This window comes from Cervus elaphus, chromosome 15 (assembly GCF_910594005.1).
Source record: "Cervus elaphus chromosome 15, mCerEla1.1, whole genome shotgun sequence".
NCBI classification, from domain to species: domain Eukaryota; kingdom Metazoa; phylum Chordata; class Mammalia; order Artiodactyla; family Cervidae; genus Cervus; species Cervus elaphus.
This window is the reverse complement of record NC_057829.1, coordinates 35,299,637-35,371,725: the sequence shown is the minus strand read 5'-3', so window position 1 is coordinate 35,371,725 and position 72,089 is coordinate 35,299,637. Positions and strand designations below refer to the sequence as shown.

The following is a 72,089-nucleotide window of genomic DNA, read 5'->3' as shown; positions in this document are numbered from 1 at the left end:
GATAATGAAAGAGAAATTCAAACATACTTGGATTCTAGTTTCTGGAATGCAAAAATTTCTTTTTTCAATTGATATATGCTTGACATATAGCATTGTGTATATCTCAGATGTACAACATACTAAGTTGATATATTTATATATTATAATATGATTGCCATTGTAGTGACAATTAGCACTTCAGCATAACACTTAGTTATAATTTCTTTTTAGTGGATGGAATATTAGGTTCTAGTCTCTTAGTTACATTACAATAGGATATTGTCTATATTCACTAGGTATTTGATCTCTAGGATGTATTTACTACCTGTTGCAAGTTTGTACACTTAAAAAACATATTCTAACCCTTCTCCCTGTCATCCCCTAATAACCATTTACTCTGTTTTTATGAATTTGTTCTTTTCTAGATTCCATGTATAAGTGATATCTTAGAGTATTTGTCTTTCTTGGTCTGACTTATTTCAGTTAGCCTAATGTCCTCAAGATCCATCCATGTTATTGCAAATGGCAGGATATACTTCTTTCTCATGGCTGAATAATATTCCATTGCACATATGTGTATACCTCATCTTTTTATTGATTCATTTGTTGTTGGCTGCTAGTTTGTTTTTATATCTGAGCTAATGAGAAAAATGCAGTAAAACACATGAGAGTGTATATATCTCTCTGAAAATCTATTTTTATTTCCTTTTGGTGTATACTCAGAAATGGGATCACTAGATCATATGGTAGATCTCTCTCTTTTTTCTCTTTTGAGGATCCTGCATATTGATTTCCATAGTAGCTGAACTGACTTGCATTCGCACAAATAGTGTACACGACAAGTTCACTTTTCTTTTAAACTTTGCCAAAACTTACTGTCCTTTGTCTTCTTGATGAGAGTCATTCTTAAAGGTGTGAGGTGATAGTTTATTGTGGTTTTGATGTCTATGTTTCTGGTTAAGTACCTGAACATCTCTTCATATGTATGTTAACCATTTGCATGTTTCCTTTGGGAAAATGTCTTTCTTTCCTTTATCTGTTTTAAAATCAGATCATTATTGAGTTGTATGAGTTCTTCACATGTTTTGGATATTAACCACTATACATGGTTTGCAAAAATTTTCTCCCATCCTGTGTAATGCTTTTCATTTAACTGTTTTCTGTGTTGTGCAGAGGCTTTTAAATTTGATATAGTCACATCAGCGGGTTTTTGTTTTTGTTTCTGTTTTTTCTTTGCCTTTGTTGTTTGTGCTTTTGGTGTCTTTTTCTTCATTTATTTTTATTAGTTGGAGGCTAATTACTTTACAAGATTGTAGTGGTTTTTGCCATACATTGACATGAATCAGCCATGGATTTAAATGTATTCCCCATCCCGATCCCCCCTCCACTCCCCTCTCCACCCGATCCCTCTGGGTCTTCCCAGTGCACCAGCCCCGAGCACTTGTCTCATGCATCCAACCTGGGCTGGTGATCTGTTTCATCCTTGATAATATACATGTTTCTATGCTGTTCTCTCAAAATATCCCACCCTTGCCTTCTCCCACAGAGTCCAAAATTCTGTTCTGTACATCTGTGTCTCTTTTTCTGTTTTGCATATTGGGTTATCATTACCATCTTTCTAAATTCCATCATATGCATTAGTATACTGTATTGTTCTTTATCTTTCTGGCTTACTTCACTCTGTATAATGGGCTCCAGTTTCATCTATCTCATTAAAACTGATTCAAACAAATTCTTTTTAATGGCTGAATAATATTCCATGGTTTATATGTACCACAGCTTCCTTATCCATTTGTCTGCTGATGGAAACCTAGGCTGCTTCCATGTCCTGGCTATTATAAACAGTGCTGCAATGAACATTGGTGTGCATGTGTCTCTTTCAGATATGGTTTCTTCGATGTGTATGCCCAGAAGTGGGATTGCTGGGTCATATGGCAGTTCTATTTCCAGTTTTTTAAGAAATCTCCACACAGTTCTCCCTAGTGGCTGTACTAGTTTGCATTCCCACCAACAGTGTAAGAGGGTTCCCTTTTCTCCACACCCTCTCCAGCATTTATTGCTTGTAGACTCTTGGATAGCAGCCATCCTGACTGGCATGTAATGGTACCTCATTGTGGTTTTGATTTGCATTTCTCTGATAATGAGTGATGTTGAGCATCTTTTCATGTGTTTGTTAGCCATCTGTATGTCTTCTTTGGAGAAACATGGCTGTTTAGTTCTTTGTCCCATTTTTTTGATTGGGTCATTTATTTTTCTGGAATTGAGCTGCAGGAGTTGCTTCTATATTTTTGAGATTAAACCTTTGTCTGTTGCTTCTTTTACTATTATTTTCTCCCAATCTGAGGGCTGTCTTTTCACCTTGTCTATAGTTTCCTTTGTTGTGCAAAAGCTTTTAAGTTCAATTATGTCCCATTTGTTTATTTTTGCTTTTATTTCCAATATTCTGGGAGGTGGGTCACAGAGGATCCTGCTGTGATTTATGTCAGAGACTGTTTTCCCTATGTTCTCCTCTAGGAGTTTTATAGTTTCTGGCCTTACATTTAGATCTTTAATCCATTATGAGTTTATTTTTGTGTATGGTGTTAGAAAGTGTTCTAGTTTCATTCTCTTACAAGTGATTGACCAGTTTTCCCAGCACCACTTGTTAAAGAGGTTGTCTTTTTTCCATTGTATATTCTTGCCTCCTTTGTCAAAGATAAGGTGTCCATAGGTTTGTGGATTTATCTCTGGGTTTTCTATTCTGTTCCACTGATTTATATTTCTGTCTTTGTGCCAGTACCATACTGTCTTGATGACTGTGGCTTTGTAGTAGAGCCTGAAGTCATGCAGGTTGATTCCTCCAGTTCCATTCTTCTTTCTTAAGATTGCTTTGGCGATTTGAGGTTTTTTGTATTTCCATACAAATTGTGAAAGTAATTGTTCTAGTTCTGTGAGAAAAAGCATTGGTAGCTTGATAGGGATTGCATTGAATCTAGATTGCTTTGGGTAGTATAGTCATTTTGACAATATTGATTCTTCCAACCTATGAATGCGGTATATTTCTCCATCTGTTTGTGTCCTCTTTCATTTCTTTCATCAGTGTTTTATAGTTTTCTATGTATAAGTCTTTTGTTTCCTTAGGTAGATATACTCCTAAGTATTTTATTCTTTTTGTTGCAATGATGAATGGTATTGTTTCCCTTATTTCTCTTTCTGTTTTCTCATCGTTAGTGTATAGGAATGCAAGGGATTTCTGTGTGTTAATTTTATATCCTGCAACTTTACTATATTCGTTGATTAGCTCCAGTAATTTTCTGGAAGAGTCTTTAGGGTTTTCTATGTAGAGGATCATGTCATCTACAGAGAGGGTGTCACTTCTTCTTTTCCTACCTGGATTCTTTTACATCTTTTTCTGCTCTGATTGCTGTGGCCCAAACTTCCAAAACTATGTTGAATAGTAGTGGTGAGAGTGGGCACCCTTGTCTTGTTCCTGATTTTAGGGGAAATGCTTTCAATTTTTCACCATTGAGGGTAATGCTTGCTGTGGGTTTGTCATATAAAACTTTTATTATGTTGAGGTATGTTCCTTCTATTCCTGCTTTCTGGAGAGTTTTAATCATAAATGGATGTTGAATTTTGTCAAAGGCTTTTTCTGCATCTATTGAGATAATCATATGGTTTTTATCTTTCAATTTGTTAATGTGGTGTATTGCACTGATTGATTTGCGGATATTAAAGAATCCTTGCATTCCTGGGATAAAGCCCACATGGTCATGCTGTATGATCTTTTTTAATATGTTGTTGGATTCTGTTTGCTAGAATTTTGTTAAGGATTTTTGCATCTATGTTCATCAGTGATATTGGCCTGTAGTTTTCTTTTTTTGTGGCATCTTTGTCTGGTTTTGGTATTAGGGTGATGGTGGCCTCATAGAATGAGTTTGGAAGTTTACCTTCCTCTGCAATTTTCTGGAAGAGTTTGAGTAAGATAGGTGTTAGCTCTTCTCTAAATTTTTGGTAGAATTCATCTGTGAAGCCATCTGGTCCTGGGCTTTTGTTTGCTGGAAAATTTCTGATTACAGTTTTGATTTCCTTGCTTGTGACGGGTCTGTTAAGATCTTCTATTTCTTCCTGCTTCAGTTTTGGAAAGTTATACTTTTCTAAGAATTTGTCCATTTCTTCCAAGTTGTCCATTTTATTGGCATAGAGCTGCTGGTAGTAGTCTCTTATGATCCTTTGTATTTCAATGTTGTCTGTTGTGATCTCTCCATTTTCATTTCTAATTTTGTTAATTTGGTTCTTCTCTCTTTGTTTCTTAATGAGTCTTGTTAATGGTTTGTCAATTTTGTTTATTTTTTCAAAAAACCAGCTTTTAGCTTTGTTGATTTTTGCTATGGTCTCTTTAGTTTCTTTTGCTTTTATTTCTGCCCTAATTTTTAAGATTTCTTTCCTTCTACTAACCCTGGGGTTCTTTATTTCTTCCTTCTCTAGTTGCTTTAGGTGACGAGTTAGCTTATTTATTTGACTATTTCCTTGTTTCTTGAGGTAAGCCTGTAATTCTATGAACCTTCCCCTTAGCACTGCTTTTACAGTGTCCCATGAGTTTTGGGTTGTTGTGTTTCCATTTTCATTCGTTTCTATGCATATTTTGATTTCTTTTTTGATTTCTTCTATGATTTGTTGGTTATTCAGCAGCGTGTTATTTAGCCTCCATATGTTTGAATTTTTAATAATTTTTTTTTCTGTAATTGCGATCTAATCTTATTGAACTGGGGTCAGAAAAGATGACTGGAATGATTTCAATTTTTTGAATTTCCCAAGGCTAGATTTATGGCTCAGGATGTGATCTATTCTGGAGAAGGTTCCGTGTGCACTTGAGAAAAAGGTGAAATTGATTGTTTTGGGGTGAAATGTCCTATAGATATCAATTAGGTCTAGCTAGTCCATTGTGTCATTTAAAGTTTGTGTTTCCTTGTTAATTTTCTGTTTAGTTGACCTAGCCATAGTTGTGAGTGGGGTATTAAAGTCTCCCACTATTATTGTGTTACTATTAATTTCCTTTTTCATACTCATTAGCATTTGCCTTCCATATTGCAGTGCTCCTATGTTGGGTGCATATATATTTATAATTGTTATATCTTCTTCTTGGATTGATCCTTTGATCACTATGTAGTGTCCTTTTTTGTCTCTTTTCACAGCCTTTATTTTAAAGCCTGTTTTATCTGATATGAGTATTGCGACTCCTGCTTTCTTTTGCTCTCTGTTTGCGTGAAATATTTTTTTCCAGCCCTTCACTTTTAGTCTTTATGTGTCCCTTGTTTTGAGGTGAGTCTCTTGCAGACAGCATATATAGGGGTCTTGTTTTTGTATCTATTCAGCCAGTCTTTGTCTTTTGGGTGGGGCATTCAACCCATTTACATTCAAGGTAATTATTGATAGGTATGGTCCCGTTGCCATTGACTTTGTTGTTTTGGGTTCACGTTTATACAACCTATCTGTGTTTCCTGTCTAGAGAAGATCCTTTAGTATTTGTTGAAGAGCTGGTTTGGTGGTGCTGAATTCTCTCTGCTTTTGCTTGTCTGTAAAGCTTTTGAATTCTCCTTCATATCTTAATGAGATCCTTACTGGGTACAGTAATCTAGGTTGTAGGTTATTCTCTTTCATTACTTTAAGTATGTCTTGCCATTCCCTTCTGGTCTGAAGGGTTTCTATTGATAGATCAGCTGTTATCCTTATGGGAATCCCCTTGTGTGTTATTTGTTGTTTCTCCCTTGCTGCTTTTAATATTTGTTCTTTGTGTTTGATCTTTGTTAATTTGATTAATATGTGTCTTGGGGTGTTTCGCCTTGGGTTTATCCTGTTTGGGACTCTCTGGGTTTCTTGGACCTGTATAACAATTTCCTTCCCCATTTTAGGGAAGTTTTCAGCTATTATCTCCTCGAGTATTTTCTCATGGCCTTTCTTTTTGTCTTCTTCTTCTGGGACTCCTATGATTTGAATGTTGGGGCATTTCACATTGTCCCAGAGGTCCCTGAGGTTGTCCTCATTTCTTTTGATTCTTTTTTCTTTTTTGCTCTCTGCTTCACTTATTTCCACCATTTTATCTTCTACCTCACTTATCCTATCTTCTGTCTCTGTTATTCTACTGTTTGTTCCCTCCAGAGTGTTCTTTATCTCATTTATTGCATTATTCATTTTTAATTGACTCCTTTTTGTTTCTTCTAGGTCCTTATTAAACATTTCTTGTATCTTCTCAATCTTTATCTCCAGGTTATTTATCTGTAACTCCATTTTGTTTTCAAGATTTTGGATCACTTTTATTATCATTATTCTAAATTCCTTTTCAGGTAGATTCCTAATCTCCTCCTCTTTTGTTTGACTTGGTGGGCATTTTTCATGTTCCTTTACCCGTTGGGTATTTCTCTGCCTTTTCATCTTGTTTAAATTGCTGTGTCTGGAGTGGGCTTTCTGTATTCTGGTGATCTGTGGTTCCTTTTTATTGTGGAGGTTTCACCCAGTGGGTGGGGTTGGACGATTGGCTTGTCAAGGTTTCCTGGTTAGGGAAGCTTGCGTCGATGTTCTGGTGCATGGAACTGGATTTCTTCCCTCTGGAGTACAATGGAGTGTCCAGTAGTGAGTTTTGAGGTGGGACTATGTGTTAAGTGTGACTTTGGGCAGCCTGTATGTTGATGTTCAGGGCTATGTTCCTGCATTGCTGGAGAATTTGTGTGGTGTGTCTTGCTCTGGAACTTATTGGCTCTTGGGTGGTGGTTGGTTTCAGTGTAGGTATGGAGGCTTTTGGATGGTCTCTTATTACTTAATGTTCCGTATAGTCAGGAGTTTTCTGGTGTTCTCAGGTTTGGGGCTTAAGTCTCCTGCCTCTGGATTTCAGTCTTATTCTTCCAGTAGTCTCAAGACTTCTCCAACTATACAGCACTGATAATAAAACTTCTAGGTTAATCGTGAAAAGATTCTCCACTGTAAGGGACACCCAGAGAGGTTCACAGAGTTACATGAAGAAGAGGAGAGGGAGGAGGGAGATAGAGATGATGAGCAGGAGGAGAAAAAGGGGGACTCAAGAAGAGAGAGACAGATCTACACAGTTCTCTGTTCCCAAAGTTTTCTCCATAGCCCAGACACCCACAGAAATTCACAGAATTGGATTGTGAATGGAAGGGGGAGGGAGGAAATAGAGGTGATCCGAGGGAGAAAACGGAGAGTCAAAAGTGGGAGAGAGTAATCAACACACTCCTGAGTAAAAATGGGTACTGAATATTGGATTCTTAAATGTCCAGTATTGATATCAAATACTGAAAAACAAAGATTAAAAATCTAGAGTAGAGGTTAGACTCTTAAAAATACAATATTAAAAACAAAACCAAAAAATTTTAGAAATATATATGAAGTTTGGTTTAAAAATAGGGCCTCTTCTGTTTTGGTTTTTTTTTTTGCAAGGTTATAGTGAAATGAAAATGAAAGTTAAGGAGTAATAGAGGACTTTAAAAGAAAATATGAGGAAAAAAATAAAAAAAGAAAAAAAATTTTCTAATTAAAAAAATAGTAAAAATATATGAAAATGAAAATGAAAGTTAAGGAGTAATGGAGGAGTAATAGGGAATTTTAAAAGAAAATAAAAGAGAAAAAAAAAGAAAAGAAAAAAAAATTTTAATTAAAAAAAAGTAAAATTGTATCTAGGAATTTCTCTGGAGCTGTTGCAGTCAGTGTGGGTTCGGTTCAGTTTCAGATAGCTACTCGTTCCAGCTTACACTTCTGGATATCTATAGGCCCCTTCTGGTGTAGTCTGTGTTACCTACATGGATTTTAATCTGTTACACCGGTCACTTCTGAAGGGGTTTCCTTTGTTTATTTGGCTTCTGTTTGCAGGTCTCTTCAGTGTCTAATTTCTGCCCTGACACAGGCGGGTGCAGGTGGTCTCTTGTTTAGGTTCGCTTGTTCAGCCGTGCTGTGGGAAGGGAGGGGTGCTGCAGACAGATATCACTGGCGTGTATGGGGAGCATTCGCAGTGTTCTGACCACACTGGGTTTGCCCCCACTCACGGGTGTGTGCTTTCCCCGTCTACACTGCTCAAACTCCTGGCTGCTCTATATGGAGCAGGCCCTGCGTTGCGTGCGGTTCCAGTTTTCGGGTATTCCACAAAAGCGCGGACTCAGTTGGGCCTGCATTTTGTGCCTTCCCTGGCCGAGCAGCTCAGGCAGCCAGGAGCTTGACGGGCGCACTCTGGGGTGTGTTGCGCCTTCTCCCCTCTGCGGTCCCAGCCTCAGTTTCCGCACCAGCCAGTCGGGTGTGTGCGCCTTGTGTCTGTTCTCGGCAGCTCGCCTCTAGCTGTGACCCTCCCCGTGGATGTCGACCATCCAGAATCTCAGGAAGTCTATGGTTAGAAACTGGAGGCCTGTTTGCAGTTTGGTAGGGGTGCTGTCTCTGGGGCTGAGTTTGCCGCTTACCCCTCTCCCCTGCCTCCTGCCTCTGGTGAGGGATGGGCCAGTCCGCAGCCGGCTATCTCTTCTCTGGAATTGCTCAGTCCCTTTGTTCTGCGAACGGCTGGTAGCTCCCTCCAATTTCCCTCAGGGCATTCAGGCCCAGTCCTTACCCTAAGCAAAGCAATGCCGCCCCCTCCTCTCCCTTCCGCCCCCACTTGCTGGTGGTGGATGCGGGCATCTGGAGTACTTTTCTGGTGGGAGTTGCTTTTAGGCATGTAATCTATGGGTTTTATTTAATTTTCCTCCCAGTTAGGTTGCCCTCCGAGATTCGAAAACTTCCCCCAGACCCGCCAGTGCGAGTGTTTCCTGGTGTTTGGAAACTTTCTCTATTACGACTCCCTTCCCAGGACGGGTCTCCGTCCCTAGCTCTTTTGTCTCTCTTTTTGTCTTTTATATTTTGTCCTACCTCCTTTTGAAGACGATGGGCTGCTTTTCTGGGCACCTGATGTCTTCTGCTAGCGGTCAGAAGTTGTTTTGTAAAGTTTGCTCAGTGTTCAAATGTTCTTTCAATGAATTTGTAGGGGAGAAAGTGGTCTCCCTGTCCTATTCCTCCGCCATCTTAGCTCCTCCCCCCTTGATGTCTTATCTAAAATATCATTACCAAGACTAATGTTGAAGAACTTCTACCCTGTGTTTTCTTCCAGAAGTTTTATGGTATCGGATCTAATGTCCATGACTGATGCCAAATTAACTTTGTGTGTGTGTGTTATAAGACGGTGGTCCAATTTCATTGTCTTTCATGTGTTGATCTAATTTTCTCAACACCACTGATTGAAGAGACTATCCTTTATCCACTGGGTGTTCTTGGCTTCCTTTTCAAATATTTTGACCATATTTGGGCGATTTAGTCTGGGTTCCTTGTTCTGCTCTACTGGTCTATATGTCTGTTTTTATTCTAGAACCATACTGCTATTATTACTATAGCTTTGTGTAGTGTATTTTGTAATAGGGAGGTGTGGTACTTCCAACTTAGTCCTTCTTTTTCAGGATTGCTTTGGCTATTCAGGGTCCTTTGTGGTTCCATACAAATTTTTGGATTTTTTTTCCTCTTTCTGTGAAGAATATCTTTAGAAGTTTGATAGGGATAGAATTGAATTTATAGATGATGAGCCATATCTACACATTTATTATCTATCTCTAAATCTATGACATCTCTAAATCTATGGCATCACCAACTCAATGGACATGAGTCTGAGTAAACTCCAGGAGTTGGTGATGGACAGGGAGGCCTGGCGTGCTGCAGTCCCCAGGGTTGCAAAGAGTTGACATGACTGAGTGACTGAACTAACTGACTGAAATCTATGACAATTTTAACAATACTAATTCTTTCAATCCATGAACATTGAATATCTTTCCTTTTGTTTTTCCCTTGGATTTCTTTCAACAAAATTGTGTAGTGATCATTGCACAGATATTTCATTTAAGCGTTTACAATTTTTTCTAGACATTTTATTGTTTTAAGCTATTAAAATGGGTTAGTTTCCTTTATTTCTTTTCAGGTATTTCTTTATTATAGAAGTGACTTCTGTATATTGATTTCTTGAAATCTTTCAACTGTACACACTTTGTTATTTCCAACAGTTTTGGGTTGTCTTTGGGATTTTCTGTATGTAATATTATACCATCTGCAAATGGTGGCATTTTACTTCTTTTTGATTTGGATACCTTTCATTTCTTTGTCTTGTCTAATTGCTCTCGCTAAGACTTCCAGTACTATAATGAAAAAGAATGATGAGAGTGGGTATCCTCGTCTTGACAATGATCTTAGAGAAAAATCTTGTACTTTTTCACCATTGAGTGGGATGTCAGCTGTGGGTTTGTTGTATGTGACCTTTATTATTTTGAGATGTACTTTTTCTATGCACAATAAATTGAGGATTTTTATTGTGAAATGGTGTTGTATTCTGGCAAATACTTTACTGGCATCTAATGAGGAGATTGGGATTCCTTGGTGGCTCAAATGGTTAAGAATCTGCCTGCAGTGCAGGAGACCTGGGTTCAATCCCTGTGTTGGGATGATCCCCTGGAAAGGTAATGGCAACCCACTCAAGTATTCTTGCCTGGAAAACTCCATGGACAGAGGAGTCTGGTGTACTACAGTTCATGGGATCCCAAAGGGTAGTACACAACTGAGTTACTAAGTTGCCCATTGAGGTGATCATATAACTTTCATCTTTTATTGTATTAATGTAAAGTATCACATTTATTGATCTGCATATGTTGAATCATCCTTACATCCCACGGATAAATCCATTGGTCATTATGTGTAACCCTTTTAATGTGTTCTTAAACGTGGCTTACTCTTATTCTTTGCATCTATATTCATTGGCAATATTGATCTATAGTTTTCTTTCTTTGTACTGTCTTTGTTCTCTGGCTTTAGTATCTGGCTAAGGCTAGCCTTGTAGAATGAGTTTGGAGGTATTCCCCTTTCTTCAGTTGTTTGGAAGTATTTAAGAAAAATTGGCATTAATTCTTTTGATGTTTGGTAGAATTCACCAGTTAAGCCAATGGTTCTGGGGTTTTCTGTGTTGGGCTTTTAAAATTACTATTTTTTTTTTTTACCCTTTCTTGGTTTATTTAAAATTTCTATTTCTTCCTGATTCAGTGTTGGTAGGTTGTTGTGTTTCTAGGGATTTACTCATTCCTTCTAGGTTATCTAAACTGTTGGCATATAATTGTTCATATCCTCTTATGATCCTAAGTATTTCTAGAGTATAAATTGTGATGTCTTCTCTTTCATTTATAATTTAATTTCTTTGTGTTTTTATGTTAGCTAAAAGTTTGTTAATTATTTAAATTCTTTGAAAAACCAGCCCTTTGTCCCACTGACCTTTTGTGTTATTGTCCTGACCTTTATTTAATTGACTTCTTCTTTGATCTTTATTATTTCCTTCCTTCTGCTAACTTTGAGCTTCATTTGTTCTTTTTCTAGTTCCTTGAGGTGTAAAGTTAGGTTGTTTATTTGAGATCTTCTAATTTTTTAATATTTTCAGTTATCTTTAAACCTTTCTTCACAACTAGTTTTGCAACACTCCCTAGGATTCAATATGTCTGCTTCCATTTTTTTTTGTTTGGAGATAATTTTTTTGTCTTCTCTGTTTAGTTTCTACAGATTTGTAGGTTATCCAGCTTTCCTGTTGTTGTTGATTTCTAGTTTCAAACCACTGTGGTCAGGAAAGATAGTTGGTATCATTTCAATCTTCTTAAGTTTGCTAAGATTTTATTTGTGTCCTATCATATCATACCAGGGAGAATGTTCAATGTATAATAAGAAGACTTTATTTTGGTACTGTTGGATGGAATGTTCTGTATATGTCATGTGCACTTAGCCTAAAGTGAGGTTCCATTCCAATGCTTTCCTGGTAATTTTCTGTCTGTGTGATCTATCCATTCCTGACAGTGGAGGACAGAAGCACCCTACTATTGTGTTTTTTCATTTTGTTTTGGCCATTCCGCACAGTTTGTGGTTCCTTTTTAACCGCACCCAGGGACTCCTGCAACAGAAGCACAAGTCCTTACCAGTAGACTGCCAAGCAATTCCCCCTCCTACTTTTGCTATATTGTTGTCCAGTTCTTCCTTCTTTTTCATTCAGCTAGCTAATTCTTTGCCTTTTGGTTGATGAATTGAATCCATTTATATTTAGAGTGATTTTGACACATGAAGACTATTTCCATTTTATTGTTTATCTTCTGATTGGTTAATAATATCTCTTGTTTCTTTCCCCCTGTGTTTCTGCCTACATTTACACATTGGTGGTTTCCCATGGAAATATTCTCTGCTGCCTGTGTTTTATGAATCTACTTTAAATTTTTTCTTTTAGTTACCATGAGTGTTATTTAAAACATCTAGATAAAACAGTACATATCACACTGATAGCAATTTATATTTATTCACCTATAAAGGCTCCATCCTTTTACACTTTTCTGTTATGTATTTGATGTCAAAATTTGCCTCTCTTTATGTAGTTTATCTGTTAGCAAATTATAGAAGCTATAGCTGTTAATACTTTTTTAACCTTAATGCGATATAGTTCAGATACCATTCTAATATAAAATGACAATTTTCTGATTCTGTCTATATTTTACCTTTACAGAGTGCTATGCACTTTCATATGCTTTCATGTCATTAATTAGTATCTTTTATTTCAACTCAAAGAATTTTCAGTATTGCTTGCATGTAGGTCTAAGGTGAACGCCTTTAGCCTCTGTTTAGGAAAGCTTTTATTTTTCGATATATCAAGGATAACATTGCCAGATAACGTATTGAAAGGTTGTTGCTGAGCCGTGAAGGATGCTGGGATTCTTGACCTCCAGAGGAGAGGGAAAGGCATTCAATCTGGGGCCCATGACATGGCTTGATCACTCAGGGTTTTTGCGTAATAAAGTTTTATTAAAGTGTAATAAAGATAATAAAGTTTTATTATCTGTTTTATTTATAAAAGAGATAGAGAAAACTTCTGACATAGACATCAGAAAGAGACAGAAAGAGTGCTCCCCCGGCTATTCTTTAGCAAGAATTATATAGCTACTAGCTGGCTGCTAATTAGAGAAAGAAATGTCTCAAAACTCAGAGTGGCACCAGGCCCCTCACCCACAACGTGCATTTTGAGATCATTGGCAAAACGTGAGTCATCCCGGGCCATAAAACAACTGACATGAACCTTGAAGAAAGGCAGGTTTCCAAGCAAATACATAGTTTCATTAACATAGATTTGGAGAACAATGTATGAATAAAACATACTGGTTTGTCATTACAGTTTCTGAGTTTTAGGTGGAACCAACTTGAAGACAGACAGAATTTAACGTAAAGACATAGTTCATTAACATAGCTTAAGGGAGACATCTCCATAAGAAAATTTCACTGATTAGCACAAGGTTTGAGAAAAGTTCAGTTCAGATGGAACCAGGTGTCTTCATGGCAACACAGAATTTTAAAAGAAACCTCCTTTTAATTTTGTATAGACAAGGGAAAAAATTCTGGCACTTGTTTGTTTCCTCCTGCCACTTAAGAGAGGGATAAAAATTGTCTGACTCTTAGAGCCTATTTCCTCCATTTGGAGACCTATAGCCTTCCTGCCCGTTACCCCTTCATGATTCTTGCCTTAAATGTTGATTTTCAGCACTCTGAATAGGACATTCCCCTCTCCTCTGGTGTGTAGAATTTCTGCTGAGAAATCCACTAGTCATGGTTCCTTTGTAGGCAACATTCTTTTTTTTCCTGGCTGCTGGTGAGCAAGGAGAAGGCAGGTTTGACAACTCCTTTGGGTCCTCAGCCCTTTCGGAGGGCTTATTTATTTTTAGATCCACAGGTAGAATAGAAACCCCAGGATCCCTTGGTGTAATGTGAGAGGTACTGTTGTTTGATATGGATATTTAATTTTTTTGTTTAAAAAGGGAGAGAGAAAGAGGAAATGATTTATGTCACTTGATGCTGACATTGCGTGCTTAGTCACAAATGTGTCTGACTCCTTGTGACCCCATGGACTGTAGCTCACCAGGCCCTTCTGTCCATGGAGATTTCCAGGCAAAAATACTGGTTGGTTGTCATTTTCTTCTTCAGGGGATCTTCCTGACCTAGGGATCGAACCTGTGTCTCCTGTGTTCTACATCACAGGTGGATTCTTTACCCACTGAGCTATCAGGGACGCCCAATGTGCTTCCATTGGATGCTGACATTAGTCCTTTCGCATGCCCGTTTCTTTGACCAGCCATTCTCTGGTGGTTAGCCCAGGGTAGGAGTTCTGTGAGATAATGCTGCAGAGTGCTCTTTAACTTTCAGATCAGTTGTCCTTCATCAGGATCTTCTCAGGGGGTGAGCTTGTTTTTAGAGAAAAGGTTAAAAGTATTAGACAGACGTCACTTGATATATATTCCGTGTGGTGACCCAAGGATGAAAGAGCAGAGAAAACCAAGGAGGGTCTTGGAATGCAGAAAAACCAGACCCTAATCGACATTCCCTCCCATCTCCAGTGTTGTAATTATTAATGAATTTCAGGTCCTCCTGACCAGTATAACCTTTCTCCCCTCCTACCCCATAGGGAGAAGGCATTTGCCCTACTCTTCCCCCACCCAGTATACATGTTTCATCTAATCAGCAAATGACCCACAAGTCCCTGATCCCACTCCTTGTACCCTGGGTATAAATGTGGACTAAGGACCCCTGTTCAATGTCGGCTCTCCCTTGAGCTGGCCTGCTGTTCCAGCAGTGTCTCCCACTCTAGTAAACCTTATTTCCCTCTCATTCTGTCTCATGTCTGGAAATTCTTTTCAACCCACTCCCAGACCATGACATTCAGTTTCCTGCCAAGGAGCTCATGCCTTCTGTTTATGCCATGCTGGAACCTTCAAACTCTAATGATATCTGTTTTTACTTTATGGCACGTCTAATGGTATGTTGAATCACACACATGGTGTGTATATGTATATTACAAAGAGTAACTATCAGTTAACTAGATATTCATACTGACTACTAACAGGGCATTATGCAACATAGAAAAAGTCAAGTGAAAAGAAAGGCCATCAATGAAAGAAAAATAGTAACAATTTAAATCTTTAAGAAAATACAATATATGGCACACTGAAATTAAACTTATATTTTTAAATATAAAGCTTTAAAATGTTGATAATCATATACTGTTCTCTCTACCTAGAATACAAACACTAAAACTTGGCATCCATGAGAAAACTAAACTTCATTTTTCATCAAAGTATTCAGTATCAAAGTTTCACTCTATTTTATGACCAAACATATCAGTGAAAATCAGCCTTGTAGCAATCTGTCCTTGCAATCACAATTATAATTTAAACTTTAAACTTTCATACACCCAGGAAAAGATGACCACAGTTCTATATTAAACTCTTATAAGCCCAGGGGAAGAAATGACATTTGGATTCTGAAAGAAAAAGGTACAGAATTTGACAGGAAATCACCACTTGAAATGCTGATCAAATCCAAATTGGGAGAGTCACCTGAATTCCAGAGACTGCTGACCTACTGCTCAGCTCCCAGAAGCATAGGACTCACCAAGGCCCAAGATGGCCCACCCATTTCTTAAGTCTTTCCTATTTAAACCCTTTGTTGACTATATTTACAACTTTGAAAAAATAAAGTGACACAAGTAGAAGCAGAATTTCAAGTATAGTAGGGTTGCCACCAGGTACTTTTGCAACTGTCGTGATTCTTTTCCTCGCATGACTTTGATTCAGGGCTCCCTAATTTTCACATATAGAAATAGTTTTCTCTCTGTTATAGTCTGTTACTTTGGGTTCATTACTTTAGATGGCAATATCATTTATTATTTCAATTGCAAAAGGCCTCAAGTTGCTTGCATGCTCTGCATGTGTCTCTGGCATCTCCTGGAGCACATTGATTCCTTCCAAAACTCAGATTGTTTATTGTAGGATGATGACATGACAAGAACATTTCTGTAGGTGAATTGTTATTGGGGGTCATATGCCAAACTACATGGAATCTGGGTCTGGGACTAACCTTTCTTATGCCAATAAGAAGTATGGTACATCTTTGTCACCTGACAAACCCAGGAGGCAAATACCATATAATCCATTTTCTTTTTAAATAGGAGACTGTAAACAGATGTCTGTAGCTGGGCTCTCCTTTTTTGGCTTATACTAAAAACATGAGTTAAGAACAGCTGGGCTATGAAAATTCTTAAGCTGATGAACAGGATGGTGGAAGGGGATGAAGACTAATGTTGGGATGTATAATGTGAATTGTAAATCATTGAAATCTTTTTTTCATACAAAATGAAAATAAAGTTGAAACCTGAAGTGCAACTTGATATTTTTTTAAAAGGTATTTAAAAAGTCTTTTTAGATGGTGGATGCCACCAGTAAATCATTTCAATTGAGAATAGGCTCCAGAAAATTAGAAAAGCATGATTGGTACCTTGCTCCAAAGACCTGAGAAACTCAAGTTATGTGTACTAAGAGAAATACAGGAAACATATCCAGAATTCATTGGAGATGCACTAATTGCACCAGGTACTAAGTATAATCCATTAGATTAAGATAATGCTGTGTGTGTGTATGTGTGTGTGTGTGTGTATAAGTACCAGAATTAGCCCATGCTTTAACTAAAGGAAACATTATCAGTTTAAATATAAGTATTGTCCTTTCTACCAGTAGGTCACTCTCCAAACTTAGTTTTCAGCTGGGGCTTGTTTAAACAAGGCTTTACAGTGCAGCAAGTCCCATGGGTGGGTGGCCTCTGAATAGGCTATAATAAATGAAAGTTAGAAGCCCTTCTATTAAGAAAAGAGAGACGTTTGTGTTTTGGAGTTTATTGAGGAGCTGCATGATGGAAATCTTGTCGTTGTTCATTTTCTGTCAACAACTTTTGGTTATTTGCAAGCAGCTTATTGATCTTTGTTTGACATGTAAAATATGTGTGTGTATGTTTATATGTTTAAATTCTTCAATGCAGTAAGGCTGGAGATAAATATACAGCCACAAAACTGTCACCACCATCAAGTACCTAAACGTACATCACTTCCCCACATTTCCTCCCTCACACTTTTTTTTTGTCTATAATTTACATTTATTTATACACTTTAACTTACATTCATATATGTTTGTTTGTTTATATTTAAAGGAAATTTATATTTAAAAGCTATATTTATATCAAATACATAAATGATACAAGTACTACAAATTATGCAGTCAATCTAAAAAGTTAGTTAAGTAATGTGGTAGGTAGCTTTCAAATGGCCCCCGTTGATCTTTGCCAAGACCAATGACTTTTGATTATGCTTGTATAAGCCTCCCCACAGTGTATCAGTGTTGGTTGGAGTGACCAATAAAATATGGCACATGGTATGTCACTTTCCAGGCTAGGTTATAAAAGGCCTTGTGGCTTCTGCTTTGTTCACACTTTTTTTTTTTTAAAGGTAAGTACACTTTCCAGTAGTCATGTATGGATGTGAGAGTTGGACGGTTAAGAAAGCTGAGTGCTGGAAAATTGATGCTTTTGAACAGTGGTGTTGAAGAAGACTCTTAAGAGTCCCATAGACTGCAAGGAGATCCAATCAGTCCATCCTAAAGGATATCAGTCCTGGCTGTTCATTGGAAGGACTGATGTTGAAGCTGAAACTCCAATACTTTGGCCACCTCATGCGAAGAGTTGACTCATTGGAAAGGACACTAATGCTGGGAAGGATTGGGTGAAGGAGGAGAAGGGAACAACAAGGAAGGGTTGGCTGGATGGCATCACCGACTTAATGGACATAGGTTTGGGTGGACTCTGGGAGTTGGTGATGGACAGGGAGACCTGGCTTGCTGAGGCTCATGGGGTTGCAAAGAGTCGGACACGACTGAGTGACTGAACTGAACTGACACTTTTCATAAGATCTACTTCTTAGTGAGTTTGAAGTATTCTATACAATATTATTAGTTTAAACCCTATTGTACAATGGATCTCCAGAACTTATATTCATGAAACTTTGTAGCTTTTAACGTTCATTTCTCAGTACTGCTATCCCCTGGCAACTACCATTCAACTCTGTTTCTTGCGTGTTTGGCTGTTTTATTCCATTTACACTAAGATCATGCAGCATTTGTCTTCCTATGTTTGGCTTATTTTCACCTAACATCATGCCCTCCAGATCCATCCAACTTGTTGCAAAAGAAAGGATTCTCTTATTTTTTTAAGGCTTAATAATACATTTTATGTATATACCACATTCCCTTATCTGCTTATTGATGATGCTATAGGTAGTTTCTATCTTGACTATAGTGAACAATGCTGCATTGAGAATATCTCTTCAGATCCTGACTTCAATTCTTTTAATTACCCAAAAATGATATTGACAGATCGTATATTAGTTTTTTTTTTAATGATTTGAATAAACAATTTCTTCCTAAAGGTCATACTAATTTACATTTCCACAAAGAGTATACAAATTTTCCCTGTCCCCAACAGTCATTATCTGTTATACTTTTGGTAATAGCCATTATAACACCTGTGAGTTGATATCATGTTTTTCTCTGTGTGTATTCATGTTGAAACAAACAGGAAAACTGTGGACAATTCTTAAAGAGATGGGAATACCAGACCACCTGACCTGCCTACTGAGAAACCTGTATGCTGGTCAAGAAGCAACAGTTAGAACTGGACATGGAACAAAACACTGGTTCAAATTTGGGAAAAGAGGACATCAAAACTGTATATTGTCACCCTGAATCTTTAACATATATAGAGAGTACCTCATGTGAAATGCTGGGCTGGATGAAGCCCAAGCTGGAATCAAGATTGCCAGGAGAAATATCAATAACCTCAGATATGCAGATGACACCACCCTTATGGCAGAAAGAGAGGAGGAATAAAAGAGGCTCTTGATGAAGATGAAAGAGGAGAGTGAAAAAACTGGCTTAAAATCAACATTCAAAAAACAAAGATCATGACATCTGGTCCCATCACTTCCTTCCAAATAGGTGGGGAAGCAATGGAAACAGTGACAGATTTTATTTTTTTGGGCTCCAAAATCACTTTAGATGATGGCTGCAGTCATGATATTAAAAGACACTTGCTCCTTGGAAGAAAAGCTATGACAAACATAGACCACAAATTAAAAAGCAAAGACAACACTTTGCCAACAAAGGTCCATCTAGTCAAAGCTATGGTTTTTCCAGTAAGCATGTATGGAAGTGAGAATTGGATCATAAAGAAGGTTGAGCACTGAGGAGATGATGCTTTCAAACTTGGTGTTGGAGTAGACTCTTGAGAGTTTCTTGGACTGCAAGGAGATCAAACCAGTCAATCCTAAAGGAAATCAGTCCTGATTATTTATTGGAAGGACTGATGCTGTAACTGAAGCTCCAATACTTTGCCCACCTTGATGTGAAGAACTGACTCATTTGAAAAGACCCTGATGTTGGGAAAGATTGAAGGCAGGAGGAGAAGGGAATGACAGAGGATGAAATGGTTGGATGGCATCGCCGACTCAATGGAGATGAGTTTGAGCAAGATCCAGGAGATGGTGAAGGATATTGGGAAGCCTAGCGTGTTGTTCATTGGGTCACAAAGAGTTACACACGACTGAGCCACTGAAAATCAATTCCTGTTGATTAGTGATGTTGAGTACTTTTTCATATATCTGCTGCCCACTTGTATGCCTCCTTTGAGAAATATCTATTCAGATATTTTCCCCATTTTCAAACTTGAGTTAAATGATTTCTTTCTTTTTTCCTTGAATTGTATGAGTTTGTTACATATTTTGGAAATTAACCCCTTGTGAGATATATTGTTTGCTAGCATTTTCTCCCACTTTGTAGATTTGCTTGTCTCTTCTGATTCCTTCTTTTGCTATACAGAATACTTCTAGTTTAATGTAGCCCCACTTTATTTTGCTTTCTTTGCCTGAGAGTTTAGTAACATAACCAAAAAATCATAGTTGAAACCAACATCAAGAAAATTTTTCTGTATGTTTTTTTCCTAGGAGTTTTATGGTTTAGGTCTTATATTTTAAGTATTTGATCCATTTCAGCTGATTTTGTGAATGGTGTATGGTAAGTGTCCACTTTCATTCCTTTATATGTGAATACTCAACCTTTCAACACCGTTTATTGAAGAGACTATCCTCTCCCCATTGTGTATTCTCAGCGTCCTTGTGAAAGATTAGTTGACTATATTTGTGAGGGTTTATTTCTAGGATCTCGTTGCTGTTCCAGTGGTCTATGTGACTATGTACCACACTTCCAAAAGATTATCATAGTTTTGTATATACCTGAAAGTAACACAATATTATAGATCAATTACACTTCAATTTTTAAAAGAGATCAGAAAATCACTCTAGCTTTGCAATTTATTTGAAATCAGGGAGTGTGAAATCAGTGATCAGTGAAACTGAATTTGGCTGTTTCTCAAGTTTGTTTGGCTATTTGGGATTTATTTTACAGTTTTATTTAAACATTTAGGATTTTCCTATTGATGTGAAAAATGCCATTGTAATATTGAAATGGATTGCTTTCAATATGTAAATCACCCTTGCAAAGTAGGAACATTTTAACCATATTAATTCTGTCAATCTAAGAACTCAGAATAACTTTGATTTAGTTGTATCCTCCTTAAATGTTTTATAGCTTTCAGTTTACAGATCTTGCACCTGTTTCTTTAAATATGTCCCATGTAGTTTACTATATTTAAAGGTATTGTATAATAACTGTAAAAGATTTCTTAAATTAATTCTTATAGTGTACATTTTAGTGTATAGGAACACTACTAATATCTGTATATTGATTTTTTCTTCTACATCACTGCCAAATTCATTCGTTATATCTAAATATTCTGGGTGGAGTCTTAGATTTTGTCTTCTTGAAAGATCAAAGAAACAATTTTACTTCTTTCTGATTTGAATGCCTTTAATTTCCCATTTCTTGCCTAACTTCTCTAGCTAGGAATTCTAGTACTATATTGAATAGGAGAGACTAGAGAGGATATCTTATCTTCATCATGATCTTAGAGGAAAAGCTTTGACCTTTTCACTGTCGAGTATAGTATTAGCTGTAGGCTTATTAAATACATTAAATATGGGCTTCCCTGGTGGCTCAGATGGTAAAGAATCCACTTGCTATTAGGGAGACCTGGGTTCTATTCCTGAGTTGGGAAGACCCCCTGGGGGAGGGCACGGCAACCTATTCCAGTCTTCTTGTCTGGAGAATCCCCATGGACAGAGGTGCCTGGAAGGCTATAGTCTATGGGGTAGCAAAGATTTGCACCTGACTGAGTGACTAATAAGCTTAATAAGCTTTGTTAAATATACTCTTTACTATGTAGCAGTATACTCTTTATTAGGTTGTATATTGTCACCCTGCTTATTCAATTTATATGTGGAGTACATCATGAAAGATGCCAGGCTGCATGAAGCACAAAACATTGCTGGGAGAAATATCAATAACCTCAGATATGCAGATGATGCCACCGTAATGGCAGAAAATGAAGAGAAACTAAAGAGCCTTTTGATGAAACTGAAGGAGGAGAGTGAAAAAGCTGGCTTCAAAATCAACATTCAAAAAACTAAGATTATGGCATCCAGTCCCAACACTCTATGGCAAATAGGTAGTGAAACAGGGAAACAGTGACAGACTTTATTTCCTTGGGCCTCAAAGTCACTGCAGATGGTGACTGCAGCCACGAACTTAAAAGACTCTTGCTCCTTGGAAGAAAAGCTATGACCAACCTACACAGCTTATTAAAAAGCAGAGACATTACTCTGCTGACAAAGGGTTGTCTAGTCAATGCTATGGTTTTTCCATTATGATCCAACTCTCCTGTATGGGTGTGAGAACTGGACCATAAAGAAAGCTAAGCACCAAAGAATTGATGCTGTTGAACTGTGGTGTCAGAGAAGATTCTTGAGAGTCCCTTAGACTGCAAGGAGATCAAACCAGTCAATCCTAAAGGAAATCAGTCCTGAATATTTATTGGAAAGACTGATGCTGAAGCTGAAGCTCCAATACTTTGGCCATCTGATGCAAAGAACTGGCTCACTGGAAAAGACCCTGATGTTGGGAAAGATTGCAGGCAGGAGGAGAAGGGGAATGGCAGAGGATGAGATGGTTGAATGGCATCACCAACTCAATGGACATGAGTTTGAGCAATGGACATGAGTTTGAGTTTGAGTTTGTATCATTATAGGATCTTCTGTCAAATGTGTTATCTGCATCTACTAATATAATCTTCGTTGTGTTAACATTTATTTATAAATGTCAATCCATTCTGTGTTGCAGGCATGAATCCCACTTGATCATGATACATGGTCCTTTTAATGTGCTGCTGAATCTGATTTTCTAGTATTCTGTTAAAGACTTTTGCACCTATGTTCGCTAGGGCCTGTAGGTTTTTTTCCTTGTCCTATATGGCTTTGATATCAAAGTAACACAAGCTTCAACATGATTGTGGCAGAGTTTCTTCTAATTTTTGAAGACATTGGAAAGTATTGGTATTAATTCTTCTTTAAATGTTTGGTAGAGCTCAGCTGTGTAGCCATCTGGTCCAAGGCTTTTCCTTTGTTACAAGGTTTTGGACTACTGATTTGACCTCCTTATTTTTTTTTTAATTAATTTATTTTTTAATTGAAGGATAATTTCTTTACAGAATTTCATTTTCAGTTATACCTCAAGATAGATCTCCTTATTCTTTATTCATTCAGACTATTTTTCAAGATTCAGCCTTAGTAGATTATGTGCTCCTAGCAATTTATACGTTCCTTCATAGTACATTTCAATAAATTATTTTAATCTGTTGAAATATATTTTTCTTTATTGTAGTCCCTTATGACCCTCTGTATTTCTGTGATATCAGTTGTAAATTCCTTTGTTTATAATTCTGAGTATTCCCTCTCTTTATTTGTTGGAGCTAAATTTTGTCTTTTTTGAAAGCTAACTTTAAATTTTGTTGACCTTTTCTATTTTTCTAGTCTCTATTTCATTATTTCTCCTGTATGATTTCTTCTCTTCTGCTAATTTTGGAATTAGTCTATATTTTCTTAGTTTCTTGACGTATAGTTTTTGTTTTTTAGTAAAAGTTTGTTTTTTCTTAATGTGAGTGTCTATCATTATAAACTTTCCACTTAGCATTACTTTTGTTGCATTCTATAATTTTTGGTATAGTATGTTTTCATCTTCATTCATTACAAGATACCTTAAAATTTTGCTTTTGATTTTTCTCTAACTCAGTGATTGGTCAAGAGTATACTGTTCAATTTTAAGCTACTGTGAATTTTTCAGTATCATCTTGTTATTCATTTCTAGTTTCATATGATTACAGTTGGAAAAGTTATGCTGTATGACATGAATCCTTTTAAATTTGTTGACTTCTTTTGCCCCTTAACATATGATCTGTTCTTTGTGTGCTTGAGCATGTGTATTCTGATATTGTTGCATGAATGATCTGTATAGAGTTTTAGGTTCATTTTGTCTATACTGTTGTTCAAGTCCATTTTTTTCTGCATTATGCTGTCTGGATGATCTACCCATTGTTGAAACTGATGTATTTAAACTCACCTACTATTGTGGTATTGCTGCCAATTTCTCACTTCATTTATGTTAATGTTTTTTTGTATATTTAGATGCCCAGCTACTTAGTGCATATGTATTTTCAAATTTTATACCATCATGATAAATTGGCCCAATTATGATATAATGACCTCTCTTTTTCACTTGTGACAACTTTTGTCTCACACTCTTCTATCCAATAAATTATGATTACCTTGCTCTCTTTCATTTATATTTGCTTGGAATGACTTCTAACTTTCCTTCACTTTTGCCTGTGTGTGTCCTTTAAGCTAGAGAGAGTTTCTTTCTTATATATAATTTCATATTATTTATTTACTTATTTTTGGCATGCTGGGTCTTCATACCTGAGTGGGCTTTTCCCCACTGTGCGGTGGGGAACTTTTTCTAACTGTGCGGTGAGGTGGGGCTTGTCTCCAGTTGCGGTGTGGGCTTCTCATTGCGGTGCATTCTTTTGTTGCGGAGCATAGGCTCTAGGTCTGCAGGCTTCTATAGTTGAAGAAAGTGGGATCAGTAGTTAGGTTACCAGGCTATAACACAGGCTCAATAGTTGTGGCACATGGGTTTAGTTGTTCCACACTTCAGTTCAGTTCAGTCACTCAGTCATATCCGACTGTCTGTGACCCCCTGGACTGCAGCACACCAGGCCTCCCTGTCCATCACCAACTCCCGGAGTCTGGTCACCTCATGTCCATTGAGTCAGTGATGCCATCCAACCATGTCATCCTCTGTCATACCCTTCTCCTCTTGCCTTCAATCTTTTCCACCATCAGGGTGTTTTCAAATGAGTCACCTCTTTGCATCAGGTGGCCAAAGTATTGGGGTTTCAGTTTGAACATTGGTCCTTCCAATGAACATTCAGGACTGATTTCCTTTAGAATGGATTGGTTGGATCTCCATGCAGTTCAAAGGACTCTCGAGAGTCTTCTCCAACACCACAGTTCAAAAGCATCGATTCTTTGGCGCTCAGCTTTCTTTATAATCCAACTCTCACATCCATACATGACTACTGGAAAAATCATAGGCTTGACTAGATGGATCTTTGTTGGCAAAGTAATGTCTCTGCTTTTTAATATGCTGTCTATGTTGGTCATAGCTTTTCTCCCAAGGAGCAAACATCTTTTAATTTCATCGCTGCAGTCACCATCCGCAGTGATTTTGGAACGCCCAAAAATAAAGTCTCTCACTGTTTCCATTAGGGAAATCCCCATTTACTTGCCATGAAGTGATGGGACCAGATGCCATGATCTTAGTTTTCTGAATGTTGAGCTTTAAACCAACTTTTTCACTTTCCTCTTTCACTTTCATCAAGAGGCTCTTTAGTTCTTCTTCACTTTTTGCCATAAGGGTGGTGTCATCTGCATATCTGAGGTTATTGATATTTCTCCCAGCAATCTTTATTCCAGCTTGTGCTTCTTCCAGCCCAGCATTTCATATGAGGTACTCTCTATATATGTTAAAGATACTGGGTGACAATATACAGCTTTGATGTCCTCTTTCCCCAATTTTGAACCAGTGTTTTGTTCCATGTCCGTTTCTAACTGTTGCTTCCTGACCTGCATACAGATTTCTCAAGAGGCAGGTCAGGTGGTCCAGTATTCCCATATCTTTAAGAATTTTTCACAGTTTGTTGTGATCCACACAACAAGTCAAAGTCTTTGGCATAGTCAATAAAGTAGAAATAGATATTTTTCTGGAACTCTCTTGCTTTTTCAATGATCCAGTGGATGTAGGCAATTGATCTCTGGTTCCTCTGCATTTTCTAAAACCAGCTTGAACATCTGGAAGTTCACAGTTCACGTATCATTGAAGCCTGGCTTGGAGAATTTTGAGCATTACTTTACTGATGTGTGAGATGAGTGAAATTGTGTGGTAGTTTGAGCATTCTTTGGCACTGCCTTTCTTAGGGATTGGAGTGAAAACTGACCTTTTCCAGTCCCGTGGCCACTGCTAAGTTTTCCAAATTTGCTGGCCGATTGAGTGCAGGACTTTCACAGCATCATCTTTTAGGATTTGAAATAGCTCAACTGGAATTCCATCATCCCCACTAGCTTTGTTCATAGTGGTGCTTCCTAAGGCCCACTTGACTTCACATTCCAGGATGTCTGGCTCTAGGTGAGTGGCCACACCATCGTGATTATCTGGATCATGAAGAATTATTTTGTATAGTTCTTCTGTGTGTTCTTGCCACCTCTTCTTAATATCTTCTGCTTCTGTTAGGTCCATACCATTTCTGCCCTTAATTGTGCCTACCTTTGCATGAAATGTTCCCCCTCGTAACTCTAATTTTCTTGAAGAGATCTCTAGTCTTTCCCATTCTATTGTTTTCCTCTATTTCTTTGCACTGATCACTGAGGAAGGCTTTCTTATCTCTTCTTGCTATTCTTTGGAACTCTGCATTCAAATGGGTATATCTTTCCTTTTCGCTTTTGCAGTTTGCTTCTCTTCTTTTCACAGGTATTTGTAACGCCTCCTCAGTCACCCATTTTGCTATTTTCATTTCTCTTTTTTGCAAGCAGTTCTAGTGGTGATGAATTCCCTCTATTTTTATTTGTCTGGGAAAGACATTATCTCTTTCTTTGAAAAGATTATTGTTTCTGGGTAAATTATTCTTGGTTGAAATTTTTTTTTTTCTTTCAGTACTTTGAATATATCATACACTTTCTCCTGGACTGTGAGGTTTTGCTCAAAAATTTGCAGATAGTATTATGGGAGTTCTCTTATATATGGCAAGTATCTTTTCTATTGCTACTTTCAAAATTCTCTTTGTCCTTGATTTTGATAATTTGATTATAATAAGTCTCATAGTAATCTGCTTTGGGTTGATTCTATTTGGGGTCATTTGAGCTTTATTAGTTTCCTTGTCCATTTTTCCTCCCAAGATTTGGGAAGTTTTCAGCCATTTTCTCCTTAAATATACTTTTCCTTTTTCTTTCTCTTTTATTTCTGAAACTGCCATAATGTGTCTGTACAGCAGTTCCTTGATCACATTCCATAAATCATGCAAGATTTCTTTAAGAGAAAATATTGACAGCATGTGCAAATTCAAATTATGATAGAGAAACAGAGAGTAAAGAAAGTGAAAAAGGGATTGTGGGTAAAAATATAAGATGAAGGAGCTTTGTGAGATAAGAAAGAAAAGGCTCTCTAGAGAAATAAATTATTGATATAAAATAATACAGGATAAGGTGATGGAGAGAATAATTTAGGGAAAGAAGAGCAAATGACAAGCAAGAAGAAAATTTATATTCAAAGATATGAAGAGTATGGAAGTATTCATACATAGAAACATCTCAATATAAATAAAGAAGAAAAAGAAGAAGAGAAAAATGTGAAAGGCACAAAAACTGCAAAAATGTGCATCAATAGAAACACAAAGCAATAGAAGACACATAACTTTGTAAAACCATAAAGGGAATGGGAGAAGCAGAAATGATATGTAAAACACAAAAAAGAATATGTGAACAAATGTCATCTCTACAGATAAGTAGCCCAGATTAGTAAATGATGAAGAAATAGAGAAACAATAATGGAAGAGATGTTAAAGGAAACAGAATAAATGTAAAACCTAGAGAGGACTGCATTCTTATGATGAATAAAAAGGACCTAAGGACAGTAAAGAGAGGTCAAGAATAGCAGTGATGTATGCCAATTATTTCTCAATAAAACAAAAATATATCAAAAATGAATTAGGGAATTGTAAGGAAATTATACCTGTAATGTTTTCTGTGCACAGGAAAATGCAGACATGAATTAAAGGAGCAAAGGTAGTATAAAAGAACACAAGTGAAAGCAAAGTAACTGAAAAAATAAACCCATGTGAGGCAATCAAGGGATGAAAACGGTGTAGCTCAAGAAATGACAGAGATGCCAAAGGTACACACCAAGGAAACTAGATCTGAAAGAGACACGTGCACCCCAATGTTCATCGCAGCACTGTTTATAATTGCCAGGACGTGGAAGCAACCTAGATGCTCATCAGCAGACGAATGGATAAGGAAGCTATGGTACATATACACAATGGAATGTTACTCAGCCATTAAAATAGAATTCATTTGAATCAGTTCTAATGAGATGGATGAAACTGGAGCCCATATACAGAGTGAAGTAAGCCAGAAAGATAAAGACCATTACAGTACACTAATGCATATATATGAATTTAAAAAGATGGTAACGATAACCCAATATGCAAAACAGAAAAAGAGACACAGATGTACAGAACAGACTTTTAGACTCTGTGGGAGAAGGCGAGGGTGGGATGTTCAGAGAGAACAGCATTGAAACAAGTATACTATCAAGGGTAAAACAGATCACCAGCCCAGGTTGGATGCATAAGACAAGTGCTCATGGCTGGTGCACTGGGAAGACCCAGAGGGATGGGATGGAGAGGGAGGTGGGAGGGGGGATCGGGATGGGGAATACATGTAAATCCATGGCTGATTCATGTCAATGTATGGCAAAAACCACTAAAATATTGTAAACTAATTAGCCTCCAACTAATAAAAATAAATGGAAAAAAAATACCAAAAAAAAAAAAAAAAAGAAATGACAAAGATGCCAAAGAGAATTAAAATGAGCTACAAATAAAGGGTATAAAGCAATTTGAATATTAATAGTAGACTTTTATGGGCCAGGCACACTTCTAAACAATTTACCTCTAATAATTTATTTAATCTTCATACAATTTTATGGGAGAATTAGATTTATTCCTGTTTTACAGATGAGAACACTGAAGCACAGAGAGAAAAAATATCTTGCCCAAGTTCTTGCATTTATCAAGTGACAGAGACGAGATTTAACCCAGAAAAATCTGACTTAGAAACAGCTCTTCTGACACTGTACTATGACAACTCAAAAGAGAATGGAATAAAATCAGAGAAAAAAAATTTTTTTAAAGGAGAGATGTGGGTGAGAAAAGGAAGCATGAAAAAGAATAAGAAAAGGTGTGCAATAATATGGTAAAAAAATAAATAAATAAATCAATGCTGGAAAAACTGAGGAAAGAAAATAGGATAATGATAACTGATGAAAAAAGACAACATATATAGAAAAAACTGATGAGCATCAAAGGAGAAAAAATAAAATTTTCTAAAGTCTGCCTTCATTATTCCCTGTAGGAGCTGAAGCAGAAGTGAGTCATGTGAAAGGGATTCCTTTCCCCCTGTTAGCAGTTCCTCCTGCTAATGCAGGAGACCCGAGACTCAATCGTGGGTCAGGAAGATCCCCTGGAAAAGGAAATGGCAACCCACCCCAGGATTCTTTCCTGGAAAACCCCGTAGACAGAGGAGAGGCCTAGCAGGCTACATCCCATGAGATTGCAAAGAGTCAGACACAACTCAGGGACTAAACAGCATCAGCAGCTGGTGAGGAAGTGTCAGCCCTGTACTTACAAGGAACGGTTGGTGGTCACATTTCCCATCTGGGATGTGATTATTATATTACCCGTACTGGCCATTAGGTGCTCTAGGGTGAATCTCTGAGATGGTGTTAAGACAATGGACATATTATATTTGCTGTAACAAATTATTCTATTACTGATTTATTGTGACAGCTGCCAAGGGAAATAACCCTCTAGGGACACAGACTTATCCAGAAATAAATATGGCATTCACAGAAAACCGGGGATAAGAAACAGGAATGGAAATCAGGTTCTTCTGGTGAAACAGTAAGTTAACTAGTAAGTTTCAGTATATCAACCTGATAGAATACAATGCAATATTTTAAGTTATGATTTAAGAAGACAATATATATATGAAAATAAATGACATATTAATGTTAAAAACAAAACATAAATTAGGTTCTAAAGTCTTGCTTAAATGTTGATTGTGATTATTTCAGGATACACATCCATGTTATTAGAGACAAGGGAAATATATAATATTTCTGATTGTAGATGATCCATAATTTGTTCAGTTAAAACATTCTTAGGGGCCATGGGAAAGGGATAGAGTTGTAGTTTGGGGTTAGCATATGCAAACTCTTACATATAGACTAGATAAATAAGAAGGTCCTACTTTATCACATAGGGAGATATATTCAATATTCTGTGATAAACCATGATGGAAAGTAGGGATAAATAATGTATGTGTGCCATGGATATTACTCAGCTATTAAAAAGAATGCATTTGAATCAGTTCTAATGAGGTGGATGAAACTGGAGCCTATTATACAGAGTGAAGTAAGTCAGAAAGAAAAACACCAATACAGTATATTAACACATATATATGGAATTTAGAAAGATGGTAAAGATGACCCTGTATGCGAGACAGAAAAAGAGACACAGATATAAAGAACAAACTTTTGGAGTCTGTGGGAGAAGGCCAGAGTGGGATGATTTGAGAGATGCATTGGAACATGTATATTACTGTATGTGAAATAGATCACCAGTCCAGGTTCAATGCATGAGACAGGTGCTCAGGGCTGGTGTACCGGGATGACTCTGAGGGATGGGATGGGGAACACATGTACACCCATGGCTGATTCGTGTCAATGTATAGCAAAACCACCACAATATTGTAAAGTAAGTAGCCTCCAATTAAAATAAATAAATTGAATAAAAGAATGTGTGTGTGTATGTGTATATACATATACACGTGTGTATATATATTCAGCAGTACATATATATATACACACATATATAGCTGAATCACTTTGCTATACAGCAGAAATGAACACAACACTGTAAATTCAAAACCCTTTAATTTAAAAAAACCTCTAAATGATATGGTCTCTTAACTTAAAAAATAATGGGAAAAAAACGATATATTTGCCAAGTGCTTCTGTCATGAAAAATATCATTTTCCTCTGATTTCATTAGTGGTACTGTCTAAACTACATGAGTGAAGTGAAGTGAAGTCACTCAGTTGTGTCCGACTCTTTGCGACCCCATGGACTATAGCCCACCAGGCTCCTCCGTCCGTGGGATTCTCCAGGCAAGAATACTGGAGTGGGTTGCCGTTTCCTTCTCCAACATGAGTAGAAATGCCATATTACAAACTATGAAATCAATAGAAAGTTACAATAGGAAATAAAATAGTATCTCTAAAAAGTAAATAATAAAAATATCTTTAACCATGAAAGTACTAAGTTGACTGGCATTACATTTCCTTTCAAAACTAAAGCAAAAACCATTGGTAAATAATCTATCAACTCTAATAGAAGGAAGCATATTAATTCACTTAAAAGCCCAACATTTTACTGATATTCTGTTCTAAAAGAATTAAAATATGAAAATGTGCACAAAATTTGCACATATTTTGACTATGCTTTAATGACTTTTAGTGAATAGTTTTGGATGCTAGCAGGCCACCCTATTTCTAAGCCTCATTTTTGCCAGTGATAGCAAGTAAGTTACAATTCAAATGCCAGGATTTGCTCATCTTTATTTATGGACGAGGATATTTGCCCACCATATACATCTATCTAGTGGTGTGCTGGCAAAGTAGCTCATCAAAGTAAAAAGTACTTCTTCATAGTGTTTTCTAATTTTCATGCATTTAATCTACAAATGGTTTAATGACCAGCTTTCAAAATTTCTCAATGTGTCCTTAAGAGCTACTATGTGGCAACTCCCCAGAACACTACTGCTTTAAAAAAAGAAAAAAAGTATCATGGATATTCTGGTTTTTCTTCTCCTTTCTGAGTTCATGGAGAAGTATGGTTATACCAACCACTTTAGATTTGAAAAAATCCAAGGATGACATGATTATTGAATATTTGAGCATATCTTAAAAGAATCTTCAGCTGATCAAAAAGCATTCTTCAAGGTCTTAATCTATGTGAGAAGAGTTTCTTTGCGAGCTAGGTTTATGCTATTCACATGTATGATAACTCCAAAAATACAAATTGACTTTTACTAACTTGAGAAACATAATGCATTATGTGCTGGCTACTTCCATCACTAGTCATGGCAAGCTGTGTGACCTCACCAAAGCTATTAAGCCAAGTACTCCTGCCAAAAATTAAACTACCTTGACAGATTATTGATACAACTGTCCACAGTGAATTAAGACCTCATGCTCCTTTTAGGAAATATTGTGACTTCAAAATTGAATTATGTCTACTTTAGTTCTATCACATAATATGCATCTAAGTTTTGCCTTTCAGACAGGAAAGGATAGAAGATGTCTTCAATCAATAATATGACCCATCCCATGACATTCTCTCAATTTGTTTAATCTATTACTTTGTGTTCTGATGCTTCAGCCTCTATCTCCCCCAGCCTTTAACCTACTGTTGTGTCAATGGGTGTCTGCCTTCACTTGACCTGGTATCTCCTCATAGGCAAGAGCATACAAAACATAAAACAGGTTTCAAAATGGTCTCTGATGATTTCATTGACACAAAAGGACACAATTACCAACACATTCTACTGGGCAAATAATCATTCTAGTTTCCTCTTGCTGCATTTGGAATCAAATCTAAACAAAGAAACTCGTGTGAACCAAGTATTTAACTTCTGTTTTTGTTTAAATTTTGTGTTTTTATACTATTTTAAAGGTTACTTTCCAGTCACAGGTACGACACAATATTGGCTGTATTCCCCATGTTACACAACACACCCTTGAGCCTATCTTACATCCAGTAGTTTGAACCTCCAGTTCCCACACTTCTATATTGCCCTCACCCCTCTCCCAACTGATAAACAAGAGGTGAGGATGGGCAGAGAGAGGCAGGAGCCAGGGAGGTGGCACAGTTTGCCTCTGTACCCCCTGCCTCCGCCACCGACCAGGATTTCTCAAGTCAATTCAGAATTCTCCATTCTCAGGAAAAAATGCCTCCCTTTGGGCTTAACTAGATCCAGTTGTTTTTCTAATGTGTGATAAAAACATGCTGTCTAAACTCCCGGATAAGAATGACCAGGTGAGGCCTTTGTACTGGAGAGCTCTTTGCTCACTATAGTGTAATTGTTTATATTTCAGATACTACCAGTAACTGAGGATATGTTCAGTAAGGGGAGAATGTTCTTAGCAGGAGCCTGACCTGCATGCCGTCGAGATGTCTGGCGTTGTTTTCAGACCTGCTCTTCCATATACTCAGTGGGGCTGCAAGTGTGTTGGGAAGAGGGGTGGGGCTTGGGGGTCTATTCAGCAAGGGCCAGAGAGGTCAGTCCTCCTGGTCCCTGGGAACAAAGGAAAGAGTGGCTGGTTTCCTGTCTGGAGGAGGGGTATTCATCACCCCTTTCCATGAGCCTGTGGTTCATTCAGGCCTCATGCCAACTGCGGAAGGATAGATATCGTTTCAATTTTCTTTGCAGTAGCGTGTCAATAAAATCAACTAAATATACAGAGGCTTTTGATCTAAAAATTTACAAGCTGAAAGTGCAAGCTGGGGTCAGATGGCCTTTTACATGAGTGAGTTTTAGCACCAGTGCTACATCTCAGAGGGAGAGCAGTGAGCGCTCCTGAAGAGATATCTTAGTTCTCGGCCCAGGGATGGAACCTGGGTAGACTGGATGAAACCCCAGGAATCCTAGTCAACACACCACCAGGAACTGGAGACTAGACACAAAGTGAGTCTGGCTCTTTCCCCCATTTGAAAGCAAGAATGTTTCAAGGAGGCAAAAACTGTAAATAGATAAAAAGTTTATTATTAGAGACACAGCATAATGCATGGCAGAGCACACAGAGAAACAGGTTGTTTATTTAAGACAGAAGAAGGCAGAAACACGTCCCCAGAGAGAAAGGGTATGGACATCCTCTCTAATGAGGAGGAGTGCAGTAAGTCACAGCTAAGTGGAGACACTCACCCATGGTGGAGTGCAGGCTTTCTGAATGAGGGGGAGAGCAGTAGAGAAGTGACATAAATGACTTACATAGGACAATCTTTCAGTGTCTTTGTTTAACTTTGGCCAATTATCTTGTTAATTTCATTCATACCTGACTGGCCCATGGACCCTCAAATGGTACATGTGAAACTGTTTTCTAAGTTAGATCCCGTCACAGAGGCCTATGGGTTTGTGTCCACATTTAATATGGGGTGGGACCCCTCCCTTTCAACCCCCAAAGCCTTCCTGCGCAAGTGTACACAGGGAAGTGTTTGTTGAACTCAGGAGTGGGCACCTTATCTCTTTGCTTTAGCAGAGCTCAGCTTTTGCCAGTAACTTTGTCCCTGGATCAATAAGATCCCTTGGAGAAAGAACTGGCAACAACTCCAGTACTCTTGCCTGGAAAAATCCATGGATGGAGGCGCCTAGGTGGGTCCATGGGGTGGCAAAGATTCAGACAGGACTGATCGACTACACTTTCACTTGTGTCCTTGGAGTGTTTGGATGGGAATAAAGCTTGAATTTTATTTGAATTGACAAACATCAGCTGTCCAGCCAAGAGGCACACTATCTCCTACCTTGCTATCTGTGCAGGTTCTCGTTCTTTCTGTGCCTTGGATTCCATGTATGTAAAATGAGAAGGGTTTGAATCAGTTATCTCTGAGGCAGAGTGGGTATGAACATCCCTCGAATTTCAAGGCAGGAAGAGGTTGGGGGTTGAATCTGAACATGGGTAGCTACCCTCTCTGCCTGAGACTTCAGAAGGGATTAGGGCTGTGCAGATGGTACATTCTCTGATAAGCCATCCACGGTCACATTATCATGGGAAGAAAGAGATCCTGGGCAGTCAAGGTTAAGGATGAGGGGAATCTACTGGGTGTAAGGCCACTCAATCTGGCCAGAGAAGCTGGGTGCCTTACTCCTAGCAAGAGGCAGCCACAATGACCTCCAAGCCCCAGGGCTACAGCTCGCATTGCTGAGAGGAGTCTGGGGTTTGGGGAGAGGTCTGAACAGGGCTCTACCTGGGGGAGGCATCAATAGAAAGAATTTGAGACCATGGGAGAGCATGAGCCCAAGCCTAGAGTGAGTGCAAGGAGAGAAGGGAGCCAGAGCTGAGGATCCTGCTCCCCCTCTGTGGAGTGTCAGGAGAGGAGGAGACACAAGTGAAAGAGACCAAAGAAAATTTCAGGCAGAAGAGGAAATGGAAGGAGCTGGCCGTGATCAGTGGGGTCTAATGCAGCCCATGTTTTGCAGAAGTGGAGGGCTAGACACCTATCTTGGTGAGGAGGAGACACTGTATTTAGCAACAGGGACTTCTTGGAGACCTCCTTTTAGCCTTGCCCCTGAGTCAGCAGGCTGCCCCTCTTTTTTTGTGACAAGTCTTCCAGGTGTGAAGCCAGTTTTAAACTTAATTCTGAGGCAGGAGTTCCACAGGAGGCCTGTCTTATGACCTCATCCCGTGTCTCAGTGAGGAAGCCGTGAACAGCAGAAGGTAACCTTTTTATTGGGATGTTGGCAGCACACAGCTCTGGGCACTGCCCCCTTCCTTCCTGAGGTGGATGAAGGTCTCAAAACTCGCAGATCATGAGGAGTTGCTCCCTGCAGGGTACATCATTCCACTTGCCCTCAGGATAGATCTGCACACAGTTCCCTGGTTGTCCACCATTGCTGTTGTTGGGCTCCCCACTGGCCCAGCTGGAATAGACCAGTGACTCCCCCATGGGATAGGTGAACCTGCCCTCCATGGAGATGTCATTCATGCTCAGGAAAGCACCCTTGTTCTGGGCTCTGACCAGCTGTATCACAGCCTCATTCTCCGCTGCAGAACATGGGAGGCCAGCTGTCCCTCAGCCTCTAATCAGAGTCGCCGAGCATCTCAATAAGTTTTTACAGCACCTGCCGTATTGAAGATCTTCTCCCTGATGACCTGGACATTGGGGAAGAGCACCATTAGGGGAAGAGGAGAGTCAGGTTGCAGATGTGGCAGCACCTAGACCTTGTGTTCCACCTGGAGTCTCCAGCCTGACATAAGGGTACCAGGGAACCAGATAAGAAGAAAGCGAGGCACTTAGTTCCAGAGCAACAGATGAGGACCCTGGAACTCAGGTGCTTATGGGAGAGGGCCAAAGTTGCCCAACTGTCAAATATAGACAAGGATCAGACCTTGTTGGATGTGACACTAAAGCTCCCACGTGCACTCTGTTCCTCCCCGTGATGTTCACCAGAATCCGGGACTTTAATTACTGTGTAAACAGGAAGGACTGTGGCAGGGAAATGACCCTTAGAGCCTGGGGCAGCTCCTGAGAGTGGGGAAAACTCCACTCAGGCAGCTGACTCTCACCCATGCATGATGATTGGTCACGTGGAGTTGTCTGAGCACTTCTGTGCTGTGTGAAGGGGTGAGGAGAAAGGGAGGACAGCGGTGTATCTGAGAGCAGCCAAGTGCTGACCTCTGCACTAGGGGCAGTCCAGTGTTGGCTTCCGTATGCTTGCAGGTGATGCTACAGCCAGCCAGCCTCCCTGGACCACTGAGCAGGGGATGACGGCATCTGAGCTCTGCGTGGGAGCAGGAGGAAAGGGTGGGATCAGCTTTGGACAGGGCCCTGTCCTGGCCTCTGTTAAGCTCCATGTGTTAAGCTCCACCCTGGCAATAACAGCCCAAGTGACAAGGAAAGTCATTTACCTTTTCAGAGTCTAATCTCTTATTTCTAAGGTAGAAACACTACATAAGAGCACCCCCTATGTTTTGTATTAAGTATCTCATTTTATTTCATCCCATCCACACCCCTGACTTCCAGGGTCTTGCATGGAAATCTTCAGGGCTCCTAAGAGGGCTTACTGGACTGGTTCAGAACCCAGGCTGTGTTCTGAACACGTGCCCTTTTTGTCTGAGTAGCTTCAACAAGCAGTTGGAGACCAGATTTTCCAGGGAGTTAGGATGTCACCCAGACAGTCTTGAACAACGTCAGTGTCACCTCGTGTGCCATGATTATGTTACATCCATGCATCTGGGTGGCTACGTGTGTGCATGTGTCTGTCTGAAGGTACATGGGCCGACTCAAGGTCCGTCTGGATGGTTGTGCATATGTGTGCATTTGTGTTCATTTATGTAGATGATGTCAACCGAGTGATGGTGTTTAGGTACACACGTGTTCAAGCGCATATGCCCAGATTCTCCTTTGTTTCAGCTGCATGATGTTTTAGTTGTTCAGTCATGCCCACCTCTTTTTGACAGCATGGTCTGCAGCCCACTGGCTACTCTGTCTTTGAGATTTTCCAGGCAAGAATACTGGAGTGGTCTGCCATTTCCTTCTCCAGGGGATCTTCCCGCCCCATTGATTGAACCCAGGTCTCCTGCACTGAAGGCAGATCCTTTACCAACTGAGCTACCGGGGAATGAGGGAATAAGCAGGTATATAAATATGCTTGTACAAGAAGGAAGAGATAAACTGCTGGAAATTCTCATCCCACTACTTCAGTACTTAGTTGGCTTGAGTTCTTAGGAGGCAACCCTATATATATCTCACTAGGTCGCCTGATCTTCACCTTCAGAAAACTCTGCACTTTTACACTCTGCACCTTCAGAAAACTCTTTTCTCAATCATCGAGTTTTGATGAATGAAAGTGAAAGTTTCTCAGTTGTGTCCGACTCTTTGTGACCCCGTGGACTATACAGTCCTTAGAATTCTCCAGGCCAGAATACTGGAGTGGGTAGCCTTCCCCTTCTCCAGGGGATCTTCCCAACCCAGGAACTGATCCCAGGTCTCCTGCATAGCAAGTGGTTTCTTTATCAGCTCAGCCACCAGGGAAGCCCAATCACTTCACTTTACTTGACGAATGATGTGGATTCCAAGCTGTTGTCAGGAGGAGCAGAGAAGGAGGAGGTGCAGTTGGTGGAAAGTCCCAAAGGCGCAGGACACTCAGGTGTGTGCTCCAGGAGGCCTCTGCCTGCTGAGGATCCAGGCTTAGGGAAGAAACTCTGGTTTAAATACCTAGGCAGATGAAGGGAGGGTTCAGCATTGGCTAGATAGTGGAGGCAGCCTGCCACTGCAAAACCCAGGGGCATGTTTAGGGTGAGATACTTGGTGGCCACACACCAAGGATAGGTCCCCAGCAGCCTTGAACCTCAAGGGCAGCATCCTACCCCTGCTCTCAGGATCATGTCTGGATTCTCTGCCGCCCTGGGCTGTGCAGCTTCTTCTCTGGGCATTTGCACACCTGGCCCCACAGAGGGAAGAAATGCATCCTGGGTTGGGTGTCCCCTTGTCTGTCATAGGAACCCACCCAGAGAAGCTGGGTGAAGGTCTGCTGAACGGATGACCAGACTGCATCCTCCTCCTTGTCTTGTGCATCTACTTGAGCTCCTGGAGCACGTGGGGACATGACCCTGTCCCAGCCCCGTCCTTAGCCCCACTTCCTGCCCCAGGTCTAGGTTCAGTCCCAGTCATGGTCCCAGCAAGTCCAATTTAAACCCAAGCCCAGTGAACTGCAAGCCAAGCCAGACCCAGTCTGAGGCCCATGCTCGGGGCCTGGCTCAGGGTCAGGTCCAGGAACTCACCTTTCTTATCCTGAGAGAAGGCATTCTGGAGGCATTGTAACTGTCCCTCTAAGATTGCCACCTGCTGCCTGAGAGCATTGACCTCTGCAGGAAAGAGAGGCCAAGTGAAGACAAATCAAGTACAGCCTGGGCTCACTCAGAGCCCAGGTCTCAGGAATAGTGACAAGTGGATATGCGTATTGGGGCTGGGGTAAGGACATGGGATGCATGAGAGAAAGAGCTGAACTAAAGAGGGCCTCCGACCCTCTCCACACCCACTAGAGTCTGTAGAGCTTTCTTACCTGCAAGTCCACTTTCTCCCTTGGCTCCTTCTTATCCAGGATCACCTCGGTCCCCGTTTAGCCCTGGGGGACTCATGGCACCTGAAGGGCCTGTGGACCAATGGCTTCAACAACCCTGGGGTCACGAAAGAATTGCTGTGTGAGTTCTGGGCACACTTTCCAGCACTTTTCACCTCCCCCAGTACGTGGACTGTTACATCCCCGGCAGTGTGCCCTCCCCCTGTACAAATGTCCCTCTGTGCCTGGAAGCTGTCCTTGCATTCTCTCTGTACACTGACTGTCCCATAACCCAACAACCAGCCTTCCCTGGATACAGACAGTCCCTGCTGCTCGCACCACCCTCTCCCTAGAGACAGTGCCCAGAGCCCAACGCTGGCTCTCTCCCCGGAATGCCAGCTCTGACCTGGTAGCTGGTGGGGGTGGGCACAGGGGAATATGAGCCCAGCCCCACGTCCATTGCTCACCTGCCACCCCAGCATGTCCAGGGGCTCCAGTCTCCCCGGGGGCACCTCTCTCTCCTTTGACACCTGCGGGGCCTGGGGAGCCCTGCATGACTGGGGCACCCACTCCTCCTGAGGAAGGAACACATTGGAGAAGCACGGCTGAGAGTGTGCTCAGCAGGTACCATTTCCTCAGCAGTGCAGCTTGTCACCCACAGCTCCAGGTGAGAGAGCGACCTGGGAGACTGCTCCTGACTGCCTGGCCTTATCCAGGGACAGTATGGGGGAAATTCAGTCAGTGTGGGAAATTTGAGGGTGAGGCCCAGGCCAGACCGACCAGGTGCGGAGTTTCCAGGCTTTTCCAGGCACTGTGCACATAGCTTGGTCCCTACCAGGGCTGCCCATGTCACCCCTCCCATCTTCCTCCCTCACCCACCACATACCACCCCCCTACCTTTGGGCCCAGTCTCTCCTTTGGGGCCTGGTGTGCCCGGAGGTCCCATGCTCCCCTGCCTCCCTGAGGGGCCCTCCCTTCCAGCTGGACCAGGCATGCCTGGAGGCCCTGGGGAAAAGGACCAGCCCGGTTAGTGACACTGAATCTCCTTGGAGTGAGAGTGCATAAAAGATGAGGATGAATAGAAGTCAGACAGGCAGCCTCCTCCTAAAGATGTTGTCCCCATTCCGCCCTCCCCAGGAGCTCCAGCCTTCCTTGAAATAACCTGTGCGCCTTGAGAATGACTTTCTTCCTCTTCCTGGTGTAGAATCCGTGCACACCTACTGCCATTTCCTAGCAGCAGCATGCCACCTGCAGACACCTGCTTTCCATGCCCAGCTGCTCACCATGTGGTCCAGTGTCTCCCTTTGGTCCGGGTTCTCCAGCAGAGCCATTGTCCCCTTTGGGTCAACAGGGCCTGCTCATGTAGGCATTCCTGCTCATCCTGCTTGTCCTGGAGAAACTGACGTAGAAGAGATGGACATAAGGCTGACCCCGGCCCAGGAGGAGCCAGCTCCCTGCAGAGTCAGGGCCCTGGCATTCCTTTGGGGTTCTGTACGGTGTATACATTCCCCTCCACTTGACTGGTCCAGTGGTGATTGAGGAAATGCGTGTCCACATCTTCATTTTACAGGTGAAGAAACAGGCTTGCAGAGTTGGAGGCAGATCCAAACCAAGACCCACCTGACTGCACAGAATACATCTGCCCCCGCCCCAAGGCCACAGTATTTATGCCAGGTAAGTTTATCAGATTTTACCCTTGACCATTACTCACTGGTCTCCACCTTCTGAGAACTAAAGTTTATGTCAGAAATGACACCTGACACAAATCACCAGAAGAATATAAATCAAAACCACACTGAGCTGCCACTGCATACCTTTATAAAGGCTATGATGAAAAAGATAGCAAATAAGAGTGTTGGAGAATGTGGAGAAAAGGGAATCTTTGTGTACTGTTAGTGGGAACATAGGCTTCCCTGGTGGTTCAGAAGGTAAAGAATTTTCCTGTAATACATGAGACCCAAGCTCAGTACTTGGATTTCGAAGATCTCCTGGAGAAGGGGCTGGCTACCCATTCCAGCATTCTTGCCTGGAGAATCCCATGAACAGAGGAGCCTGATGGGCTATATAGTCCATGCAGTAGCAAGAAGCAGATATGACTGAGTGACTGAGCCCAGTGGAATGTAAATTGATACAAACACTACGGAGAACAGTATGAAGTTGCTCAAAAATTAAAAATAGGTCTACTATACTATCCAGCAATTCCACCTCTGAGTATTTAAGCAAAGAACATGAAAACACTAATTCAAACAGATATTGAAATCCCAAGTTCATCACAGCATTGTTTACAGGAGCCAAGATATGGAGGCAGCCTAGAGTCTAAGAATCTGTGGATTGATGAATGGATGGAGAAAATGCAGTTTGTATATACAGTGGAACATTATTCAGCCATAAAAGTAATGAAATCTTGCAATCTGCAACAACATGGGCAAACCCTGAGGGCTTGTAAATGGTTATAAGTGGAATAAGTCAGACAGAAAAATAACAGGTATCATAGGATCTTATATTTGGAATCTAAAAAACAAATGAACAAAAGCAACACACACATAGATGCAGAGAACAGATTGATGGTTGCTAGAGGTGGGGTTGGGAAGTGAGCAGAATGGATAAATGTAATCAAAAGGCACAAACTTCCTGGTATAAAATAAATGAGTCCGAGGAATGCAATGTACAGCAAGGTTACCATAGTTAATAATACTGGGTTGCATGCTTAGAAGTTGCTTAGTAGATTTTAAAAGTGCTTATCACACACACACAAATTGTAACTATGTGTGTTGATGGATTTTCACATATCTTATTCTGCAATCACTTCACAACATATACACATATAAATCATTATGTTGTATACCTGAAACTAATATATTTTAGGTCATTTATATTTTAATAAAAGGAAGTGGAAAAGCTATGCAACATGCTCTTGAAAGTACAGAAAGTAGACTAAATTGTAACGTACCATTAAGTAGTAAAAGTTTATTATAAACACCTGTTCAATATGATTCTCTTCATAAATACATGGGCACATGTAATACATATTAGAAAAACTATCAGAACAGCCTATACAAAAGTCTTCACAGTTGTTCTTTCTACCTGGCACAATTCAGGTCATCTTGATTTTCTTCTTTTTATCTTTGGTGACCATATATTATTTTTATGTTGGAAAAGTGACCAAAGATTTTTAAAAAGACATGTTACTTCACAAAAGGCTGCCTAAGTCTGAAATTATATGAGATTTACCCCTCTTTAAGAATTTTACACTCCATTCTGGTAATTTGGTTATTCTTGATCCATTGAGATGAAGTTCACATAATAGAAAATTAACTTTTCAAATTTTTTTGGCTGTGCCACATGGCATGCAGAATCTTCTTTCCCTGACCAGAGATTGAACTCAGGGCCTCTCAGTGAGAACGCTAAGTCCCAACCACTGGGCCACCATGGAATTCCCTAAAATCAGTTTTTTCAAACTGTACAAATCAGTGTCATTTTGCTCATTCATAACACTGTGCCACTACTACCTCTATTTAGCTTAAAAATATGTCATCAACCCCAAAGGAAACCTCACACCTCTTCATCACTCCATCCCTGCCTCCTCCCAGGCCCTGGCTTCCACTGTTCTGCTTCCTGTCTCAATGATCTACTCTGAATATTTTATATAAATACACACAAAAAATGACATTTTGTGTCTGGCTTTTTAAACACAGAGTGACCATCTTGGGGCTCATCCCAGTACTTCATTCCTTCGTATGGTTGAGCCATGTTCTACAGTGTGAACACAAAACATTTTGTTTATCATTCACCATGGATAAACGTTGAAAGACACTTGGGTTGTTTCCATTTTTGGCTCTTGTGAGTAAAGCATTCACGTGCAATAAGACAACAGAAGAAATCTGTCAGGTGCTGCTAACTTGTGCATTCACTTATTTGTTCATTTCCTCATTATTAAATTTCTCTGTTCACTGAGAAACTATCTGTGGAACATAGCTTTCTGCCTAGCACTGAGCAGGATATAAATGTTAGCACCAGGTCCTGGTCTGCAAGGAATCTGTCATCAGTTTTAAACTGTGAGGCGCAGGTAATGAGTGAGGAAAACAATTCATGAGATGTCCCTCAACCCATCAGAGCATCCTCAATCCGAGAACACACGTTTGGAGCCAACAGCACTTTAAGGCTGAAGAGGATTTAGAGAGACTTAGAGAGGAGAGGTGACATTTCAGATTTGGAAATCATTTTCCCAGAGTAAGAGGGTCTGGCCTGCTTGGGCCAAGAATGTATAGGTGGTGGGAGACTGGTGCATTTGATGTGTGGCTGAGGGCCTCTGTGCTGCGCGTTGTGTCCTGCTCGTAGTTACAACCTTCACGAGGCATGATATGGGAGCCCAGAATTTGAGCCCTGCATCTCAGACACAATGGTGCACTGTGATCAGGCAGAGATGCCTGGGCTCCCCCGTGGCTGGGTGGCAGCAAGTACCTGGGAAGCAAGTCACTCCATAGAAGGGAGCATCAGAGTTTGCCCATCCTTGTGCACAAACTGTGGAGGCCATGGGTGGAAGTGGAGGAAAGAATGTCCTTCTGAGTAGCAATCACCATGCCTCCCAGACAATCATCTTTGCCTCCTCACGTCCCCTGAAGTCCTAGCCCTGAACCTCAGTGGCAGCTGAAGTGAAGCTTTATGGACCAGCAATTTGTTCAGCCTTAACTGTTCTAAAATGCCTCACCTCCTGGCTGTTTACATTCTTCTATTCCAACAAGTATTCAATGAGCTTCTAATAGGTGCAAGGCACTGTCCTAAAAGCTGGGATTATACAAGTGAAAAAAACAGACAAATACCACATCCCTTCCTCACAGAGCTTAAACTTAGCTATGTAGAAATAGATAACAAAAATTAAAATGTACAACAGATGGTAATTCATCAGATCAGAATAAGTGTTACAGAGGTAAATTGAAGCCTAGAGAATTGTCAGGGGTGTTTTCTAAACAGGATGGCCAGAGAGGGAGTCTATGAGTGAAGCTGTGAAGGGGGTGAGGAGTGAGCCATGGGGACATGTATGCACAGAGCAAAACAGGGCCCTGGGGAGGCGGGGGGATGTGTGTGCTCAGGGACCAACAAGGAGCCAGTGTGGTCAGTGCCCAGGGAGTGTGGGAGGAGGGGAAGGAAATGAGCTCAGAGAGATCAGCAGGGGTGGAGGTTGGGAGATGCTGTGGGATGTGAGTTTCACTCCCATGGGAGATGTGCACCCCAGGAGGGACTCTATCACTGAATCCTTCTGGGCAGCAATCTCAGAGGCACTGAGTAAGGAAGGAATTTTCCCTGGAAATACAGCTCCCCAATCAGGGTCCAGGTGTTATTGGCCCTCCACGACATATCCGGGGCATCCCCAAGTGACCCAGCCCCACCCTCTACCTCTGCTCAAGGGTCTCTCCTCTCAGGCCCATCTTGTCCTTCACATCAGGTTCTTGGGAACATGTGTGTCAGAATCTGTGGGCGGTTGTCCCCAGTGCAGACTCTGGCCCCACCCAGCCCTACTGGTCAGCATCTGAGGATGCTTGAATCTCCATGAAATTCCCAGACCCAACACAGTTGAAGGACAGCAGTGCCTGGAACTGAGGAGCCAGTGTGGAGCCTGGTCCTTGGCCCAACTGTGCACTGTTCTCTCTCCAAGCACCAACCCAAGGCCAGGCTTCGAATGCATAAGAAAGGGAGGTCTGGGGTACATCCATGCAGCTGAGGGGCCACAATAGGAAACGTTTCCACCCCACCCCCTGCCCTGGGATTCAATTCAGGAACCTCTGGGAGCTAGAGGGAACTGGTACCTTGAATAGTACCCCACCATTGAGTTCACTTCTAGGTGTCCTTACCAAGGCTCCGTTCATTAATGCTGGGAACGACTTTCTGTCTGCAAAGGAGAGATACTTGTCTCTTATCCTGCACAGCCTGAGGATATTGTGTATTCCTTGCAGCTTAAATGTTATTCGCTTCTTTTCTCTACAACTAAATGTAAACCAAAAAGATAAAGATCTCAGTTGATCCCTCCACAGCCCTGGTTCAGTGCCATGGTGGTCCCCTCATACTTGTTGTTGGTTTATTGAATTCTCACTTCTCGTCAGTAACATCCAGATCTTCTCCTGTGGGTCAGTATTTCTCAGACACTTCCCTTAATAAGCTGTATTTTAGGAAACCTCAGGAGAATCCACCTAATTGGTACAGCAAGAGGATGCAACTTAATCCTGAAGCCTCACCAAAAAAAAAAAAAAAGAAAAGATGAAGTCTTGGCTCACTTACTTATCACTCTGTGGTCCTATTATTTCCATCCATAGATGAGCAAACTGAGAGTCAGAGACACTGAATAGTTTGCCCTAGGTGCCTCTGCTGTGGAGAAAGAGCTATCAACATGCTCAGATGTGTCTGAAAAAGAAACCTATGTCCTTTTCACCTTCTAGCTTGGGTTTCACATAGCATCATTGTATCACAATTTTCTTCCCGATCAAATGAGATTAATGCATCATTTGTGAGACTTTTGGTGGGATTATATAAACTACTCAAGTGAGCTCCTAAGCACCGGACTGGACTATGAAATATAAGGTCCTTTCTTCCTCTCTGAAATGTATTGAGGGAAAATCCTTTTATTCAGGCTTGAGTATGGGGCCACAGTGCCTCATCCTTTCTTACTCATTATGGAGTTCAGTTCAGTTCAGTTCAGTCACTCAGTCTTGCCCGACTCTTTGCAATCCCATGAACTGCCACACACTAGGCTTCCCTGTACATCACCAACTCCCGGAGCTTACTCAAACTCATGTCCATCAAGTCAGTGATGCCATCCAGCCATCTCATCCTCTGTCCTCCCCTTCCCCTCTGGCCTTCAATCTTCCCCATTATCAGTGTCTTTTCCAATGAGTCAGCTCTTCGCATCAGGTGGCCAAAGTATTGGAGTTTTAGCTTCAGCATCACCTTTCCAATGATTATTAAGGACTGATTTCCTTTAGGACGGACTGGTTGGATCTCCTTACTGTCTAAGGACCTCTCAAGAGTCTTCTCCAATGCCACAGTTCAAAAGCATCGATTCCCTGGCACTCAGCTTTCTTTATGGTCCAATTCTCACATCCATACATGACTAGTGGAAAAACCATAGTCTTGACTAGACGGACCTTTGTTGGCAAAGTAATGTCTCTGCTTTTTAATATGCTGTCTAGATTTGTAAGAGCTTTTCTTCTAAGGAGCAAGAGTCTTTTAATTTCATGGCTGTGGTCACCACCTGCAGTGATTTTGGAACCCAGAAAAATAAAGTCTCTCACTGTTTACGTTGTTTCCCTATCTTTTTGCCATGAAGTGATGGGACCAGATGCCATGGTCTTAGTTTTCTGAATATTGAGCTTTAAGACAACTTTTTCACTCTCCTCTTTCACTTTCATCAAAGGGCTCTTTAGTTCCTCTACACTTTCTGCCATTAGGGTGGTATACCTGAGGTTGCGGCATATCTGAGGAAATAATGGCAATCTTGTTTCCTGCTTGTGCTTCATCTAGTCTGGCATTTCACACGATATACTCTGCATATAAGTTAAATAAGCAGGGTGTCAATATACAGCCTTGATGAACACTGTTCCTGATTTGGAACCAGATCTCATTCTGTATCTGGATCTAACTATTGCTGCTTGACCTGCATATAGATTTCTCAAGAGGCAGGTCAGGTGGTCTGGTATTTCCATCTCTTTAAGAATTTTTCACAGTTTGCTGTGATCCACAGAGTCAAACACTTTGTTGTAGTCACTAAAGCAGAAGTAGATGCTTTTCTGGAACTTGTGCTTTTTCGATGATCCAATAGATGTTGGCAATTTGATCTCTGGTTCCTCTGCCTTTTCTAAATCCAGCTTGGACATCTGGAAGTTCACAGTTTATGTATTGTTGAAGCCTGGGTTAGAGAAACTTGAGCATTACTTTGCTAGCATTTGAGATGAGTGCAATTGTGTGATAGTTTAAACATTCTTTGAAATTCCTTTCTTTGGGATTGGAATGAAAGCTGATCTTTTCCAGGCCTGTGGCCACTGCTGAGTTTTCCAAATTTGCTGGCATATTGAGTGCAGCACTATCACAGCATCATCTTTCAGGGTTTGAAATAGCTCAACTGGAATTCCATCACTTCCATTAGCTTTGTTCATAGTGATGCTTCCTAAGGCCCACTTGACTTTGCCTTCCAGGATGTCTGGCTCTAGGTGAGTGATCCCACCAAGGTGATTATCTGGGTCATGCAGATCATTTTGTGTAGTTTTTCTGTGTATTCTTGCCACCTCTTCTTAACATCTTCTGCTTCTGTTAGGTTCATACCATTTCTGTTGTTTATCATGCCCATCTTTGTGTGAAATGTTCCCTTGGTATCTCTAATTTTCTTGAAGAGATCTCTACTCTTTCCCATACTGTTTTCCTCTATTTCTTTGCACTGATCACTGAGGATGGCTTTCTTATCTCTCCTTGCTATTCTTTGGAACTCTGCATTCAAATGGGTATATCTTTCCTTTTCTCCTTTGCCTTTCACTTCTCTTCTTTTCTCAGCTCTTTGTAAGGACTCCTCAGACAAGCATTTTGCCTTTTTTCCCCTTGGAGATGGTCTTGATCACTGCCTCCTATACAACATCATGAACATCCATCCATAGTTCTTCAGGCACTCTGTCTATCAGATCTAATCCCTTGAATCTATTTGTCACTTCCACTGTATAATTGTAAGGGATCTGATTTAGGTCATACCTGAATGGTCTAGTGGTTTTCCCTACTTTCTTCAATTTCAGTCTGAGAGTTTAATTAAATATTAAAAATCTTTAACAACCTGCAGAGGCACCAGTTAATCCAAATGGACAGCAGTTAAGTTCTGGAGCACAGGAGTCGAAGTTCCAGTCTTTTACTCACTATTTGAGCATTTGTAGGGTGGTTGGAATCAGAAGATACTAGGTGAGAAATTGGGACAGCTGGTGATGGAGCTGGAAGCTTGGGGCAGCCAGTCTTTGCCAACCAATAAAGCCGCGTTTTAGGTGGGCTCAAAATCTGGGTGAAACCCACCCATTTGGGAAGAAGACCATCTATTAGGCTTCCACAGCAAAAGATTCAGAGTTTCTGGGTTGGTTACAATTCCAGTGCCCACCCCTTCAGACCAGGAGAAGCCCATGGTCCCAGCTCTACCTGGATCTCCCTTCTCCCCCTGGGGGCCTCTTTTTCCCATCTTGTCCATCACAACAACGAAGGCTACCACTGGCAGGAGACACATAGCCTTGGTGCAGGGATCAGTCAGTACTCAGAATAGATATCCATTTCTTTGCCCTGGGAACTCTGGGACTGTGTGAGCAGGAGCAGCATGGAGAGAAGGAGGAGAAGAATATCCTAGACAGATGAACAGAAAGAGGGGGTGCGCTCAATCTGAGGATGTGGATTAAGGCTGGCCCAGCTCCTGGAGGTCAGAAGAAAGGCTTCCCCCATCTCTTCTCCTATCCTCTGGGGAAAAGAGCAGCAGGGCTCCAAAAGCAGTTAAGGGAAAGTGGGATTAAGCCTGGCCAGGAAGGACATGAGCAGACCAGCTAGACCTCTGACCTGGTCTGCCAGCAGCATGGATCTACTCTCAGATGCTCTGTGTCATCCCCTTTTGGGCTTGTCATTCCTGCCAGGTGTAATGTGACCAAGATGTAGAATTCCTCTCTGAGGCCATCTGTCACATCTGGAGGGACTCCCTGAGTGCCCTTGGGAAGGATCCTTCCCTCCGTGGGCCTCCTTCTCCCTTTCTGTGCGAGTAAGGTGAATGGCTTAGGTCTGACAATGCAAACTGGCTTCCTCTCACTTGCTATTCTGGACTGACTAGTCCTGAGGTCTGCAGTGCTGTCTGAAAGAAGCCCTGGTCCTGAATGCTTGGTGATGGCTGTCCTGAGCACAGGATGGGTGTGTGACTCTGTTTACCAGGATTTGTCATTCCTGAGATCCATGAAGAAAGTCCCTGCCATACCTAGAGCCCTGTCCAGACATCCTGTGTGGAGATGGGACAGGGGCCTCATGCAGGAAGGGACATGATAGACGGGTGAAGTTAGCGGAAGGCTGGTTTCAGGGAAGGAAAGATCAAATGTCCGATAGAGCTTCCGGTTACCATCAGACAGGGACTCAAGAGCTAAGTGAAATCAGGGGTGGGTATAGGAAATAAGTCACTCCTACCTGGGTTTTTCTTTTCTCAGGTAGAAACTGACCTGAGAGATGACCTGAAACATGGTTAAGTTTTGACCATGGAAAGGCCTCATGGGCTTTGCAGAGGCTCTAAGAAAGCCTGATGGACCTGTGCAGAGAATAGAGGGTCACCAGGCAGGCTGAGGTAGTGGGGTGGAATAGGTTTCTAGGCCAGAGAAGTGCTTCTGTCCAAGAGGATGATGAATTGCATTTTCCACAGGGACTTCCAGACAATGGCATCAGAGATCTGGTTGGATGTCACATCCAACTCACCTTCCCCGCCTGCCCCCGCCCCTGCCACCAGTCCAGGAAACACATCTTCCACCAAATAGAGGGAACAGAGTGAAGAGCATCCCTTATTACCCCATTTTCTCCCACTGCTAGCATTGACCCTCCTAGACTGGAACAGCTACACAGCCCTGCCTTCCTCAACACCAGTAGGAAAAACCAGCCACATAGGCAGGGAGATATTCACTGGACACTGGAAAATAAATTGAGAGGCAATGATAGAGACACTCACAGTTGCTCTCTCTAGGGCTCAGAAGGTCCAGGCAAATTTGAGTTCCTGGGCCACCATTGGCTTTTATACCTGCCCTTAACCTGAAGATCTAGTTCCAGTCCAGAGAAAAGAGAGGTGATTTCTTGCCCTGTTGACTCAGTCGATTTTACCCCCACCTGGGTTCTGGGCACCTGCCACTGGTGTTCATAGCATGAAACACACATTAGAGCACCCTCAGCCCAAGATCTCATCAGGACCTCACTGCAGCCCTGTGAGTAAAGTGGCAGTGGCAGTGTCTGTGTTTCACGGATGTCCAGGAATCCAAGGTCCAGAGAAGACCAGCAAGTTGCACAATGACTGACAACTCTTGCAAAAGCAGATTGCCTCTTCCGAGTCCAAGAGCCAGCACCTGCTGTGCCCACTTCTCTTCCTCCTCATCTCAACATTACTACTCAGACACTAGGAAAGAGCTGGGAGCTGCTTGGCAGATCTACAGTGCTTTACAACAGGTGGAAGCTGATACAGCAGGCCTATCCAAATTGCTGAACAATACAAGAAACCCCACTTGAGCAGCTATGAAGTTTAGGAATGGGCCAATAAAATTGCCACAGACTGGTGTTCCACCTGCCCTACAGCCCTGCTGCTGCTGGGCTAATAGAAGAATGAGTGGACTACTTAACAACTGAAACAGGAAACCGGCTCTCTCAACCTGTGGACCAGGAGACTAACTTGAGTCACATGAATTTGTAACTAAATATTCCAGGAGCAATCATCCCTGGCTTTTGCCGAGTTAACCAAGAGGCAAACTAGTTGACATCATCACAGCTCAACTGTTGACCACTCAAGATCATTGCCAACTACTGGTCAGGAGAATAATTCACCTTTGCCCTTGTCACAGGATCTACCCCCAGGGGAACATATTGTAAATGGCTCTAGGATTGGCAGGGAAGTCCCCAGTGCTTTGGATTTGCAGCCCTATGGGGATTAGGACTGGAAAGAGACTTGAAAGTTTCATCTGGGTCCACCTAAGATGACTAAGAAATTAGTCATCTCCTTCCAGAGAAAGGCACCATTATATTAACCCTGTGGTCTGTTACACCCCCTCTCCAGTGTTTGACACTGGCTGTGTGGACTGAGGTTGGTCAAGCTTAAATGGTAATGCGGCCCAGAACAACAATCATAGTCAGGGGTGTTATTATGCCAGAATGATGTTAGTACTTGTATTTTGCTTAATGGTCATGATATTCCCTGCACTGAGCCTGTTACACATCTTACATTCATGTCTAGTCTAAGCGGAGGGAGCCTGTTTGCAGACAGTGCAGCCTGAGTCTGATGCCTGTGTCTAGAGCGATATGCTATTGTTGTCCTCAGGAATTCCATGAAAAATTGACCTGATCAATGCTTGTCTCCAAAGATTGCGTACCTTTTAGATTCTCAGTATTCACTAGCTGTGGTTGTCTGTGTTGCATTTGTGGTATCTGATTGTGGTGTACGCTTATATACCTGAGGCCAGGAATACTGAGGAAGGGGAGTGGACCAAGAGAGTAAGGGGTATGCAGGTTGTTTAAGGAGGGACTGTATGGTCAGCCCATTCACGATGGTTGTTCTCTTGCTCTTTCTACACCTCCCTGCTTGACCAGTCCTTGCTCCACTCACAGGACTATCCAGTCCTCTTAAATACAGGGCTTAAATAGTAACCACCTACATACTGGCTCCTGCCCTAGCTGCATGTTTCTCTGGTAACAGATAAGCCAACTGAGGTCAGATCCCCCTATAAATGGTAGGCTGACACTTTGACACTTCTCCCCCAATGTAAAAAATTGTTGCTATGTTCTACCTGCTGTAAAAGGTGGCAAGTCACTCTAGGACATTCTGTTTCCAACATGTAAGATGCCCTGTCCAGTAACCATTGGTGTCTTTGTTGCTGTCTTTCACTTTTTCTTCAGTCTTAAAGCAAGGCATCTACAAGGCATGAAGGCCTGTGAGGTCCAGCCCAACAGCAGTAGGCAGGTTCCTTTGGTTTTGGTCTCTGGAAACTGTCAGCGCAGGTCTGGCACAGGGGCCTTCACCCGGAGCACTCAGAGACCCACTTCTGCTCTGTTCTGGGTGCTGAGCTCTTTGATTCCAAAACCATGACACGGGTAGGAAAAAGGAGAATGAACATCAGAAGAAGTAAGATTCCAGCTCTGTTTCCCCCCTGACCTGTCAGGCACAGGGCAATGTCTCTGAGGCCAGATCATGGCGGTTCAATTTATACCTTTCACCTGCTCCTGAGAAACTAGGTGCAAATTCAGAACAACTATCCACACCTGGCTAGGAGTGGCTTCTCCATTGGTTGGCTAGAATGGGAGGGCACTGAAAGGTTGTTGCTGAATGATAAGACGCCAGGATTCTTGGCCTCTGAATTCAATCCGGGCCCAGAGATGAGGCTGGATCGCTCAGAGCTTTTGTGTAATAAAGTTTTATTAAAGTATAAAGGAGATAGAGAAAGCTTCTGACATAGGCATCAGAAGGGGGCAGAAAGAGTACCCCCTTGCTAGTGTTAGCAATGGAGGTATATAATCTCCAATGAATCTAAAGAATGTCTGGAGGTTATAAAGGCCTCACCAGACCTACTCCCATAATTTACATTTTAAGATAACAGAGTTGGCCAGAAGGTTTAATCCAAAGACTGTCCTCAGGCATTATTGTTATATAATCCTAAGGAATGTAGAGGAAAAAAATTAAGTTTGTCCTTTCTTCCTCCTTGACTATTCCAGACCTCTCTCTCCTTGGGGACCCCTAGACTTCTTATCAACCTGCCCAGGAAATGACTCTCTCAGCACCTCATATCCTTTTACGTTTCATGCCCATTAGTTTCCTTAAAACTGACATCCTATTATCTCCCATTTTTCTGAGTCTTAGGGAAAATAGTGATCTGCCTCCCCTTCACTATCCAGAGTACCCAAGTCCTCAGGAATACAGGCATTCCTTGAAACTTTCCCCCTGTCTGCTAAGAGCTGAGCTCCAAATGAAAAATCACCTTCTCTGGCTCAGATGTCTTTTCTGGTTTAGTCATTAATGCCTTCAGTGCATGTGCCACTTGATTTACCTAAAAGTTCATCTCTTATGGACAGATGTTCAGACATAAGCAGCCCCCAAGTCCAGATGAAAAGCACCTGAGTCTAGAATCAAAACTCGTCTTTCAGGCTGTATCAGGAAAGGTGCCCTTCTAATGAGGATGAATTTCCTTTCCCTTCATGCAGAAGAACGCAGGGTCTTGCAAGTCAGCTGAAGCAGGGTCATAGTTTTTTGGATACAAATGACTCTTCCAGAGACTCAGATGTACCCCAAACCACTATGTTCCTACCTTTTGGAAAACATCAGTTCTCTACCAGGTATAATTGTGTCTCGACCCCAACCAAGGAGAAGGTCAAAGACCAGAGATGATTAGCTTATCCCAAGGGGTAGGAGAGGGTGGGTTTGGGGCAGGGTCTGTATGGGCCCCTAGATCCCTCAAGCCTAAGATCCTGGTGACCAATGTTAACTCACTATCTCTGTTTCATAATCACATACTTCAGAACTCACCAGAGAGATTGTCTTCAGCACAGGTATACCTTGGAGATAAGAAATGAAAGAATAAACCACATGCCCAACCAGCCTAATCCCTCATTATTTTATGCACTTTCCTTCTTGACCATCCATTCAAATGAGCCTGTACCACTCAGCCCCCTATGGCCACATGTGTTCCCAAGGCATGAACATTAACTACAAGGATTTAAGTCAATGCTGTGTCAGACACCCTGAAGGGAAGCAAGAGAAAAACATCTTTGGGGGAGTTCGGTGGTAGCCAAGTGGTTAGGATTCCTGGGTTTCACAGCTATGGCCTGGGTTTAATTCCTGGTCAGGGAACTGAGATCCCATAAGGCACATGGTGCACCAAAAAAGAAGAAAAAGTCTTCTCCCCAGTGTATCCTCAGTTTGAAGTCCCTGTAACCTATAGGTTACTGGTTTGCTTCTTTTGTTTTTGGCCATGGAACAAGGTATGGCAGGATCCTAGTTCCTAACCAAGAATGGAACCAGTATCTGTTGCATTGCAAGTGTGGAGTCTTAACCACTGGACAACCAGGGAAACTTCCCGATAGCTTATTGGGAAGTATAACATATGTAAAAAACCTGATCTTTAATAAGTTGCTTTAATTTATTTGTTGGTAGTTGAAATATGGCTTCTCCTAGATTATCCATTTTCTTTGGAGCTGGCTCTTTGATCATAGATGCATTAAATTTTTTCCCCTTTTTTATACTGAGTATTCCATTCAAAAATTATTCTAGCAGTCATAAGCTGTCCTGTATCAAAGTTATCTGAAACAGTAGTACAAAAAGGTAATTCTGGTCCCAAAACTAGGATAATGGGTATTATATTATCCAGAGTCCCCATAGTATATATTGTTGGTTATTCTCTAGTGTTGACAGCAGTCATCAAGGAAAACATCCCATTATCAAATTGACCCTGTTGTTTACATTCTCTACAATGTCCTCATGTGACTTCATTCTCTACTGTGAGATGAATATCCAGTACAGGTCCCTTCCCCATCAGTGAATGCACCAAACCAAGATCTCCTCCACTGGGAGAAGATACAAACAAATTTATTTTTATTTAATCCTTCACATTGTATGATATAACATGCAAAACTGTCTAGCAAAATGACTGATACAACATATTGAGTCAGAATTGCTAACCCAAATTATCTCTTTACCTTGATCCTGAGAGAGAATGAAAGAAATTCAAGCATACTTGGTTTCTAGACCCTGGAATGCAAACATTTCTTTTGTTTTACTTGAAATATACTTGACATACAAGATTGTATATATTTAAGATGTACAGCATATTGTGCTGTACTTAGTGGCTCAGGCATGTGTGACTCTTTGCAACTCCATGGACTATAACCTGCTAGGCTCCTCTGTCCATGTGGATTCTCCAGGCTAGAATACTGGTGTGGGTTGCCATGCCCTCCTCCAAGGGGTTTTCCCAACCCAGGGATCGAACCCTGGTCTCCCACACTGCAGGCAGATTCTTTACCATCTGAGCCCCCAAGGAAGCCCAAGATGTGCAACATATTAGTTTGATGTATTTACATATTGAAATATGACTTCTTGGAGGAGGAAATGGCAACCCACTCCAGTATTCTTGCCTGGAGAATCCCATGGGCAGAGGAGCCTGGCAGGCTACCATCCAAGGGGTCACAAAGAGACTTCTACTATAGTGGTAATCAACACCTCAATCATGAAATTTAATTATAATTTCTTTTCAACTGGAGAACATTCATACCAAGGAAGTTCTCACACTGTTGCCAAAGTTCTAGGCCCTACAACAGACTTCCTAACCTGTTGATCTAACAAAGGGACTGAGTATCCCCAGGGAATCTGACTCTGATGGTCAGCAGAATTTGATTATAGAACTTCTACTGGACTGGGAAACACTCTTGGAAGGCACAAACAAAAGCTTGTGCACACCAAGAATCAGGAGAAGGGAGCAGTGACCCCATAAGAGACTGAGCCAGACTTGCCTGTGAGTGTTTGGGAATTTCTCACAGAGGCATGGGTCGACAGGGGCCTTCCACTGGGTCAGGGGCACTTGTCTCCAACAGTGCTGGGAGGGGCAGTGTGCTGGCATAAGTCCTTTTGGAGGAAGTTACCATTACCCCTACCATAGAATGGCCTCAGGCCAAAGTACAGGGAGGGAACACAGCCACCCATCAGCAGAAAATTGGATTAAAGACTTATTAGGTGGCTCAGAGGGTAAAGCATCTGCCTGTGATGCGGGAGAGCAGGTTTGATCCCTGGGTCGGGAAGATCTCCTGGAGAGGGAAATGGCAATCTACTCCAGTATTCTTGCTTGGAGAATCACATGGACAGAGAAGCCTGGTTGGCTACAGTCCACAGGGTCGCAAAGGGTCGGACACAACTGAGTGACTACACTACACACTTTGCCCACCAGAGCAAGACTGAGTTTTCCCCACAGCGAAACCCTCCCATCAAGAAGCTTGCACAACCCTCTTATACTTATTCATCAGAGGGCAGACAGAATGAAATCCACAGTCACAGAAAACTAACCAAACTGATCATATGGATCACAACCTCGTCTAACTCAGTGAAACTATAAGCCACGCCATGTACGGCAACCAAGCTGGACAGGTCATGGTGGAGAGTTTTGACTAAATGGGGTCCACTGGAGAAGGGAATGGCAAACCACTTTAGTATTTTTTCCTTGAGAACCCCGTGAAGACCATCAAAAAGCAAAAATATATTACCTTGAAAGATGAACCTCCAGGTTGGTAGATGTCCAATATGCTAATGCAGAAGAGCAGAGAAATAGCTTCAGAAGGAATGAAAAGTCTGAGCCAAAGCACAAACAGTGCCCAGTTGCAAATGTGTCTGGTGTTGAAAGTAAAGTATGATGCTGTAAAGAACAATATTGTATAGGAACCTGGAATGTTAGGTCCATGAATCAACATAAATTGGAAATGGTCAAATAGGAGATGCTAAGAGTGAACATCAACAATTTAGGAAGCAGTGAACTAAAGTGGAAGGGAGTGGTCAAATTTAATTCAGATGACCATTATATCCACTACTGTGGGTAAGAATCCCTTAGAGGAAATGGAGTACCCCTCATAGTCAACAAGATTCCAAAATGCAGCACTTGGGTGCAGTCTCAAAAATGACAGAATGATCGTGCTTTCTCTCTAAGGCAAATCTTTCAATAGCACAGTAATCTCTGTCTACGCCCCAACCAGTAATGCCAAAGAAGCTGAAGTTGAATGGTTCTATGAAGACCTGCAAGACCTTGTAGTATTAACACCAAAAAAAGCAAAAGATGTCCTTCTCATCATAGGGACCTGGAATGCAAAAGTAAGAAGTCAAGAGATACCTGGAGTAACAGGCAAATTTGGCCTTGGAATGCAAAATGAAGCAGGGCAAAGGTTAACAGAGTTTTGCCAGGAGAACGCACTGGTCAGAGCAAACACCCTCTTCCAACAACACAAGAGACGACTTTACTCATGTACATCACAGGATGGCCAGTAACAAACTCAGGTGGATTATCCTCTTTGCACCAAAACAAGACCGGGAGCTAACTGTGGCTCAGATCATGAACTCCTTTGCAAAATTCAAACTTAAATTGAAGAAAGTAGGGAAAACCACTAGACCATTCAGGTATGACCTAAATCAAATCCCTATTGATTATACAGAGGAAATGACAAATAGATTCAAGGGGATAGATCTGATAGACAGAATGCCTGAAGAACTATGGAGGGAGGTTCATAACAAATCACAGGAGGCGGTGTTCAGAATCATCCCCACAAAAAAGAAATGCAAAAAGGCAAATATGTTGTCTCAGGAGGACTTACATACAGCTCAGAGAAGAAGAGAAACAAAGGGCAAAGGAAAAAAAGAAAGATATACTCATCTTGGAATGCAGAATTCCAAAGAATGGTGAGGAGAAATAAGAAAGCCTTCATAAGTGAGCAATGCAAAGAAATAGAAGAAACAATAGAATGGGAAAGACTAGAGATCCCTTCAAGAAAATTGGAGATACTAAGGGAACATTTCAAGCAAATATGGGCACAATAAAGGACAGAAACAGTATGGACCTAACGGAAGCAGAAGAGATTAAGATGTGATGGCAAGAATACACAGAACTGTACAAAAAATCTTAGTGACCCGGATAACCATGATGGTGTGATCATTCACCTAGAGCCAAACATACTGGAGTGTGACGTCAAATGGGCCTTAGGAAGCATCACTATGAACAAAGCTAGTGCAGATTATGGAATTCCAGCTGAGCTGTTTCAAACCCTAAAAGATGATGCTGTGATAGTGCTGCACTCAATATGCCAGCAAATTTGGAAAACTCAGCAGTGGCCAGAAGACTGGAAAAGGTCAGTTTTCACTCCAATCCTAAAGAAAGGCAATGCCAAAGGATATTCAAACTACTGCACAATTGTACTCATGTCACATGCTAGCAAGGTAATGCTCAAAATCCTTCAAGCTAGGTTTCAAGAGTATGTGAACTGAGAACTTCCAGATATCCAATCTGGATTTACAAAAGGCAGAGGAACCAGTGAATAAATTTCGAACATTTGCTGGATCATTGAAAAAGCATGAGAGTTCCAGAAAAATATCTACTTCTGCTTCATCGACTATGCTAAAGCCTTTGACTATGTGGATCACAACAAACTATGGAAAATTCTTAAAGAGATGGGAATACTGGATCACCTTACCTGCCTCCAGAGAAACTGTACACAGGTCAAGAAGCAACAGTTAGAACCAGGCCAGGAACAATGGACTGGTTCCAAATCAGGAAAGGAGTACATCAAGCCTGTATATTGTCACACTCCTTATTTAAATTATATACAGAGTACCTCATGTGAAATGCTGGGCTGGATGAAGCACAAACTGGAATCAAGATTGCGGGCAGAAATATTAATAACCTCAGATATGCAGATGATACCACTCTTATGGCAGAAAGTGAAGAGGAACTAAAGAACCTCTTAGTGAAGGTGAGAGAGGAGAGTGATAAAGCTGTTTAAAAGTGAATAGTCAAATACAGATGTCTAACAAACACATGAAAAGATGCTCAACATCACTCATTATCAGAGAAATGCAAATCAAAACCACAATGAGGTACCATTATACGTCGTCAGGATGGCTGCTATCCAAAAGTCTACAAGCAATAAATGCTGGAGAGGGTGTGGAGAAAAGGGAACCCTCTTACACTGTTGGTGGGAATGCAAACTAGCACAGCCGCTATGGAGAACAGTGTGGAGATTTCTTAAAAAACTGGAAATAGAACTGCCATATGACCCAGCAATCCCACTTCTGGGCATACACACTGAGGAAACTAGATCTGAAAGAGACATGTGCACCCCAATGTTCATTGCCAGCACTGTTTATAATAGCCAGGACATGGAAGCAACCTAGATGCCCATCAGCAGACGAATGGATTAGGAAGCTGTGGTACATATACACCATGGAATATTACTCAGCCATTAAAAATAATTCATTTGAATCAGTTTTAATGAGATGGATGAAACTGGAGCCCATTATACAGAGTGAAATAAGCCAGAAAGATAAAGAACATTACAGCATACTAACACATATATATGGAATTTAGAAAGATGGTAATGATAACCCTATATGCAAAACAGAAAAAGAGACACAGATGTACAGAACAGACTTTTGGACTCTGTGGGAGAAGGCGAGGGTGGGATGTTTCGAGAGAACAGCATCGAAACATGTATACTATCTATGGTGAAACAGATCACCAGCCCAGGTTGGATGAATGAGAAAAGTGCTCGGGCCTGGTGCACAGGGAAGACCCAGAAGGATCCGGTAGAGAGGGAGGTGGGAGGGGGGATCGGGATGGGGAATACATGTAACTCCATGGCTGATGCATGTCAATGTATGACAAAACCCACTACAATATTGTAAAGTAATTAGCCCCCAACTAATAAAAATAAATGAAAAAAAAAAAAAGTGAACAGTCAAAAAACTAAGACCATGGCATCCGGTCCCATCATTTCATGGCAAATAGATGGGGAAACAATGGAAATTGTGACAGACTTTATTTTCTTGGGCTCCAAAATCACTGTGCATGATCACTGCAGCTATGAAATTAAAAGACACTTGCTCCTTGGAAGAAAAGCTATGACACCCTGGACAGTGAATTAAAAGCAGAGACATTACTTTTCCAACAAAGATCCACGTAGTCCAAGCTATGGTTTTCCCAGTAGTCATGTATGGATGTGAGAGTTGGACCATTGGAAAGACTGAGCACCAAAGAACTGATGTCTTTGAACTGTGGTGCTGGAGAAGACTCTTGAGAGTTCCTTGGAAAGCAAGGAGAACAAACCAGTCAATCTTAAAGGAAATCAACCTTGAATTTTCTTTGGAAGGACTGATGCTAAAGCTGAAGCTCCAATACTTTGGCCACTTGATGCAAAGAGCTGACTCTTTGGAAAAGACCCTGATGCTGGGAAAGATTGAAGGCTGGGAGGAGGAGGGGAAGACAGAGGACAAGATGGTTGCATGGTATAACTGCCTCAATGGAAGAGAATTTGAGCATACTTCAGATAATAGTGGAGGACAGGGAAGCCTGGCATGCTGCAGTCCATAGACTCAAAAAGAGTCAGACATGACAGAGAGACTAAATAAAAAAAAAAAAAGCAACCCTCTTCCCCATCATCCCTTGTTACCATTTACTCTGTTTTTATGAATTTGACTTTTTCTAGATTCCATGGATAAGTGATATCTTAGAGTATTTATTGTTCTCAGTCTGACATCTCAATTAGCATAATGTCCTCAAGATCCATTCACATTGTTGAAAGTGGCAGGATATACTTCTTCATCATGGTTGAATAATATTCCTCTGCATATATGTGTATATCTCATCTTTTTATCCATTCATTGATGGGCTCCTAGTTTGTTTCTATATCTGAGCTATTAAGAAAAATGCTGTAAAAAGGCAGGAGAATGCACATATCTCTTTAAAAAAATCTGCTTTTGTTTCCTTTTGGTGTATACCCAGAAATGGGATTGCTAGATCACTGGGTACATCTCTTGATTTTTTGTGGAACTCCATCTGGATCTCCATAGTAGTTGAATCGACTTGCATTCCCACAAATAGGTTACACAACAAGTTCACTTTTCTTTTCATCCTTGCCAAAACTTATCATCCTTGTCATCTTGGTGCTAGCCATTCTTAAAGGTGTGGGGTGATAGCTTATTGTGGTTTTGATCTATATTTCTCTGGTTCAGCGTCTTGAACATCTTCCCATATATCTATATCCATTTCTGTGTTTTCTTTGGGAAAATGTCTGTGTCTTCCCTTTGCCTATTTTAAAATCAGATTGTTAATGACTTGTATGAGTTCTTCATATGTTTTGTATATTAACTGCTGTTCATGGTTTGCAAATTTTCTCCCAGTGTGTAGGCTGTCTTTTCATGTAATTGTTTCCGTCGCTGTGCAGAGACTTTTAAATTTGATATAGTCACCTCGGGCTTTTTTGTTTTGTTTTGTTTTGTTTTTTACCTTTGTTGTTTGTGCTTTTGGTGTCGTATCTAAAATATCACCACCAAGACTTGATGTTGAGGAACTGCTACCCCATGTTTTCTTCCAGAAGTTTTATGGTGTCAGGTCTAAGGTCTATGATTGATGTCAGGTAATGTGTTATGTGTGTGTTATAAGATAGTGGTCCAATTTCATTGTCCTGATGTGCTGATTGCTTGTGCTGATCCAGCTTTCTCAACACCGCTGATGGAAGAGACCATCCTTTTCCCACTGGGTGTACTCGGCTTCCTTGTCAAATATTTTGAGCATATTTGGACAGTTTCTTTCAAGTCTCTCTATTTGGCTCTATTGGTCTGTGTCTATTTTTATGCTAAAAGTACACTGTTTTTATTACTATGGCTTTGGGTATTGTATTTTGTAATGAGGATGTGTGATACCTCCAACTTTGTTCTTCTTTATCAGGATTGCTTTGGCTATTCAAGGTCCTTTGTGGTTCCATACAAATTTTGGGACTTTTCTTTATATCTGTGAAGAATGCCATTAGAATTTTGATAGGAAGAGTGATGTCTCTGCTGTTTACTTTTTTTTTCTTTTTTTTTTTTTCCCATTTATTTGTATTAGTTGGAGGCTAATTACTTTACAATATTGTAGTGGTTTTTGCCATACATTGACTTGAATCAGCCATGGATTTACATGTATTCCCCATCCTGATCCCCCCTCCCACCTCCCTCCCCACCTCATCCCTCTGGGTCTTCCCAGTGCACCAGGCTCGAGCACTTGTCTCATGCATCCCACCTGGGCTGGTGATCTGTTTCACCCTTGATAATATACATATTTCAATGCTGTTCTCTCAAAACATCCCACCCTCGCCTTCTCCCACAGAGTCCAAATATCTGTTCTGTACATCTGTGTCTCTTTCTGTTTTGCATATAGGGTTATCTTTACCATCTTTCTAAATTCCATTTATATGCATTAGTATACTGTATTGGTGTTTATCTTTCTGGCTTATTTCACTCTGTATAATGGGCTCCAGTTTCATCCATCTCATTAGAACTGATTCAAATGAATTCTTTTTAATGGCTGAGTAATATTCCATAGTGTATATGTACCACAGCTTTTTTATCCATTCGTCAGCTAATGGACATCTAGGTTGCTTCCATGTCCTGGCTATTATAAACAGTGCTGTGATGAACATTGGGGTGCACATGTCTCTTTCAGATCTAGTTTCCTCAGTGTGTATGTCCAGAAGTGGGGTTGCTGGGTCATATGGCAGTTCTATTTCCAGTTTTTTAAGAAATCTCCACACTGTTCTCCATAGCGGCTGTACTAGTTTGCATTCCCAACAACAGTGTAAGAAGGTTCCCTTTTCTCTACACCCTCTCCAGCATTTATTGCTTGTAGACTTTTGGATAGCAGCCATCCTGACTGGCGTGTAATGGTACCTCATTGTGGTTTTGATTTGCATTTCTCTGATAATGAGTGATTTTGAGCATCTTTTCATGTGTTTGTTAGCCATCCATATGTCTTCTTTGGAGAAATGTCTGTTTAGTTCTTTGGCCCATTTTTTTGATTGGGTCATTTATTTTTCTGGAATTGAGCTGCAGGAGTTGCTTGTATATTTTTGAGATTAATCCTTTTTCTGTTGCTTCGTTTGCTATTATTTTCTCCCATTCTGAACACTGTCTTTGCACCTTGCATATAGTTTCCCTTGTTGTGTGAAAGCTTTTTAGTTTCATTAGGTCCCATTTGTTAATTTTTGCTTTTATTTCCAATATTCTTGGAGGTGGGTCATAGAGGATCCTGCTGTAATTTATGTCAGAGACTGTTTTGTCTCTGATATGTCAGCACATATATCAGAGACTATGTGCTCCTCGTATCACTTTGCCAGCAATAGTCCTTATAGTCAAAGCTATGGTTTTTCCAGTAGTTATGTACAGAGGTGAGAATTGGGCCATGAAGAAAGCTCAGTATCAAAGAATTGATGCTTTTGAATTGTCGTGCCAAGAAAGACTCTTGAGAGTTCCTTGGACTGCAAGGATATTAAACCAGTCAATTCTAAAGGAAATCAACCTGGAGTATTCATTAAAAAGACTGATGATGAGTTTAAGGTTGAGTTCTTTGGCCACCTAACATGAAGTGTATACTCACTGGAAAAGACCCAGATGCTGGGAAAGATTGAGGGCAGGGTTAAAAAGGGGCAACAGAGGATGAGATGGTTGGATCACATCACCAACTCAATGGACATGAGTTTGAGCAAGCTCTGGGAGATAGCGAAGGACAGAGAAGCCTGACGTGCTGCCATCCATGAGATCACAACTTAGAAACTAAACAGCAACAACAGATAGTGGTTCTCAGGACTTCCCATGTAGCACATGGTAAAGAATATTCCTGCTAATGCAGGAGCTGCAAGAAATGTGGATTCAATCCCTTGGTCAGGAGATCCTGTGGAGAAGGAAATGGCAGCCCACTCCAGCATTCTTGCCTGGAGAATTCCGTGGACAGAGGAGCCTGGCAGGCTACAGGCCCTGGGGTCTTAAAGAGTCAGACACTACTGTGCATGCACACAAGGAGACAGCACAAGCGTGGTAGTTCTCCTCTCTGCCTCTACACTCTTTCTTGTTTAAAACAGTTAGACCAGGAGGTCTGTGCATTTCAAGAAGTCTGGAAGAGATTATGTTAGTTCATGGAAGGAAAGATTTCTCCTAGATGATTAACAAGCAAATAAAATCTGTGCTAAAAGTGGAAAAAAAAATAATTTTGATAGGGATAGAATTGAATCTATAGATGATTAGCTATATCTATAAATTTATTTATCTTTCTCTAAATCTATGACCATTTTAACAATATTAATTCTTTCAATCCATGAACATCACAATCTTTCATTTTGTTTGTGCTTTTGATTTCTTTCAACAAAGTTGTATGCTTTTCATTGTATAGATATTTCACTTAAGTGGTTAAATTTTTTCTAGGCATTTTATTGTTTTACACTATTAAAATGGGTTAATTTGCTTTGTATTTTCAGATATTTTATCATTATAGACACGCTTATTTCGGTATCTTGATATTTTTAATGGTTCGTCTTTACTGACTTTGTTATTTCCAACAGTTCTGGGTTGCCTTTTGGATTTTCTATATATAAAATTAGTTGCAAGGGGGGCAATTTACTTCTTTTTGATTTGGATGCCTTTCATGTCTCTGTCTTGCCTAATTACTCTAGCTAGGAATTCCAGTGCTATATTGGATAAGAATGATGAGAGTGAGTATCCTCTTGACAATGACCTTAGAGAAAAATCTTTTACTTTTTCACCATTGACTGGAATGTTAACTGTGGGTTTGCCCTATGTGGCCTTTGTTATGTTGAGATGTGTTTCTTCTATACACAATAGGTTGAGGGTTTTTATTAGGAAAGGTTGTATTCTGGCAATTGCTTTTCCTGCATCTATTAAGGTGATCTTGTAACTTTTATCTTTCATTCTATTAACATGAAGTATCATACTTCCTGATTTGCGTATGTTGAACCATCTTTGCATTCTAGGGATAAATCCACTTTGTCATTATGCATAACTCTTTTAATGTGTACTTGAATTTGGCTTACTATTATTCTTTGCATCTGTATTCATCAGGGATATTGGTCCAGAGTTTTCTTTCCTTGTACTATCCCTATCTGGCTTTGGTATCAGAGTAATGCTGGCCTTGTAGAGTTTGGAGGTGATCTCTTCACTTTAATTGTTCAGAAGTTTTTAAGAAGAATTGGCATTAATGCTTTAAATGTTTGGTAGAATTCACCAGTGAAGCCATCTGCTTTTGGAGTTTTCTGTATTGGGCTTTTGAAAATTACTGTTTCAATTTTTTTACTTGTCCTTGATCTATCTAAATTTTATATTTCTTCCTGATTCAGGTTGTTGTGTTTCTAGGGGCTTATTCATTTCTTATAGGTTATCTAACTTTGTGGTATATAATTATTCACATCCTCCTATGATTGTAAATATTTCTAGAGTATAAAGTTATAAAGTCTTCTCTTCCATTTATAATGTCATTTATTTGTATTTTCCTATAGCTAATGGTTTATCGATTTTTTTAAATACTTTGAAAAACCAGGTCTTTGTTTCACTGACCTTTTGTACTATTGTTCTTATCTTTATTTTCTTTACTTCTGCTCTGATCTTTATTACTTCATTCCTTCTGCTAACTTTCGGCTTCATTTGTCATTTTTCTCATTCCTTGAGGTATAATTTAAGGTTGTTCATTTGAGATCTTTTAATTTCTTAATATTTTCAGTAATCTCCAAAACTTCCATTTCAGAATTGATTTTGAAACAGCCCCTAGGATTTAAATGTCTGTTTCCATTTTCCTTTGTTTGGAGATAATTTTTTTCAATATAAATTTATTTATTTTCATTGGAGGCTAACTACTTTACAATATTACATTGGTTTTGCCATACATTAACATGAATCCTCCACGGGTGTACACGTGTTCTACATCCTGAACCCCCCACACCTCCCTCCCCATCCCATCCCTCTGGGTCATCCCAGTGCACTAGCCCCAAGCACCCTGTATCATGCATCGATCCTGGACTGGCAATTCATTTCACATATGATAATTTACACGTTTCCATGCCATTCTCCAAAATCATCCCACCCTCCCCCTCCCCCACAGAGTCCAAAAACTGTTCTATACATCTGTGTCTCTTTTGCTGTCTCACATACAGGGTTATCATTACCATCTTTCTAAATTCCATATATATGCGTTAGTATACTGTATTGGTGTTTTCCTTTCTGGCTTACTTCACTCTGTATAATGGGCTCTAGTTTCATCCACCTCATTAGAACTGATTCAAACGTATTCTTTTTAATTGCTAAGTATTACTCCATTGTGTATATGTACCACAGCTTTCTTACCCTTTCATCTGCTGATGGACATCTAGGTTGCTTCCATGTCCTGGCTATTATAAACAGTGCTGCAATGAACATTGGGGTGCACGTGTCTCTTTCAGATCTGTTTTCCTCGGTGTGTATGCCCAGCAGTGGGATTGGTGGATGAAATGGCAGTTCTATTTCCAATTTCTTAAGGAATCTCCACACTGTTCTCCATAGTGGCTGTACTAGTTTGCATTCCCACCAACAGTGTAAGAAGGTTCCCTTTTCTCCACACCCTCTCCAGCATTTATTGCTTGTAGACTGTTGTATAGCAGCCATTCTGACTGGTGTGAAATGGTACTGCATTGTGATTTTGATTTGCATTTCTCTGATAATGATTGATGTTGGGCATCTTTTCATGTGCTTGTTAGCCATCTGTATGTCTTCTTTGGAGAAACGTCTGTTTAGTTCTTTGGCCCATTTTTTGATTGGGTCATTTATTTTTCTGGAATTGAGTTGCAGGAGTTGCTTTTATATTTTTGAGATTAATCCTTTTTCTGTTGCTTCATTTGCTATTGTTTTCTCCCATTCTGAAGGCTGTCTTTTCACCTTGCTTATAGTTTCCTTTGTTGTGCAGAAGCTTTTAATTTTAATTAGGTCCCATTTGTCTGTTTTTGTTGTTGTTGTTGTTGTTGTTTGCTTTTATTTCCATTGCTCTGGGAGGTGGGTCATAGAGGATCCTGCTGTGATTTATGTCGAAGAGTGTTTTGCGTATGTTTTGCTACGTTTTGCTTAGGAGTTTTATAGTTTCTGGTCTTAAGTTTAGATCTTTAATCCATTTTGAGTTTATTTTTGTGTATGGTGTTAGTAAGTATTCTAGTCTCATTCTTTTACAAGTCGATGACAAGTTTTCCCAGCACCACTTGTTAAAGAGATTGTCTTTTCTCCATTGTATATTCTTGCCTCCTTTGTCAAAGACAAGGTGTCCACAGGTGTGTGGATTTATCTCTGGGCTTTCTATTTTGTTCCATTGATCTATATTTCTGTCTTTGTGCCAGTACCATACTGTTTTGATGACTGTGGCTTTGTAGTACAGCCTGAAGTCCGGCAGGTGGATTCCTCCAGTTCCATTCTTCTTTCTCAAGATTGCTTTGGCTATTCAAGGTTTTTTTTTTTTTATTTCCATACAAATTGTGAAATTATTTGTTCTAGCTCTGTGAAAAATACTGTTGGTAGCTTGATAGGGATTGCATTGAATCTGTAGATTGCTTTGGGTAGCACACTCATTTTCACTATATTGATACCTCTGATCCATAAACACAGTATATTTCTCCATCTATTTGTGTTCTCTTTGATTTCTTTCACCAGTGTTTTATAGATTTCTATATTTAGGTCTTTTGTTTCTGTCAGTTCAGTTCAGTTCAGTTCAGTTCAGTCGCTCAGTCGTGTCTGACTCTTTAAGACTCCATTAATTGCAGCACGCCAAGACTCCCTGTCCATCACCAACTCCCGGAGTTTAATCAAACTCATGTCCATCGAGTCGGTGATTCCATCCAGCCATCTCATCCTCTCGTCTGCTTCTCCTCCTGCCCCCAATCCCTCCCAGCATCAGGGTCTTTTCCAATGAGTCAACTCTCCCCATGTGGTGGCCAAAGTATTGGAGTTTCAGCTTCAGCATCATTCCCCCCAGTGAACATCCAGGACTGATCTCCTTAAGGATGGACTGGTAAGATCTCCTTGCCGCTCAGGGGACTCTCAAGAGTCTTCTCCAACACCACAGTTCAAAAGCATCAATTCTTGGCGCTCAGCTTTCTTCACAGTCCAGCTCTCACATCCACACATGACTACTGGAAAAACCATAGCCTTGACTAGACGGACCTTTGTTGGCAAAGTAATGTCTCTGATTTTTAATATGTTATCTAGGTTGGTCATAACTTTCCTTTCGAGGAGTAAGCGTCATTTAATTTCATGGCTGCAATCACCATCTGCAGTGATTTCGGAGCCCCCAAAAATAAAGTCTGACACTGTTTTCACTGTTTCCCCATCTATTTCCCATGAAGTGATGGGACCAGATGCCATGATCTTAGTTTTCTGAATGTTGAGCTTTAAGCCAACTTTTTCACTCTCCTCTTTCACTTTCATCAAGAGGCTTTTTAGTTCACCTTCACCTTCTGCCATAAGGGTGGTGTCATCTGCGTATCTGAGGTTATTGATATTTCTCCTGGCAATCTTGATTCCAGCTTGTGCTTCTTCCAGCCCAGCATTTCTCATGATGTACTCTACATATACATTAAATAAGCAGGGTGACAATATACAGCCTTGATATACTCCTTTTCCTATTTGGAACAGTCTGTTGTTCCATGTCCAGTTCTAACTGTTGCTTCCTGACCTGTATATAGGTTTCTCAAGAGACAGATCAGGTGGTCTGGTATTCCCACCTCTTTTAGAATTTTCCAGTTTATTGTTCTTTAGGTAGATATATTCCTAAGTATTTTATTCTTTTCATTGCAATGGTGAATGGAATTGTTTTCTAAATTTCTCTTTCTATTTTCTCATTATTAGTGTATAGGAATGCAAGGGATTTTGTTGTGTTGATTTTATATCCTGAAAATTTGCTATATTCATTGATAAGCTCTAGTAATTTTCTGGTGAAGTCTTTTGGGTTTTGTATGTAGAGGATCATGTCATTTGCAAACAGTGAGAGTTTTACTTCTTCTTTTCCAATCTGGATTCCTTTTATTTCTTTTTCTGCCCTGATTGCTGTGGCCAAAACTTCCAAAACTATGTTGAATAGTAGTGGTGAGAGTGGGCACCCTTGTCTTGTTCCTGACTTTTGGGGAAATGCTTTCAATTTTGCACCATTGAGGATAATGTTTGCTGTGGGTTTGTCACATATAGCTTTTATTATGTTGAGGTATGTTCCTTCTATGCCTGCTTTCTGGAGGATTTTTTATCATAAATGGATGTTGAATTTTGTCAAAGGCTTTCTCTGCATTTACTGAGATAATCATATGGTTTTAATGTTTTCATTTGTTAATGTGGTGTATTATGTTGATTGATTTGGAGATATTGAAGAATCCTTTCATCCCTGGGATAAAGTCCACTTGGTCATGATGTATGATCTTTTTAATAAGTTGTTGGATTCTGTTTGCTAGAATATTGTTAAGGATTTTTGCATCTATGTTCATCAGTGATATTGGCCTGTAATTTTCTTTTTTTTTTCTTTTTGTGGCATCTTTCTCAGGTTTTGGTTTTAGGGTGATGGTGGCCTCATAGAATGAGTCTGGAAGTTTACCTCCCACTGCAATTTTCTGGAAGCATTTGAGTAGGATAGGTGTTAGCTCTTCTCTAAATTTTTGGTAGAATCCAGCTGTGAAGCCGTCTGGTCCCGGGCTTTTGTTTGCTGGAATGTTTCTGATTACAGTTTTGATTTTCGTGCTTGTGATGGATCTGTTAAGATTTTCTATTTCTTCCTAGTTCAGTTTTGGAAAGTTGTACTTTTCTAAGAATTTGTCTATTTCTTCCAAGTTGTCCATTTTATTGGCATATAGTTGCTGATAGTAGTCTCTTATGATCGTTTGTATTTCTGTGTTGTCTGTTATGATCTCTCCATTTTCATTTCTAATTTTATTGATTTGATTTTTCTCCCTTTGTTTCCTAATGAGTCTGGCTAATGGTTTGTCAATTTTATTTATCTTCTCAAAGAACTAGCTTTTGGCTTTGTTGATTTTTGCTATGGTCTCTTTTGTTTCTTTTGCATTTTATTTCTGCCCTAAATTTTAAGATTTCTTTCCTTCTACTAATCCTGGGGCTCATAATTTCTTCCTTTTCTAGTTGCTTTAGGTGCAGAGTTAGGTTATTTATTTCACTTTTTTCTTGTTTTTGAGGTACGCCTATATTGCTATGAACCTTCCCGTTAGCACTGCTTTTACAGTGTCCCACAGGTTTTGGGTTGTTGTGTTTTCATTTTCATTTGTTTCTATGCATATTTTGATTTCTTTTTTATTTCTTCTGTGATTTGTTGTTTATTCAGCAGCATGTTGTTCAGCCTCTATATTTTGGAAATTTTTTCTTTTCTTTTTCATTTATTTTTATTAGTTGGAGGCTAATTACTTTACAATATTGTAGTGGTTTTTGCCATACAGTGACATGAATCAGCCATGGATTTACATTTGTTCATCAGCAGATGAATGGATAAGGAAGTTGTGGTACATATACACAATGGAATATTACTCAGCCATTAAAGAGAATTCATTTGAATCAGTTCTAATGAGATGGATGAAACTGGAACCAATTATACAGAGTGAAGTAAGCCAGAAAGATAAAGACCATATGTTGGAATTTTTAATAGTTTTTCTCCTGTAATTGAGATCTAATCTTAATGCATTGTGGTCAGAAAAGATGCTTGGAATGATTTCAGTTTTTTTGAACTTACCAAGGCCAGATTTATGGCCTAGGATGTGATCTATCCTGGAGAAGGTTCCGTGTGTGCTTGAGAATATGGTGAAGTTCATTGTTTTGTGGTGAAATGTCCTATAGATATCAATTAGGTCTAACTGGTCTATTGTATCATTTAAAGTTTGTGTTTCCTTGTTAATTTTCTGTTTAGTTGACCTAGCCAAAGGTGTGAGTGGGGTATTAAAGTTTCCCACTATTATAATATTATTCTTAATTTCCCCTTTCATGCCTGTTTGCATTTTTCTTACATATTGTGGTGCTCCTAAGTTGGGTCATTTATATATTTATAATTTTTATATCTTCTTTTTTTGTTGTTGTTATCTTTTCTTTTTTTTTTCTTCTTCTTGGATTGATTGTTTGATCATTATGTAGTGTCCTTCTTTGTCTCTTTTCACAGCCTTTGTTTTAAAGTCTGTTTTAGCTGATATGAGTATTGCTACTCCTGCTTTCTTTTGGTCTCTATTTGCATGGAATATCTTTTTCCAGTCCTTCACTTTCAGTCTGTATGTGTCCTTGTTTCGCGGTGGGTCTCTTGTAGACAGCATGTATAGAGGTCTTGTTTTTGTATCCATTCAGCCAGTCTTTGTCTTTTGGTTGGGGCATTCAACCCATTTACATTTAAGGTAATTATTGATAGGTATGGTCACATTACCATTTACTTTATTATTTTGGCTTCATGTTTATACACCCTTTCTGTGTTTCCTGTCTAGAGAAGATCCTTTTGGATTTGTTGGAGAGCTGGTTTGGTGGGGCTGAATTGTCTCACGTTTTGATTGTCTGTAAAGCTTTTGATTTCTCCTTCATATTTGAATGAGATCTTTCCTGGGTACAGTAATCTGGGCTGTAGGTTATTTAATTTCATCACTTTAAGTATGTCCTGCCATTCCTTCCTGGCCTGAAGAGTTTTGAAAGAGTATTGACAGATCAGCTGTTATCCTTATGGGAATCCCCTTGTATGTTATTTGTTGTTTTTCCCTTGCTGCTTTTAATATTTGTTCTTTGTGTTTGATCTTTGTTAATTTGATTAATATGTGTCTTGGGGTATTTTGCCTTGGGTTTATCCTGTTTGGGACTCTCTGGGTTTCTTGGACTGGGGTGATTATTTCCTTCCTCATTTTAGGGAAGTTTTCAACTATCATCTCCTCCAGTATTTTCCCATAGTCTTTCTTTTGTCTTCTTCTTCTGGGACTCCTATGATTCGAATGTTGGGGTGTTTAACATTGTCCCAGAGGTCTCTGAGGTTGTCCCATTTCTTTTACTTCGTTTTTCCCTTTTCCTCTGTGTTTCATTTATTTCTACCATTCTATCTTCTACCTCACTTATCCTATCTTCTGCCTCCGTTATTCTACTGTTGGTTCCCTCCAGAGTGATTTTTATCTCATTTATTGCATTATTCATTATATTGACTCTTTTTTTATTTCTTCTAGGTCCTTGTTAAACCTTTCTTGTACCTTCTCGATCCTTGTCTCCAGGCTATTTATCTGAAACTCCATTTTGTTTTCAAGATTTTGGATCATTTTCACTGTCATTATTTGGAATTCTTTATCAGGTAGATTCCCTATCTCTTCCTCTTTTGTTTGGTTTGGTGGGCATTTATCCTGTTCCTTTGCCTGCTGGGTATTTCTCTGCCTTTTCATCTTGTTTATGTTGCTGTGTTTGGGGTGGCCTTTATGTATTCTGGCAGTTGGTGGCTCCTCTTTATTGTGGAGGTTCCTTGCTGTGGGTGGGGTTGGACAGGTGACTTGTCAAGGATTCCTGGCTAGGGAAGCTTGTGTCGGTGTTCTGGTGGGTGGAGCTGGATTTCTTCTCCCTGGAGTGCAATGAAATGTCCAGTAATGAGTTTTGAGATGTCAGTGGATTTGATGTGACTTTGGGCAGCCTGTATATTGATGTTCAGGGCTGTGTTCCTGTGATACTGGAGAATTTGCATGGTATGTCTTGCTCTGGAGCTTGTTGGCCCTTGGGTGGTGCTTGCTTTCAGTGTAGGTATGGATGCGTTTGATGAGCTCCTGTCGATTAATGTCCCCTGGAGTCAGGAGTTCTCTGGTGTTCTCAGGATTTGGACTTAAGCCTCCTGCCTCTGGTTTTCAGTCTTATTCTTACAGTAGCCTCACGACTTTTCCATCTATACAGCACTGATGATAAAACATCTAGGTTAAAGATGAAAAGTTTCTCCACAGTGCGGGACACCCAGAGAGGTACACAGAGTTACATGGAGAAGAGAAGAGGGAGGAGGGAGATAGAGGTGACCAGGAGGAGAAGAGGGGGAGAGCAAGCTAGCCAGTAACCACTTCCCTATGTGCTCTCCACAGTCTGGATCCCTCAGAGATGTTCATGGAGTTACACAGAGAAGAGAAGAGGGAGGAAGGAGACAGAGGTGGCCAGGAGGATAAAAGTGGGAATCAAATGGAGAGAGACAGATCTAGCCAGTAATCAGTTCCCTAAATGGTCTCCACAGCCCAGAACACACAAAGAGATTCACAGAGCTGGGTAGAGAAGAGAAGGTGGCGGGGGGAGATAGAGGCGACCTGGTGGAGAAAAAGGAGAGTCAAAAGGGGGAGAGGGCAGTCAAGCCAGTGATCTCGCTCCCAAGTAAAAATGGGTACTGAAGATTGAGTTCTTAAAGGTACAAAGTTGATAACAAATACCAAAAAGCAAAGATTAAAAATCTAGAGTAGAGGTTAGATTCTCAAAAATACAATATTAAAAAAAAAGTCACAAAAAGTATAAAATAAATATATATATATATGAAGTTTGCTTTAAAAAATAGGGTCTTTTTTTTTGCAAAGTAAAGTAGGTTATAGAAATGAAAATTAAAGGAATAATAGAGGACTTTTATTTTATTTATTTTATTTATTTTTATTTATTATGTTTATTTTATTTATTTTATTTTAAAAATAAAATAAAGAATTTTTTTAATTTAAAAAATGATAATAGTAAAAATATATCTAGGACTTTCTCTGGT

At 40.4% G+C, this 72,089-nt stretch overlaps 1 pseudogene; it reads right to left on the bottom strand.

The window, feature by feature from the left end:
- Nucleotides 1–34,817: 34,817 nt before the first annotated feature.
- On the bottom strand, nucleotides 34,818–48,582 carry LOC122708517 (annotated as a pseudogene).
- Between the last annotated feature and the right edge of the window lie 23,507 nt (nucleotides 48,583–72,089).